Below are 65,797 nucleotides of genomic sequence, written 5' to 3'. Positions count from 1 at the left end.
TATTTATAAGTGCATCAGCCATGAGGAGGAACCAGAGGCACACACTGCAGAGGGTTGGCAGGGCCAGGCAGCGACCCTCTTTAAAAGGTGCGGGGCGATAGCCAACAATGCTGTACAGAAGCAATGTGACATCTAATCCTGTGCCACCTCCGTCAGGAGCTGCAAACGTGGGCATAGCAATGGGGAATCCATGTGTCACACAGTATTCATTCTGTCAAGGTGTCGCATAGCTCAATCCACACTGCAAGGGGAAAGCCATCAGCGCTCTGCCCTCTACCCAAGTCAGTCTGTGTCTTTGTGCCAGACAGGTCAAACACCGCGATGGGAACTAAGTTTGCACCAACAGCATAGGGGGGTCCTAGGAAGCCCAAGACATGAACAAAAAATTGATCTGAGCGGCCAAACATGGCAGACTTGCACCGCGCCCACGACATAGGCCTCGGCCCACAGCTTCAGCAATCCTAGGCAGGAACCGGACTTTCACTGCACCAAGGACATAGGCCTCTGCACAAACCCTCAGCAATCGCGGGCCTACAGCGGACTCCTATGCTAGCGTAGCTGTGCACGTCTCATTAGCGCTGTATTGCTCCTCTAGTTTGTCCCAATGCAGTGCCCCGGATAGTAGAGCTAACGTCAGATTAAATACAGGTGGGCTTCGGCCCACACTGCATGCCCCAGTAAGACCGGGGTTTTTTATAAATAGTCACAGGCAGGTACAACTCCGCAATGGGAATTCCGTGTGCACCCACAGCATGGGTGGCTCCCTGGAACCCACCAGCGGTACATAAATATATCCCATTGCAGTGCCCATCACAGCTGAGGTAACGTCAGATTTAATGCAGGTGGGCTTCGGCCCACACTGCATGCCCCAGTCAGACTGGGGTTCTTTATAAGTAGACACATGCAGTTACAACTCCGTGTGGACCGACAGCATGGGTGGGTCCCAGGAAGCCACCGGCGGTACATAAATAAATCCCATTGCATTGCGCAGCACAGCTGAGGTAACGTCAGATTAAATGCAGGTGGGCTTCGGCCCACACTGCATGCCGCAACCTGACCGGGGTTTTTAATACATAGACACAGGCAACTACAAATCCCCTATGTGAAGTCCCTGTGGACCCACAGCATGGGTGGCTCCCTGGAACCCACCGGCGGTACATAAATATATCCCATTGCAGTACCCAGCACAGCTGAGGTAACCTCAGATTTAATGCAGGTGGGCTTCGGCCCACACTGCATGCCCCAGTCAGACTGGGGTTCTTTATAAGTAGACACGGGCAGTTACAACTCTGTGTGGATCGACAGCATGGGTGGGTCCCAGGAAGCCACCGGCGGTACATAAATAAATCCCATTGCATTGCCCAGCACAGCTGAGGTAATGTCAGATTAAATGCAGGTGGGCTTCAGCCCACACTGCATGCCCCAACCAGACTGGGGTCTTTAATACATAGACACAGGCAGGTACAAATCCCCTATGTGAAGTCCCTGTGGACCCACAGCATGGGTGGCTCCCTGGAACCCACCGGCGGTATATAAATATATCCCATTGCAGTGCCCAGCACAGCTGAGGTAACGTCAGATTTAATGCAGGTGGGATTCGGCCCACACTGCATGCCCCAGTCAGACTGGGGTTCTTTATAAGTAGACACATGCAGTTACAACTCCGTGTGAACCGACAGCACGGGTGGGTCCCAGGAAACCACCGGCGGTACATAAATCAATCTAATTGCATTGCCCAGCACAGCTAAGGTAACATCAGATTAAATGCAGGTTGGCTTCGGCCCACACTGCATGCCCCAACCTGACCGGGTTTTTTAATACATAGACACAGGCAGCTACAAATCCCCTATGTGAAGTCCCTGTGGACCCACAGCATGGGTGGCTCCCTGGAACCCACCGGCGGTACATAAATATATCCCATTGCCGTGCCCAGCACAGCTGAGGTAACGTCAGATTTAATGCAGGTGGGCTTCGGCCCACTCTGCATGCCCCAGTCAGACTGGGGTTCTTTATAAGTAGACACATGCAGTTACAACTCCGTGTGGACCGACAGCATGGGTGGGTCCCAGGAAGCCACCGGCGGTACATAAATATATCCCATTGCAGTGCCCTGGACAGCAGAGCTAACGTCAGATTAAATGCAGGTGGGCTTCGGCCAAGAATGTTTTCATAGTTGGAGGAGGAGGACGGGAAAGTTTTTGAGGCAGTACGTGTCCTGTCCCCGTGTCCGTGGTTATATGCACCTTCCCAGTGACCGCGTCGCTGAAAAGTTGTCGCGCCTGTGGAACCTAGTAGCGTGGCCTCGCCACCATCATGTCTTTGGGAAGCCTCCGTTTCCACTACCCTGTAACATTGCAGTAGCAGCAGTATAGGCACAGCCGCGAATTAGTAACATTTCAGCGGTAATAGTATGCACAAACCCCAGTAACATTTCAGTAGTATCAGTATAGATAGACCCCAGTAACAGTAACGTAGAAGCAGTATGGGCAAAGCAGCAGATTCACATTTCCCTGGCAGCAGTGTAGGGAGAGCATAGTATTGGTAAGATTTCAGTAGTAGGAGTATAGTCAGGCCCCAGCAACAGTGACGTAGAAGCAGTATGGGCCAAGCAGCAGATTCACATTTCCCTGGCAGCAGTGTAGGGAGAGCATAGTATTGGTAAGATTTCAGTAGTAGGAGTATAGTCAGGCCCCAGCAACAGTAACATAGAAGCAGTATGGACAAAGCAGCAGGTTCACATTTCCCTGGCAGCAGTGTAGGGAGAGCATAGTATTGGTAAGATTTCAGTAGTATCAGTATAGACAGGCCCCAGCAACAGCAACGTAGAAGCAGTAGAGACAAAGCAGCAGATTCACATTTCCCTGGCAGCAGTGTAGGGAGAGCGTAGTATTGGTACGATTTCAGTAGTAGAAGTATAGACAGGCGCAAGCAACAGCAACGTAGAAGCAGTAGAGACAAAGCAGCAGATTCACATTTCCCTGGCAGCAGTGTAGGGAGAGCGTAGTATTGGAACGATTTCAGTAGTAGGAGTATAGACAGGCCCCAGCAACAGCAACGTAGAAGCAGTAGAGACAAAGCAGCAGATTCACATTTCCCTGGCAGCAGTGTAGGGAGAGCGTAGTATTGGAACGATTTCAGTAGTAGGAGTATAGACAGGCCCCAGCAACAGCAACGTAGAAGCAGTAGAGACAAAGCAGCAGATTCACATTTCCCTGGCAGCAGTGTAGGGAGAGCATAGTATTGGTAAGATTTCAGTAGTAGGAGTATAGTCAGGCCCCAGCAACAGCAACGTAGAAGCAGTAGAGACAAAGCAGCAGATTCACATTTCCCTGGCAGCAGTGTAGGGAGAGCGTAGTATTGGTAAGATTTCAGTAGTAGGAGTATAGACAGGTCCCAGCAACAGTAACATAGAAGCAGTATGGGCAAAGCCCACTATTAGTTACATTTCTGTTATAGCAGTATAGACCTGCCCCAGTAACATTTCCGTTGAAGCATTATGGGCAGAGCCCAGTATTGGAAAATTACAGTAGTAACAGTATACACCAACCAAGGTAACATTTCAGGAGCAGAAGTATCGGCAGACCGAAGTAACATTTCTGTTGCTGAAGTATAGTCAGACCCTTGTAGCATTACTGTGGCAGAAGTATAGGTAGGCAGAACAGAGTTACATTTCTGTAGCAAATGTGTAGGCCAACCCCAGACACAGTGGTGTACCATGAGTGCAGGTGAAGCCCATAAAAATTACTTGGATTACATTGTAGGCGAGGACCCAAAAAATTGTTGTACCGACAGTACAAATGTACCCCAGAAAAATTGCCCATGCCCAACACAGAGGGCAGGTGAAACCCATTAATCGCTTAGCGTACTGTGGCTTAATTTTTAACTAGGCCTGGAGGCAGCCCAGTCTGAAAAAGCAATTGGCTCAGGTGGAAGTTTCAATGCTTTAATGAGAATTGAAACAGATAAATATTATTTAGAAAAGTTATATGAGCCTTTTGGCCCACAGAAAAATTGCCCATTCGCGGTGATTACGAGAGGTTTCAGGAGGAGGAGCCGGAGGAGGAGGACGAATACCATACACAGATTGACAAAGTTCTTTAGGTAGTGCTGCTGTCCGCTGGTGGAGAAGAGAAGTCTGGGGAAATCCAGGCTTTGTTCATCTTTATGAGTGTAAGCCTGTCGGCGCTGTCAGTTGACAGGCGGGTACGCTTGTCCGTGATGATTCCCCCAGCTGCACTAAAAACCCTCTCTGACAAGACGCTAGCCGCAGGGCACGCCAACACCTCCAGGGCATACAGCGCGAGTTCGGGCCACGTGTCCAGCTTTGACACCCAGTAGTTGTACGGAGCAGAGGCGTCACGGAGGACGGTGGTACGATCAGCTGCGTACTCCCTCACCATCTTCTTACAGTGCTCCCTTTGACTCAGCCTGGACTGGGGAGGTGTGAGACAGTCTTGCCGGCGGAGCCATAAAGCTGCAAAGGCCTTGGAGAGTGTTCCCCTGCCTGCGCTGAACATGCTGCCTGATCTCCGCGCCTCCCCTTCTACGTAGCCCTCGGAACTGCGCCTTCAGCCACTAGCACTGTCAGATGGGAAGTTTACCATCAATTTGTCCACTAGGGCCCTGTGGTATTGCATCACTCTCAAACCCCTTTCCTCTTCGGGAATGAGAGTGGAAAGGTTCTCCTTATACTGTGGGTCAAGCAGTGTGTACACCCAGTAATCCGTAGTGGCCAAAATGCGTCTAACACGAGGGTCACGAGAAAGACATGCTAACGTAAAGTCAGCCATCTGTGCCAGAGTACCTGTACGCAACATATGGCTGTCCTCACTAGGACGATCACTTTGAGTATCGTCCTCCTCCTCCTCATCCTCCTCAGGCCATACACGCTGAATGGATGAGAGGCAAGCTGCATGGGCACCCTCTGCAGTGGGCCCAGCTGTCTCTTCCTCCTCAGGCTCCTCCCCCTCCTCCTCCTCCTACTCCACGCGCTGAGATATAGACATGAGGGTGCTCTGACTATCCAGCGACATACTGTCTTCCCCCGCCTCCGTTTCCGCCCGCAAAGCATCAGCCTTTATGCTTTGCAGGGAACTTCTCAAGAGGCATAGCAGGGGAATGGTGACGCTAATGATTGCAGCATCACCGCTCACCATCAGGGTGGACTCCTCAAAGTTTCCAAGGACCTGGCAGATATCTGCCATCCAGGCCTACTCCTCTGTAAAGAATTGAGGAGGCTGACTCCCACTTCGCCGCCCATGTTGGAGTTGGTATTCCACTATTGCTCTACGCTGCTCATACAACCGGGACAACATGTGAAGCGTAGAGTTCCACTGCATGGTACGTCGCAAAGCAGTCGGTGCACTGGCAGATGAAACCGATGTTGCAGGGTGCGCAGGGTGGCAGCGTCCGTGTTGGACTTGCGGAAATGTGCGCTAACCTTGCTGAGGAGGTCTGACAAGTGTGGGTAGCCTTTCAGAAACCACTGAACCACCAAATTAAAGATGTGGGCCAGGCATGGCACGTGCGTGAGGCTGCCGAGCTGCAGAGCCGCCACCAGGTTACGGCCGTTGTCACACACGACCATGCCCGGTTGGAGGCTCAGTGGTGAAAGCCAGTGGTCGGTCTGCTCTGTCAGACCGTGCAACAGCTCGTGGGCCGTGTGCCTCTTCTCTCCTAAGCTGAGTAGCTCCAGCAAGGCCTGCTGACGCTTGCCCACCGCTGTGCTGCCGCGCCGCGCGACACCGACTGCTGCTGACAAGTCTTGATTGCGAGGTAGAGGTTGCGTTGGAGGAGGAGGAAGGTTTAGTGGAGGTGGCATACACCGCCGCAGATACCAGCACCGATCTAAGGCCCGCAATTCTGGGGGTAGGTAGTACATGAGCGGTCCCAGGCTCTGACTCGGTCCCAGCCTCCACTAAATTCACCCAATGTGCCGTCAGGGAGATATAGTGGCCCTGCCCGCCTGTGCTTGTCCACGTGTCCATCGTTAAGTGGACCTTGCCAGTAACCGCGTTGGTGAGGGCGCGTACGATGTTGCGTGAGACGTGGTCGTGCAGGGCTGGGACGGCACACCGTGAAAAATAGTGGCGACTGGGGACAGAGTAGCGCGGGGCTGCTGCCGCCATCATGTTTTTGAATGCCTCAGTCTCCAGCAGCCTGTAGGGGAGCATCTCCAGGCTGATCAATTTGGCTATGTGGACATTTAAAGCTTGAGCATGCGGGTGCGTGGCGGCGCATTTGCGCTTTCGCTCCAACGATTCTCTTAGCGACAGCTGGACGCTGCGTTGAGAGACATTGCTGGATGGGGCCGAGGACAGCGGAGGTGAGGGTGTGGGTCCAGGCCGGGAGACGGTCGTGCCTGTGTCCTGAGAGGGCGGTTGGATCTCAGTGGCAGGTTGGGGCCCAGGGGGAGAGGCAGTGGTGCAAGCTGGAGGCGGTGAATGGCCTTCGTCCCACCTTGTGGGGTGCTTGGCCATCATATGCCTGCGCATGCTGGTGGTGGTGGCTCCCCGGCTGATCTTGGCGCGACAAAGGTTGCACACCACTGTTCGTCGGTCGTCCGGCGTCTCCATGAAAAACTGCCACACCTTAGAGCACCTTGTCCTCTGCACGGTGGCTTGGCGCGAGGGGGTGCTTTGGAAAACAGCTGGTGGATTATTCGCTCGTGTCCTGCCTCTACCCCTGGCCACCCCACTGCCTCTTCCAACCTGTCCTGCGGCTGCAATTGCCTCGCCCTCTGAAGACCTGTCCTCAGTTGGCTTATCACACCAGGTGGGGTTAGTCACCTTATCGTCCAGCGGCTCTTCCTCCGAATCCTCTGTGCGCTCCTCCCTGGACTTACTGCCCTTACTACTACCTCACTGATAGACAACTGTGTCTCATCGTCATCGTCCTCCTCACCCACTGAAAGCTCTTGAGACAGTTGCTGGAAGTCCCCAGCCTCATCCCCCGGATCCCGGGAACTTTCCAAAGGTTGGGCATCGGTCACGACAAACTCCTCAGGTGGGAGAGGAACCATTGCTGCCCAATCTGGGCAGGGGCCCGAGAACAGTTCCTGGGAGTCTGCCTGCTCCTCAGAATGTGTCATTTTCATGGAGTGAGGAGGCTGGGAGGAAGGAGAAGCAGCAGCCAGAGGATTCAGAGTTGCAGCAGTGGACGGCGTAGAAGACTGGGTGGTCGATAGATTGCTGGATGCACTTTCTGCCATCCATGACAGGACCTGCTCACACTGCTTATTTTTTAATAAAGGTCTACGACGTGGACCCGAAAATTTTGATATGAAGCTGAAACTGTCCTCTCTCCTACTTCTGCAGCAGCCGGCTGAGATTCACCTGGACCAGGAACTCGTCCTATGCCCATGCCCTCACTTGGGACTCCGTGTCCTCGACCGCGTCCACGTCCTCTGCCCTTACCCCTCAGCATGCTGGATTAAGAATCGAGCAGAGATAGAGCGGTGTAAAAATGTTTGTGAATTATTGCCGTGCAGTTGGTGGCTGCCAGCAGTAACATAACGCTAAATGAAGCCAGAGATAAATTATAAGGAAGGCTGTATGCAGGCTAGGCTGTGAACTATGCAGTTTGGATGGACGTAAAGTCCTATAGGCCACGCAGGCACCGGCACTGGGTAACCGTTAGCCGTAAAAAGGAAATTTTTTTTAAATTTCCTTATTTCACTCTGCAATGCAGGCTGAGGCTAGGCAGTGTGTATTGCACTTTCAATCTATGGGCGTCGGGTAGACCGTGAACGTCTGAGACAGCACACGTATAACAGAGCGTTGTAGAAAATGGGCGGTTTCTTGGCGTACAGAGGCAGACTGCAGTGACGCTACGCGAAGTGCGGACAGAAAAATATTTCTAAATGAAGGCTGCACGCAGGCTAGGCTGTGCAATGCAGAGGTACTACAACTCCCAGCAACCACGGAGTTCAATGCACACGGTCACAGGTTGCCCTAAGAAGAACCGTTGGGGTACTTGTAGACAGGATTCTACAATACCACTGTCCCTGCCTGACCAATAGTTCCCCTATACTGAAGTACAGACTGCAGACTGAGAACACTACAGCCTGCACGCCCGATATACTTTAAAAAAAAAATTGGTGCAAAAGTGATCACAGCACCCACTACAGGTACTACAACTCCCAGCAACCACGGAGTTCAATGCACACGCTCACAGGTTGCCCTAAGAAGAACCGTTGGGGTACTTGTAGACAGGATTCTACAATACCACTGTCCCTGCCTGACCAATAGTTCCCCTATACTGAAGTACAGACTGCAGCCTGAGAACGCTACAGCCTGCACGCCCGATATACTTAAAAAAAAAAATTGGTGCAAAAGTGATCACAGCACCCACTACAGGTACTACAACTCCCAGCAACCACGGAGTTCAATGCACACGGTCGCAGGTTGCCCTAAGAAGAACCGTTGGGGTACTTGTAGACAGGATTCTACACTACCACTGTCCCTGCCTGACCAATACTGCCCCTATACTGAAGTACAGACTGCAGCCTGAGAACGCTACAGCCTGCACGCCCGATATACATTAAAAAAAAAAATTGTGCAAAACTGCTCACAGCAGCCACAACAGTAATGCACTAGGTGAGCTGTGGCCCTAAGAAGGGCCGTTGTGATTCTTGAAGACGCTAACACTGTCCCTATAGCAGCAGCATCAGCAGCACTGTCCCTCATCTCTCTTAGCGTGTGTCTGTGGCGAGCCGCGGGCGGGGCAGATTTAAATACTCAAGGGTCACTTGATCACGCCAGCCAATCACTGCAGGGGGGTGGGATAGGGCTGGAACATCACAGGAGGAAGTTGTAATGCCTTTCCTGTCTTTCTATTGGCCAGAAAAGGGCGCAAATTTCTCAGGGAAGGAAATGTAATGGAGTCGAGTGCCGCGTGGTGCTCGCCTCGCGTAACGAGCATCTCGAACACCTTAATGCTCGAACGAGCATCAAGCTCGGACGAGTGTGCTCGCTCATCTCTAATGATTATGCTTCTGAGCAGTATTCATGCCCCACATATTAAGTGAGCAATAGTTTAGGGGGCCATTATCAAATGTAGGGAAGGGGATGACAAAGAGAAAGGAAAAAAGGAAGAAAGAGGAGGAAGGAAGAAAGAGGGAAGAAGAAAGAGAATAGAGAAGAAGGAAAAAAGGGGGAAAAAGACAAGAACTAACTAAAGTAAATTACTATACCAGCAAAGCAACTAAACATTGTGTGGCATATACCAAAGACAATAAGGAATACAACCAACTTAGATACTATGCGCACCCTGAGTCTCAGAGTGTGGTTCCCTGAGTGGGACATGGGCTTTCTCTGATGGAATTCTCCCCCCAAACCATGTCCAATATCCAAAAAAGGAAAAAAACACACTATGAAAGGTACAGTATGAACTTGCAGGGTAAAATGTCTCATGAAGCAAGACAAAGCTTTCAAAGGCAGATGAAAACAAAGAATGATTCGCAGGCTGATGGAGGCCTCACCCCCATAGAGCTGTCTGCAGACCGGGTTCTTTCTCGTCCTCTTCTCCGTGGCTCCCTGTAAGGGCATTATAGGGTGTTCCCAGAAGGCATGGGAGGCACAGCTGGCAATGTAGGCTATTAAAAAAAATAAATTGAGATTTATTTCAAGAGTAACTTAACTTTTTTATTTTGAGGGGGTATTTGAGTTGTAATATATTTAATCAGACAATTCTTCTTAGTTTTTTTAAAACTGCTTCTGTACTTCCCTCAATAGAGCATCTGACAGCTACTGCAGATAAGGCAGTTGAGTAGGGAGTATGGGGCTGCAGTCTGTGTTATCAGTTGCTTATCACAATTCAGAGGCAGATTTTGAGAGGCAGTCTGTCACAGGATTATGAAACAGCTGATAAAACAACTTCTCCATAAAGGCTGATTTAGACACAACAAGAATCGCTCAAAATTCACTCATAAGAATCTTGAGCGATTCTCGTTCTGTCCAAATGCACTAACATTGTGCAGTTTTCGTGCACGAGTCGTTGATCGCTGAATTCTAGTTTGCTAGAATTGAGTGATCAGCTGTTATCAGTGAAGCAGGCTGCTATCGGCCGGCTGCACGAATAAGATTCTCTGTGCTGTGTCCTGCTGTGAATTCACAGGGGCATGGGCTGTAAGCGCAGAGAACACTACAGCTGTTTTCTTATGCAAAACAACTGTAGTGTTCGGCGAGAGATAGTGGCGGTGTCCCGCTGCGCCTGCATAGCTGTATAGTAGCTAATTAGCTACTATAAAGTATGCAAAGTGTCTTAAAATCATATATACAACTGAAATCACCCCTCCCCAAAAAGTTTAGCTACTCTTTAAAGTTACATACCACCAAACAGTAACACTCTGAATGTACATGCCTAGGATGGTTGAAAAGTTCCCTTGGTGTTTAACAGCATATTGAGAGCAACTTAAAGGAGCTCCCCAACTGCCTCCCAACACAGACAACCAATAATTTTCAAAAGAAGCATCCCCTGTGCAGAGAAAAACACCCAAAAAATACAACTTAGTTCCACTCTGAGGCACTTATGTCAGTGGTTGGCGCAGTGCCTATCCCATCCCTTTAAACAGCCAATCAGCAGTGGAGCTTTAAGTTCCTATTATGGGTGAATACAGGCTATTTTATAATAATTTTTACCATGCACAGCTTAGTAAAAAAAAGGTTATATATCTTGGAAAACTCCTTTAAACATGAAACAGATTCATACTGAACATTGTCAGTTTTATGGCACAAATGGTGTCAGAAAAATGTCTTACATTGCGCCACATTTATAATATGTTTTTAGATGCTCTTGAACGTTTTTTACAAGTTGTCCAACAAAGGGGTGTGGCTTTGTAAAAAGGGGGCGTGTCATAAATGCAACATTCTGTTCCAAAAATTGTGTCGGTTAAGGTGGTATAAAGTTAGACTAGACATTCTAAAGATACTTCAGATATATCATCCAGCAGAATGACTCTGACAAATCTGGCGCATTTAAAGACTGTCTAGTCTACGTTTGCACTGTCTGACTATTAGGGCTCATGTCCATTAGAAAACTACGATCTGTGGGGATTTCCACAGCGGATGCACTGTGGGTCACCATTAATTTGATGTTTTATTGCTTGCGGGAGATCATAAGCAATGACTTGAATGGAGCTCATCCGCATGTGATAAAATGAAGCATGCTGCATTTTTTTTCCCACGCATAAAATCCACATATCAAATTAAATCACATCCGCGAGTTTCTAAATTCAATTTAATTGACCGTGGATGGCCAATAATTCCCAATGAGCAAATTTGATTGTGGATCTCACCCGCGTAAAAATGCTCAGATTTGCTAATTCTATCTTTCTAGTGGACATGAGGCCTTAGGCCTCATGTACAGGCACCCACAGTGGAATCACGCAGCGGTTTGAACCCGTGCCCGCAGCCATGAGGCCAAAAATGACAGCATACTCACCTGTCCGGACGCTGCGGGTCTCCCCTCCGTTGCGGCCAGATCTTCTTTCTCAGCACGACGGATGTGCTTGGCATGCTGGCAGTGTGCCACGCACACTTTCTTTTTTTTTTAATCTCCTGCTCTCCCACAGATCCGCGGCACAGCACAAACACAGCTGCAGGTGTACCGCGGGTCCTGACGGCTTCCAGTGACTTCAATGGAAGCCGCAGGAGCTGTCCGTGCGGGAGATCCGCAGAAAAAGGGAGCATGCTGTGATTTCTTCCTGCGTGTGCAACCCGCGCGCCGGGTAAAGATCACATACACATGCATTTATTTGCCCTGCGGATGCTAATGCATCCCTATGGGCTCCTGGAGCAGCAGATCTCCCACACGGGAGACATGCGCCGATTTTCTAATTTCAATCCGCACGTTGACATTGGGCCTTAAACAGTATCATTAATCTACCTCTACGTCTTTTATATATGCCAGGCCCTGAGTTCTGATCACTACTATAAACTATGATCTAGAAATACAATTAAAAAACCTCCTCCTCCTTTTTTGTCAAGAAATTAACTATGTGGTTACCAGTTGGACATGGATGTATTTATTAGTCTTTTTCATTACAGAAGGACAACTTGTTCTGGTTGCCCAGGCAAGAAATACTTTCAGTTGTCTGTTTCAGTCCACTGGACCTAGCACTTAGTGGTTTAGTATTCAGTTGCTGGTGTTCCTTCATTTGGTGCTGTTTTTGATGAGGCTGGATGAGCTTGAAACCTGAGAGTGTGTCCTTACCACAATCTGTACCCAACTTTTTATTACATCCTATACTTTTCACTACGCAACTGGTTAAAATTCTGTACTAAAGACTTCCCAGACTTTCCACCAATTCGCTGGTTCACATTAACTACTAGCACATCTGTCAGCTAGCAAACCAGCCTGCATGACTGTGGTTTACTCATTGAGTTGGATATGTGTGGCCTTCAAGGCAATAATCCAACAGGGACCTGGTTGTTGATGCCAGCAAATCAAGGTTCTTCATATTTTCCAGTGGAAATGGAAGCTAAACTCTGGTTGGCTGCTATGGTATCACTTTTTATCTAATTTTAATGTGTGTATCCCAATGTGTCTGATACAGAAGGTAATTAATATGATATTGTGGTTCTGTTAGAAAAGATGCATCACAAGCTTCTCACTGGAGATATCAGAACTAATTTGTCAAAATGTACTGAGGTTGCTTTGTGCTGTATTTGTTATAAGTTTGATATTGGGACCGTATTTATACACTGAACTTGGTTCTGGTGCTGTATTTTTGTTGAAAAAAATAAAGTTAAGGATGAAAGGATGCAGCCAGAACATATCCACCCTTAGGGCTTAAACACATGGGCGTGTTTTTGTCCTGTTATACGGCCGTGATAATCAATGGTTTTGCTTTCACTATCAGGATTCTCGTCCATTAATTGTACGGGCGAGAAAAGATAGGACTAGCCCTATCTTACCCACATGTATTTAATATACATGAGGGAAAGATAGGACTAGCCCTATCTTTCCTACATGTATTTAATATACATGAGGGAAAGATAGGGCAGGACCTATCTTCCCACTATTTTTTTCAAACTCATGCGCTATGGCTCAGACTTTGAACAGCCGGAGGAAAAAAAATCGTCCATACGCAACTACGCTCCGAGCATAATTGCGCATACATCCGTATTTACACAGACAAGTGCAATGAAGGTCTTAGAAAATATGACCTACACTGCACTCTATTTTTCTGCAATTTGTCCGTGATTCACATCACTCTTCATGTATTTTTCACATGTGTGAAATAAATGGCATGTTGTTCCTGTAGTTCAGAAGTGGTGTCGTGTTTCCTTAAGCAGAGCACCCAAAAAGTGTGTGGAGACACCTAGGGGGTGAGTGGGTCAGCGGATGGTGTAGTCTCTCTCCAAGAAGAGCAGCCAGAAGGGGTGTGGGAACACCTAAAAGATGTGTAAGGAGACTTATAAGATGATGCTCCTCTGGGATATCTATGCAAATAAGAAAGATGGAAAAATACCTCTACAGCATCATCTATTGGATGGGCGCATTCCTTCAAATCAAAGTGACTTTATAACAAGTCTTTATCTCCTTGAGACAGTATACCATCCCCTGACCCACTCACCCTCTAGGTGTCTCCATACCTTTTGGGTGTTCTTCTTAAGAAGACACGACACCACTTCTGACCTACATCATAGCCCCTCACGGACTAAGCCAGGAGCCTGCTGCACACTGATGAGGGGCAATCATCCCAAAACAGCTGGTTTTCTATTCCCAATCATTGATAAGACTTGTTATAAAGTCACTTTGATTTGATGGAATGCTGCCATCCAATAGATGGAGCTGTAGAGGTATTTTTCCATCTTTCTTATTTGCATAATGTTCTAGTAGTTGAAATAGCGAAAAACACATTGCAAAACAAATCACGTGGCATGCAACTGCGATTTCATTTTTTTTGCACTCATATTGGAAAAAGTTGGTAATTTTTTAGCAAGAATCGCTCAAAAATAGGATATGCTGCAATTTTTCTATCTTGGACTCTTGGTCCAGGAGAAAAATCGCTCATGTACATAGACCCTTTGAAAATAATGGGTTCTTTTCCTGTCCGCGTTCTGTCCATGTTGCAATTGGATGGAACTCAAGCAGGAAAGTAATTTGTGTACGTACAGCCTTAGGCCGCCTGCAGACGAGCGGGTCGGATCCGGTGGCGAGGATTCCCGCCACGGGACCCGACCCGAGCACCTGCAGGGACGAGCGCGTACTCACCTGCGCCCGGCGGTCCTGGCTCTTTCATGTGCCGGCTGCTGGGCAGCCGGCGCATGCGCAGACCGGAGCCGGCAGTCGGGTGAGTGACATTTCTGTGTGGGGCTCGCAGAGCCCCGCACAGAAATAGGACATGTTGCGGTTTGTTTGTTAACGCAATCCTATGCAGGCTTTGAGTCGCGGGATTTCCACTCGTGTGCAGGCGGCCTTAGAGTGGGCTGCTACTTATGGGCCAATGCTGGGTGCTTGCACCCAGGCTAACATTTGCCAGGCAGCTCCTGACAAGGGATGTGAGCCAAACCAGAATATCCATGTATATACAATTGTTTCAGGGTTATTGCCCCTCATACTGTAAGATATTGCAAGGCCTGTTAAAAGGTTGGATATTGACTCATAGGGGAGGTATTATTCCAAAAGGATTATTCCATCAATCATTTGACATGCCTTGTCCCAGGGAGCATTGTATGGCCTATATAAGATTACCTACACCCTAGTGGTGATTTTTCCTATGGCGCTCTCCACAAGGAGAAACATTATCCCCAAGACCCGTATAGACACGCTGGAAACAAAAACAGTAATAACAAACATTATACCAGGAGGAAATATAGTGTATCTCTCTAGGATCACTTCATAATCAGTAGGGACCTGACTTTCGAAACCCCTCATCAAACTTTTGAATGAAGGGGCTGCAGAGCTAGTTTTTGCCTGGTCACATGATGAACAGGAAACTACAGTATAACACAGCTCCATTCACTTGTTGCACTCCATTGCATAGCACAAGTATATTTCATGATAAATCACTATATACTCTGAACTCCACTGGGTACACCCTGAAAACCAAAAAAAGAGTTCAGCAGGAGAATCTCAAATTTTATTGGATGCTTTTATTAACATGGATATACTTTATATATACAAAATAGTGTCGTCTGAGTCACATGATTAATATAAACTCACAGAATGATGATCCACCATCTACCAACTGGAGCACAATGTTCTAATATACCAAGAGTCAATGGTTTGTTTTCTAACTCCACCCAGTTAAAATAAAGGTACCTCCCTACATTAAGCAACTGTTGCTCAGGTAGTTGCTTAGAAAAGTCATTCAAGCTTATGAACGACAGTCGTTAGTTTGCATCTATACAGAGCAATGATTGTTCATTAGTTGTTTGCTGAGAAATCGTTCATAGAGGGGATCTTCATGCAATTTCGTTCTCAAGTCGTTCAAATACGAACGACTGTAGCTTTATGGTTCAAAAAAATATTATTTTGTTATCATATTATTACCAACGCCATAGTGCACTGGAACAATCATAAACTGTCGTACACACTTTGTAAAAGAATGTTACATTAAACATCGCTATAGGGAAGAGTGACAAGTAGTACCCCAAAAAAATCCAGTCTTATTTTAGTCAATAATGTATAAACAAAGTGTTGCATTAATTTTGAGTCTTGTCTCTCGCCAAGGGGGACAAAGACCAAATAAAGTAAAAGACCTACCAAGCGGTAGGAGGTTATTAGCAAAGAGAAAGAAAAATCTAAGACAAAACCAGAAAAAGCATGAAGATTAGGAAGAGGATAGTTACTCCAAGGGATAATAAGGGAGGGAATGGGGGGGGGGGGGGGGTTACCCAGTGTGAACCTGTCACCGAACCTCAATCTTAAATGATTCTTTGAATCCAAGAACGCTAGCTATGAAGATACAACACCACTTAGAAGCCAGAACTCAGCCTTAGGTGAAGAGTGAAACTGGATCCACGTTGCCCAAATACTGTAGTGCTTAAAGAATTTGTTGTCGTCGCTAGCACATAGCTCGTCCATATATTTAGGATTATCTAACCACATCAACCTCATGGGGGGATGTGGGGGATCTCCACTTTCTGGGGAGAATTTTAAGAGGGAATGCTTTGTCTTGGAAATTAAGCCCGACATCACTGAAAGGAGTGCCACGACTGTAGCTTTAAACCAGATAACATTTGATCAGTCAACGTGTCGGTAGCCGTATTTACACTGAATGACTATTGTTTGAATTTGCTCTCTCAGGCCATTATTTGGCCGATAGTTGTCCCACATAAAGGTAGGGTTCTTTTAGACAAGTCGATTATCATTTGAACGAGCGAGTGACATAACAGGTGGCTCGTTCGCTCTTGTGCAGCCTGTTTAGACAGCAGATACATCGTTAGTTTGCTCAAACGAGAATCGTTCAGTCTTTCACAATCGCTGTATAAGTGAATGAGAGGAACTGAATGATTGCTGTTTAAACCAAACAATAAGCGCATGAGCCAACAATGGTTTTTCTGCCTGCATAAAATGAACGATGAACGAAAAGTGAAAGATTTTTGTTCGTTGTTCAGTTGTTGGCTCTTCTTTCGACTGAATGATTATCGTTCGTATTCGCTCACAATTTTTTGAACGATAATCGTTCCATATAAAAGCACCTATACCTGTAACTTAACACTGATGATACAGTTAAGTAAACAAGTTAACTATCTGTCTCATTTTCTTCAATGTTATCCATATTCATGGTGTCCTCTGTGTACTGACTACTGTTTTCTGTGCTCTTATCTGAATGTGTGTTGGACTCTGTGGAAAGACTAGAGGTTTTAGAATCACTTGAATTACTAGATTCACTGGAACTAGAGTCACTTGAATTACTTGATTCATTTGAACTAGAGTCACTTGAGTTACTAGATTCATTATGATCATGGGATTGACTTGAGTCATCGGAATTCTGTGACTCACTTGAATGCGTAGCTTCACTAAGCCCATTGGTGGTCTCAGAGGCTGGAGTAGGGAAATCACTGCTTTGAACATTTGGCTCAGATGATTCGTGAGAGTCTTTTGCTTCATTTAAAACAACTGGTTTATTAGCCACATCACTGATGGATTCCTCTGATTCAGTATTGTAGCTAGATTCATTTGAACTATTAGGTTCATTTGGATCCACAGGACTGCTAGATTCTGAGGAACCTCGGGGGTTGCTGGACTCACTTGTACTAACGTGATCTGATTCACTAGAGTCAATGGGGTCGCTATTTTCATTCATGGTTTTTGAGGAGAAATCTTCAGTACTTTTGTCTAAGCCTGCAGGCTCATTCAGTTCTTGTGAATTGTCAATCAAGTTTTCTTGTGCGTCCCAATCATAGGAAATATCTGGTGAATAATATGGATCACCGAGAGTATCTTCATCCTCGACACTTCTTTTCTGTAATAGTTTTATGATGCTTCCTTTTTCTATTTTGTGTTTGATCATGTCATTTACTTGTGTTTTTCTTGATGTGTTATAAGCATTGTGGCTTTGAATGACTTTGTTTGGCCTATGTTTCTTTCCATTGTTTTTCTTTTTTGGAACTTTTTGTGTCAGTCGACTAAGATCTCTTCTATGTTGGTACTTTAATATAGAACATCTTGTCTCAATGCTTGAAGTTTGATTTGTAACCCCTGACTCATCTTTCTGTACTTTTATACCAGTGATAGTGTCATTTAATGATGGCTGAATTGTGGAATCCCTTTTCGGAGTTTCTGCACCATGTAGCTGGATTTGTACGTATGCAGTTTTTTCTCCATAATCTCCATTGTTATCGTTAATAAGACCTTCTTTCCATTCTTGAAAGCTTGTAATCTTAAAAATAAATCAGTATATATGGTTATTACTTATCACAAAGGTAGAGTAAAATGTAATACATTATATTGCATTTGTTCATGTATTTTTAATCAAAAATAGTCAGGTTCTTGCAGGAATTTACCTCAGCGTGATAAAAAATCCCAAATAAATGCAATAGGTAAGACATATTAACATAGTATGTTAGGCCAAAAAAAGGCATATGTTCATCCAGTTTAGTCTATTACCTGCCAATGTTCATCCAGAGGAAGGCAAAAAAAACCCCAATGAGGTAGAAGCCAATTTTCCCCATCTAAGGGCTCAGTCGACAGTTGGTTAAAGTGATTGTCTGTTATTAAATTGCACACAAGGAATGTTTGTTTTAGTTAAAATTGTCAATTGTTATTAACTTTAGTCGAATGTGTATGGACACCTTAAGTGTTTATTTAGACGTGGCAGTCATGTTGAGTTTTTTCTGTAATAGTAACAAGAACACAAAACAAAATTGCTGCAAAAAACGCAAGGTGACAGCAATGCGTGAATGAATCCTGAAAGGTCATCTTTTGTTGAACTGAGTCTAAAAGCTTAAAGGGGTTGCGTCATTAAAAAAAAAAACTAAATTAAAGGCTGTCCGTGTGATAAAAAAAAGGCAGCATACTCACCCCCACCCCCACCCCACACCACACCACACCACACCACCCCACACCCCACACACACACACACACACTCCCTACCCCCAGTCGTTCAGAACGTGACCTGACTTCTGGTGGAATTATTTTTCTTTTAATGAAACAACCTCTTTAGGCTTAGTGAAGACTCTGAGTGTAGTATTGTGAGGGTATATGTATATATTGCCATATGTTTTTTATGCTTTTATACCTGTATGCAAGTTCTATTCATAGTTAAAATGAGAAAAACGTATATGTCGCCTTACATCAGATATTCCAAAAGTTTGCAAGGCTGAGAGAGATGTTTCCAGAAATTCAGAGATGATACAGAACCGAACACGAAGGCCGTGTACTTGGCTGTTTTCCCAGAAGCGCCATATCAAGGTAACGACTGTTCAACTACGTATATAACTTTCACTGTCTCAGGCCGGAAATCCGGACTTTACATATATGGTTATGCGGTGAATTTGAGCCAATGAGCCCATCACCCATTCCTAGTGATGAGACCAAAGGGTATAAGATCCCATGTAATCTGTAATAAAGTGCGCAGTCATGTCCCCGTGTGAGGAACTATACCAGACCTCCGTGTGTGGTGTCTCTTCTTTACCGCCGGCAACGGGGCATTGGGGTGGGCCTGATTGGTGCTGTACGCAGAATTTTCCCTGACAGTATGTCACGTGATCAGCTACTTAAAAAGAGGGCGCATAAAGGCGGGATGTCATATGCATTTATGAATGTTCATCAGCAGCCTTAATTAAAAAAACTTAGATACAATTCAGGACAGCGGTAAGTTCTGGGAAGAAAATCACAATATCACAGACCAGAATATATTTATCATATGATTCCGTATTAATTACCTCAAAGTCATAGAAAAGGTATATTCTGGTAACAAACGCTCTTTAATGTAGGAGCTGTACCTAGGCTCAGACCAAATTTGATTTAGTAATAAAAGTGGTAATATTTATTTGTCTGCTATTGATGTTGTCACTTACCGGAGATGCCAGAGTTAAACCAAGGAAATATCCGTAAATGAAAAGGGTTTTCATTTTTGAAACAGGAATCTAAAAAAATATATTTTATATTAATTACATTTTCTAAAAACATGAATAAATAAATGTATAAATAAAATTAATAAAGGAGATTTTTCTATGCTTCTCTTAGAAAACCTCTCTTCTAAATTTCCATCTCTACAGTACTTGAAAAGACCGTACACAAGGGAGGGTGACTTCCTCCTTCATTCTTCAGTCTTTGCTGGACCCCTGTACAGTGTGCCCGCTAGCTGTCTGCACAATGGGAGCTGACTTTAAATCCATTAATATAGTTCACATTGACTTCAATGAGAACTATATAAGTCCATATGCATTGAATTTCCTCTAATGGCAACAGTAGATAAACAGAATTTTATAATTTAAAGAGTACCCCTCGATAGGCCATAAGTAGCTAATCGATGAGGGTCCAACGCTCGAGACCCTTGTCTATCAGCTGACCTCTCACACTTCCTGCTTCTCTTATGGTTAAGACAGAAAGTAATGTCCTGGCCATGAGAGAAGCAGGAAGTGTAAGTGAAGCATGGTGCTCTGATTGATTTCAATGAGTGAAGCCAGCGCTTCCACTTTCTACCATGACCACTGATAACGACAACCGGACAATCAGCTGATGGGCGGGATTCCTGAGCGGCAACAGGGGTTCAAAAAGCCCAGAATACTCCTTTAATTTTACAGTTGTGTAAAGTAGAAAGGGGAATTTGGAGCAAGCTCTGACCCTACAATGATGTTTTATGACCCTTAAATCTAAATTGTGGACCTATTCAAAGAATTAAAACAAAATGACAATGACAAAGTGTGAATAACCACTTTACCACCCAAAAACACCAAGAATGGACTCTTTAATCCATTTACTGCTCAAGACTACTAAAAATCACCAATCACACTTTGCTGGTTCTTTCAGATATGGGGTACTGAGCTGGCACTTTTCACATGGGGCATTTTGCTGTCAGTTTTGATTATGGGGAAAACTTTTTTGGCTATAATGGTACTATTGATTATGGCACTCTGATGTCTTCTCCTTGACTAAATTGTCTGCATGCCCTTGGATCCTAAAGTATCATACCAAAGCCTCTATTTATTTATGAATCAGAGATGATTCTGATAGTTACACAACCGGCATACAACATCAAAGATCTGGTCAAAGTGTACATAGTAAGGTTGAACTTTTGTCACTTTAAGAACGAGTAGAGAGAAGTCTGTAATTACTGGAACGTTTCTTGGACATACACAACAACAACTATGTGTGTGGTACTGTTAAGACTATAGGGCAGTGCCACCAATTACATGACCACTTGGCACAATCTTAAAACCATTGAAATATAGGTTATACAATCCTAATATATCAAAACTTCTTAGATCAGGAAAGCTGACAACTAAAATTCTACATCTCCGCAATTGTTCAAAGGGTAGCATGTAAATATTAAAATGGAACTCAGAACTGAATGGTTGAAAGTTATTGGCTGTTTATCATACATGGGTGAGGGAACGTGAACTATGTGCCTCAAATGTAAGAATAGTTGGCCAACAATAAGATGGTTGTCCGCTCTAAGTTCTGGTAAGAGCTTATATAACAATGTTTGGAATCTGAAAGTAAAGGTATAGGTAGGTAAACTTTAAGGTACCATGTATGTTCATCGGTTCCCAAAAATAGAGATATTGTCAAGACTACAGTACTGCACCACTATAAATAGATGAAAATGTACCAGATTACCTGGTAAAAATGTACTGTATCGCTGGGCACACAAACAAGAAACACTTCATCCTTCATTGATGAACACTACATTTTTGGAAAGCTACATCATGGGAACTATATCATGTCATGGAGACATGGCAGCTAAATCTATGGGAACTGGAGGCTGCCAATGGATACCAGAGATGGTTGGCCACTGAGAAACAAGACAAAAGGCACACTTTTCTTTCTGTGCCTCTTAAAAAGGTTGTAAAATTCAGAATGCCTCCCAAAATGTTCTATAATGATTCATGTCATCCATATTATTTAATGTTTTATAAAGTGTTTTAGAATTATTTATGTTATCCATGTTATTTTATTTATCAAAAAATGTATAACTATTTTCTAAAAAGCTGAACTCTGTGTTGAGATTTTAAGTCCTGGTCCCTTTTAGGGCACAGGGTTTGTTCTGGTTATTGCCCGGCTCATATAAGCAACTTAGGAATTTATTTCCTATCCTGGGTCTGGTATTAAGTATATGGAACAGATTTGCATACAGCTAGGATTGTTCTCCTCTCCGGGTCTACTTATGCCCTAATGGGCAATCCCCATTATGAGGTAACTGTTGTGGGCCTCTATTTCCTTTCTCTTCCTAATGATGTGATGACTGGAGAGGACCTGAAGCTTTTGCCGGCTATTCTTTGACAAGCTGAAGTTCAGAAGGGATTTTGGTTTAAAGGGGTTGTCTCGCGGCAAGCATCAAAATTTTACATTACCCCATTCCCCCTGTCACCCCCCTGGCATAAAATAGCAAATTAAAGCGGTTTTTAAACCGCTTGCTACTCACCGATCCGACGAAATAAGGACTTTTAAAAATCTTCTCCCAAAGATGGCCGCCGGTCCTTTCCCAGGGATGCACTGCGGTTTTCTCCCATGGTGCACCGCGGGTCTTCTCCCATGGTGCACCATGGGCTCTGTGCGTTCCATTGCCGATTCCAGCCTCCTGATTGGCTGGAATCGGCACACGTGATGGGGCGGAGCTACGATGACGACGCGGTGACGCTTCTAGTCTTTCCTTGTGCAAATGAGAATAGGGCTGATCCATCTACAGTGTGACAAGCCTTCAGATATTTGTAGACTGCTATTAAGTCTCCTCTCAGCCTTCTTTTTTGCTAGCTAAACATTCCCAGATCCTTTAATCGTTCTTCATAGGACATGATTTGCAGACCGCTTACCATCTTGGTAACTCTTCTCTGAACTTGCTCTACTTTGTCTATGTCTTTTTTAAAGTGGGGTGCCCAGAACTGGACACAGTATTCAAGATGAGGTCTGACTAAGGAAGAGTAGAGGGGGATAATGACCTCACATGATCTAGACTCAATGCTTCTCTTAATACATCCCAGAATTGTGTGGGCCTTTTTGGCTGCTGCATCACATTGTTGACTCATGTTCAGTCTATGATCTATTAGTATACCCAAATCTTTTTTACATGTGCTGCTGCTTAGCCCAATTCCTCCCATTCTGTATGTGTTTTTTTCATTTTTCTTGCCCAGATGTAGGACCTTGCATTTCTCCTTGTTAAATAACATTCTGTTAGTCGCTGCCCACTTTGCAAGCTTTTCTAGATCTTTTTGAATATTCTCTCTCTCTTCCCTAGTGTTAACTATCCCTCCTAGCTTTGTGTCATCAGCAAATTTGATCAGTTTCCCATCAATTCCCTTCTCCAGATCATTTAGAAAAAAAATGGAAACCCTTCATATTGGGAACAACTTTGTTTGTCTATTGAGGCCCTGATACACAAAATCTCTCTGGTCTACAATATGTTGCCGGTTGGAGTGGCAGAGGCCCCAGGGTGTTAGTTCATACGGACATGGGAGAAAGAACTGGGGAGGACCTTTCAGGGAGGTTTGTGGATAAAGTTCTTTCTTCTAACTCATGATATATCTGTCTCCTGCAAATGACAGGAACTCAATTACAAGCTCCTCTGCTAAAGGAGTATTACATAGACTTTTTTGTCTTTTGAGGCAAGACAAGATCTTGCCTCAAAAGACGGACAAATACTAGAGATGCTAGTCAGCTCCTGTTCAGAGGTGCAGAGCTTCCACCAGAAACTCTGTAATGCCACTCCTCTGATAACGAATCCTGGCTTTCCTCCTGACATAGCTACCCGCTTCCTCCATCTGTACTGCGACCTGAGACTTTCTGATAATGACTCCTGGCTATCCTGACTACTCCCTAGTGACTGGCATAGCTACTACACCCGCAGCTCCTATCCAGCACTGGAAGACGCTACAGCATTATGTTTTTCTCTAGTATCGATAACCCCTGTTAGCCTTGTTATCTATGTTTGCAGGTTAAATTTTGAAAAGGCCTATTCCATTTCTGTATTTTAGCAACTGAACAACTTGTACATAAATTGGGAAAATTGCAGTCTCGTCCTTACTGGCGGACGTGGGTGGAGACCTTAATTTCTCTGATACACTTGGAGGAAATATCAACCTTTGAAAATAATACATATCATGGATTTTACTCCACCTAGGCCCCACTGGTTCACTTTCAGTCATTGACGTTGTTTGATGCCTGGGTTGCCTTGTGACCCCTAGCGTACCTATAGCCCAGCTCTTAGGGGCCCATTTACATGGGATGAGTGACGGGCAAATGCTGGATCTCTCAGAACACGACCAGCAGGGACGCCTCCATTCACCGTAAGCAGGAGTGTGGGGTTTTGAACAACTACTAATGATAATTGTCCTCTGTGAAAAGGCTTTTACCCTAGGATCAATCTAAAGAGCTAGGATCACAAGACTTTTTCTCCTCCTTCCTTTCCCCTCCCCTTTCTTTTTTTTCTCTTTTCAAGGTTTGGCTTTTCTTAGCATTTCACAGTTAAATTGAAGTAGAGTCAGTTTTACTAGCTCTATTTTCTGTGATAGATGGTCTCATGTTCATGTAAAATCTTCCTTTTCAAGATAGGCATACTTATGACTTTATACGTATTTCGATTCTCTAGTAAAAAAATTTGAACCATAAAAAGACAGCTCTACGAGGCAAATCTTTGCAATGAATATCATCCTGAATTATAAGTAGACAATGTATCTCTAGAGAGGAAAGTGGTGCAAGCTTATCTTGAATATACAGTCTTCAAAAAGCAAAGCTGTTACATTACTATGTAAGATATAATCTGCTGCTTCTCCAATTCCCCTCCAACTGCCGCTGGCATCCTGCCTGGCACGCACATATAGCAGTTGGCACTGTGTTCAGCTAATCAGTAAGATTTTACCCTACTTGTCTCTCATCCACCTCTGTAACCGGATTCATCTCACTAGGACCTGCAGGTTCTTTCCTCCTCTCGCAGCTTTTCTAGTTAATTGATTTAAGGACAGACTAGATAGACTGAAGCAGTCAGTCTTCTATGTTTCAATCTCCTAATTACATTACACCACATACCACTTTCTGGAAGGTTTATAGACTTGGTTTGCATCTATTAACAAGGAAGCTTTCTTGTTTCATGATAGCCTCTCTATGATAGGGAGGCTCTCCATCCTTTCGCAACCCAAGAGGCTGCTCAGGGGCTGGAAGGCACTATGCTCTATGCTCTCCCTACCAACCTGCAACGTCTGTTCCTGACTCATGTTGGCGCCACAGCATATACACTAAAACTACTTCCTGCCACGCAGCTCTATATATATGGTCTCCAGTATGGCAGCAGATAATATGGGAGGCATACACAAGATAACACAGGCAGCATATAACATGAATATTGCATATAGCATCAGTGGTGCAAATGGTGGAATAAATGTAGTACGGCACAATAAACAGTGCAATATACAAAAAAGCACAAACAAAAGGACAAATGAATTTTCACAATTCTCAGCAACACAAACTTAAATATATTTGCCCCAAGGACACCCAACAAAATACTGTGTATCTTGTTTTAGCTTTTCTCTGCAACCATGTAAGTCACTCATGCAGTTATTTTCACAGGATTTCAGGGCAGCTCTTGTCTTTGTGAATATTCTAGAATATTGTGTATTCTGCTATAACACCATTGTGATACATGTGTGTGTGACAATAAGTCATTGTTACTGTAGGACTCAGAAACACATTTGACTCGGGAGTCCCATACAACATTAATCATTTAGAGACTTTTTAAAATGTTCGTGAAAAGACTACACCAGCATTTCTCAACCAGGGTTATTGAGCAACAAAATGCCTGGCATCAGTACTTTGTGTACTTTTTTTCTGATTAATTTTGGGGTCTGATTCAGGGGTCTAGTCTACATTTCACCTCAGAATCTGTTCTGAGGTCTGATTTAGAGGTCCAATCAGGTATTGGACTTTGGTGTCAGGGTCTGATTTTTGTGATCTGATCTGGGGTTTGATTTAGGGATTTGATTTAGGGGTCAGAAGTCTGATCTGGGATCTGATTGATTTAGGGTTCTGAGGTCTGAGTTTAAGGTGTTTTCCACTGAAATACTATTGATGACCTATCATCAGGATAGGTCATCAATTGTTGATCGGCTGGGGTGCGTCGCTCGGGACACCGATTGATCAGCTGTGTGGGCGCATGCTGTCAGCACCGCAATAACACAGAGGTCGGAGTGGAAGCCTCCACGACTGACTCCTGTGTATTTTGGTCATAATCTATCATTTTAAAAAAATCCTAAAATCCTGCATTTTTGCACTGACCACAAAGCCTATTAACAAACTGATACTTCCTGTTCTGTAGAGAAAGCTTTGCTGCAGTCATCTCACTAACATCACAGGCATGATTACACTAAGAGGTAACACCTATATGTAGATAACGCAGGATCCATCATTCACAATAGATATAAGATGTAACTATCTACTCTCCCTCCCTGCAATATGGCCTCTTCACAGGTCACAGAGCATGCCTAGAACAGTCTCCCATACAAGTCAATGGGTTAGCTAATGTCCATTGTGAGAATGGCCCGTGAAGCTGCTGTAAAGTATATCTCTAAATGCCGTTAAATGTAGCTCAAGCAAGATGGACGCCCCAATAGTCATGTATGATTAGAAAATAAAAAAAATTTACAATTAGAAAATAAAAACAGATTCGAAAATGTTTATCTTTCTGGTTTTAATTAATAAAACAAAAACTATTTTGGTAATATAAGTTTTGTCTCTGATCTGAGGTCTAAACTAATTTAGGGGTCTTTGCTAGGGTCTGATTAATTTCGAGGTCTTGAGTTGGAATTAATTGTAGGGTCTGACATTTGGGGTTTGAATTAATGTAGCAGTTTGAGGCCAGAGTTACAAATAAGAACACTTTTATGGTTCAGTGATTTCTAAGCACTTGCTTATTTCTTATTTTAGCCGTTTTGTCCTTTTTAAGAACATTTATTGGTAGAGCTTTCCTGAGATAGGAATTCTTTTCCAGGCGCTCCCCAATAATAAAATGGTTAGGAAACCCTGGGCAAACACTGCCACAACCTTCACCAAACTGCTCCTAAAACTAGATAGATACTTTCTAAACCCAACTCTGTTGATTAAAAAGTCAAAATATTGCATATTAAAGCTATATTCCAGCATAAAAAATACATTCTAAGCATACCTGATAATCCACTGCTACATGCAGCACTTCTTCTGCTCACAGTGCTGGATATACACAGGTTCATTGCAGGTAAGAGTGCAAATTTAAACTCTGTGTAATCATTCAATCAACCAATCCAACAGGGTTGTTGTAATCATTGTTATAATCTAGTTAGAACACCACATTGTACATACTAATCAGTCCAATTGTTTGCTTCCTGGCATGCTATTACTCACTCGGCTACTTTCCAAAGAACTCTGGAGCTTAATTATGCTTTTTGGCATATTCATCAAATCAAACGCTCAGTCACCCTGGTCTTCTAGAAAGAACAGTCCAGAAAACGCACCAGTAGGTTTTCAAAGTTATCAAACCTTCCTGTACAAACTCAGTGTAAAAGAGAATTGGGCAACTTGCCTTTATATGTATAGTTGCTGAAATATAATTTAGATCATTTAACAATGTAAAACCAGTTATACTATAAGCAATTAAAGGGATTGTCTCATTACAACAATATAAGAAAAAGCTTCTTTACAGTTAAAGTAGTCAAACTATGGCATGCAAGAGGTAGTAATTGTAGATATCATGTCACTTTTAAAAAGGGCTAGATTCTTATCTAATAACAAATGGCATTGAGGGTTATAATCAATCCAGCAATTAATGATCTATATGATCGAAAAAGATAGAAATTAACAGACCGGTGCATTTTTCCACCTAGAAATGTAGCATGATACACCTCTAGTGCACACAATGTTCATTTGTAAGAGAACAACCATGCTAGCATAGAGTGCCATGACGGGCATGTTAAAAAATAACACATCTGTATATAACTATGTAACTAGCAAGCCCTATTAGTGCATATGAATATCATTGGGAGGGGATCCTGCAAGCAGTGGCTATCACTCTATTGGACCCAGCCTGTCAAAGTATTACATAGTTGTATAAGATGTACATTTTCGTTATGGGAGGGAAGGAGTTCCTACAAATTGCTGTACATGTACGGTACAACATATAGATGACATGGGTTCAGGAGGTGAGTCTGTGCCAACCACAGTGGGAGCAGGCTGTAGCTGTCAGTTGTGGTCCCGCTGCAACAGCAGGGATCAGGGAGAACACCGATCCCCACCGTTAACCCCTTACATGTCACGATCAATGTTGATCGTAGCATGTACAAAGTTAACAGAGGAAGGGAACTCCCTCTGTAAGGTTATTGGCCCACATTAATCTAATTAAGGAGGGCCAATGCCTTGCCATGGCAGCAGAACACTAGTCCATGGCCTCCAGGTATGCCATGGCTTTTGTTGTGAATGAATAGAGATAATACACTGCAGTACAGAATTACTGCTGTGTATTATCTGAACGACCATAAAATTGCAGGTTCAAGTCCCCTGCAGGGACATAGAAATTGTAAAAAAAACTCACCTAAAAAAAATTAAAAAGCCTTTTTGTACACTTTCCCTTTTTTGTTTAAAAAAAAAAAACAAAAAAAAAACGCATTTGAAATTGCTGCATCTGTAGCTTCCTGTTAATTAAATTGAATACACTTTTTATCCCACAGGGCAAAGGCTATTTTAAAAAAAGGAGCCCAAAGTCTTTTTTTTTTATTTTGCTTCCCAAAAAAAAGCGCAATAAAAGTGATCAAAAAGGTCATGTGTACCCCAAAATAATATTAATGACAACTATAGCGCATTACACAAAAAAACAAGCCCTTAGACAGCTCTGTCCATCGAAACATAAAAAAGTTATGAGACTGAGGCCTTATCCACACGATCGTATATCGGCAACGTTTTCACAGCTGGCTGATATACACGACCATTTGAGGCATTGGTTTCCAATGCATTTGATCACATGGGCGAATTTACGGTGCGGAAAAACCTCACACCATAAAAAATAGAACATACGTGACCGAAATGCGTACCGGCCATTATACAGTGGGTAATAAGATAGTTCTGGTTCTATCTTTTGACCAATATATGCTGGCGGGTCCCATGGACTTCGGTGGAAGCTGGAAAAAAATAGAGATGGGGAGACAGTTTTGCAGTGTCCAACGCTGCGAAAAGGTTACAGGTGCCTCTATTTAGGCTTTTGAAGTCATACCAAGGATTTATGCCAAGCGAGGGTTTTACAGGGTGCAACATATTTTTTCGCTGAAAACATCGCACCCGGTCATGTGAATGGACGAGAAAATGCTAATTAAGCTCGGGACTTGATTGCGAAATATCGTCCATTCATGCAAATTTAGGGCGCGGACGTGCGAACGTAAAAACGCATACGCTTGTGTAGAAAAACCTAAAAAAAATATACCATGTTAAGCATACCGACCCACAGAACAAAATGATTGTCATTTGTACTGCATAGTGAAAGCTTAAACGGAAAAAGAAACAATGGCAGAATTGATGAGTTCTTTCACCCTGTCTTCCCCCCCTAAAAAAGAATAATAAAATGTTGATGGAAAAATAAAGTAATGGCTTTTGAAAAGTGGCCATGGAAATACCAAAAAATCATGGCATCCTTAAGTACTAAACTAGGCCATTCAGAGCCAACAGCAAAAAATAATGGACAAAATAACACACCATGCAACATTTTTTGTCCAGGAAAATGCCAGAGGGCAAGTCGGAGGCCTGACTGACCCCATTATAGTCAATGGGGACCTCTTAGTGCTATTTGCATCCAGCACTCTGTGATCTGCGTTCATGACAAAACCGAAATACAGAATTATGATCGTTAGTGTAAACCCAGCTTTAGAGCTCATTCAGATGGCCATATATTTGAGTTGGTTGATGTCCATGTATTCCTATGAAGCTAGTTAGATGGCCAGTTTTTTACATGGACTAATGGTCTGTCTAAAATTAAAATTGGCATGATTTGTTGTCTACTTTCACAGATGAGAATAGGACTTGCAGGGTCCATGGGGATTGGACAGCACACAGACGGGTGTTCATGTGTTGGCTGTCGCTAGTTGCATCTGAGCTTCTCAGACGCAACATGGCTGTGGCTGTATATCTGGCCTTACTGGATAATAATTTTAGAATGGATGACTTATGGTAGTCTTGGAAATTGTATGTAATGCTAAATTATTAGAATATCGCAATAAAAGGGGAAGTATTTTTATTTTAAGGGATTTTTTCAAATTGCATAAAACTTATCCATAGATGTTAATGCCATGATTAAAGTCAGCAGCTACTTATAATGTTTTCATTCACGCTTAAAGGTGTCGGTTTTGCATTTTTTTCCCAGAAAAATTCTATATATTCCTGATTTTTTCACCTAAGGAAATTTAGAATGTTAGTGATGCACATTTATACTAATCATATAGACTAAAGGAATTATCCACGTTCTAGAGGTATACCTACCACAAAGGCAGACTGTACAACAGCTGTAGGCCAAGCCAGTGTTGGGAAGGACTAGCTGAGCTATTGCTCTTCATCAAAGGGTCTTCATCTCTCTTAAAGTGGTCAGGCAGCTGAACAGCAGTTATAGGTTGAGTCCACGGGCTCCGGTATGCCCACGCTCCTGGAACCTCTTCAGCATTGGGCACCACCCCACTGGGTATTGAGAGGATCTTATGCCAGGACATAGTACACAGCATGCACATAATATCTTGACGATCAACTATGTCAGGTTGAAGAGGAGCTGGGAAGGTAAGTATTTGTAGTGGAAAGTGAACAGCTACAAACAGATGTCACAAATGGATTTATTAATGTATTCTGTCTGAGACTGTGTCTTCCATGGTCTCCAGCACAATTAAACACTGCATATTGCCTTTGTAAAACTGGTTTATGACCACTATATGATTGCCCTACGGCAGTATTAGTGGTTGTATTGGTCTTTTTATAGTGGTAGCATACACATGTCCCTGAGTGAAAGAACAAGCAGATGCCTGTCTATGACTGTGTGATTAGATGTTAATGTATTCCACTTTTATTTATGTGCTTTTGATAATGGTGAGGATTAGAGATGAGCGAACACCAAAATGTTCGGGTGTTCGTTATTCGGAACGAACTTCCCGCGATGTTCGAGGGTTCGTTTCGAACAACGAACCCCATTGAAGTCAATGGGCGACCAGAGCATTTTTGTATTTCGCCGATGCTCGCTAAGGTTTTCATGTGTGAAAATCTGGGCAATTCAAGAAAGTGATGGGAATGACACAGAAACGGATAGGGCAGGCAAGGGGCTACATGTTGGGCTGCATCTCAAGTTCACAGGTCCCACTATTAAGCCACAATACCGGCAAGAGTGGGCCCCCCCCCCCCTCCCAACAACTTTTACTTCTGAAAAGCTCTCATTAGCATGGCATACCTTTGCTAAGCACCACACTAGCTACAACAAAGCACAATCACTGCCTGGATGACACTCCGCTGCCACTTCTCCTGGGTTACATGCTGACCAACCGCCCCCCCTCCCCCCCACAGCGCACACCAAAGTGTCCCTGCGCAGCCTTCAGCTGCCCTCATGCCACGCCACACTCATGTCTATTTAGAAGTGCGTCTGCCATGAGGAGGAACCGCAGGCACACACTGCAGAGGGTTGGCATGGCTAGGCAGCGGCCCTCTTTAAAAGGGGCGGGGCGATAGCCCACAATGCTGTACAGAAGCAATGAGAAATAGAATCCTGTGCCACCGTCATCAGGAGCTGCACACGTAGGCATAGCAATGGGGAACCTATGGGCCACACACTATTCATTCTGTCAAGGTGTCTGCATGCCCCAGTTAGACCGGGCTTTTTAATTCATAGACACAGGCAGGTACAACTCCCTATTGTGAAGTCCCTGTCGACCCACAGCATGGGTGGGTGCCAGGAAGCCACCGGCGGTACATAGAAATATCCCATTGCATTGCCCAACACAGCTGAGGTAGTAATGTCGTGCGTAATACAGGTGGGCTTCGGCCCACACTGCATGCCCCAGTCTGACCGGGGTTCTTTACAAGTGGACACATGTAGGTTACACTCCGTGTGCACCTACAGCATGGGTGGCTCCCTGGAACCCACCGGCGGTACATAAAAATATCCCATTGCATTGCCCAACACAGCTGAGGCAGTAATGTCGTGCTTAATGCAGGTGGGCTTCGGCCCACACTGCATGCCCCAGTCAGACTGGGGTTCTTTACAAGTGGACACATGTAGGTTAAACTCCCTGTGGACCCACTGCCTGGGTGGGTGCCAGGAAGCCACCGGCGGTACATAGAAATATCCCATTGCATTGCCCAACACAGCTGAGGTAGTAATGTCGTGCGTAATACAGGTGGGCTTCGGCCCACACTGCATGCCCCAGTCAGACTGGGGTTCTTTAGAAGTGTACAGATGTATTAAAAACTCCGTGTGCACCTACAGCATGGGTGGCTCCCTGGAACCCACCGGCGGTACATAAAAATATCCCATTGCATTGCCCAACACAGCTGAGGTAGTAATGTCGTGCGTAATACAGGTGGGCTTCGGCCCACACTGCATGCCCCAGTCTGACCGGGGTTCTTTACAAGTGGACACATGTAGATTACACTCCGTGTGCACCTACAGCATGGGTGGCTCCCTGGAACCCACTGGCGGTACATAAAAATATCCCATTGCATTGCCCAACACAGCTGAGGTAGTAATGTCGTGCTTAATGCAGGTGGGCTTCGGCCCACACTGCATGCCCCAGTCAGACTGGGGTTCTTTAGAAGTGGACACATGTAGGTTAAACTCCCTGTGGACCCACTGCCTGGGTGGGTGCCAGGAAGCCACCGGCGGTACATAGAAATATCCCATTGCATTGCCCAACACAGCTGAGGTAGTAATGTCGTGCGTAATACAGGTGGGCTTCGGCCCACACTGCATGCCCCAGTCAGACTGGGGTTCTTTAGAAGTGTACAGATGTATTAAAAACTCCGTGTGCACCTACAGCATGGGTGGCTCCCTGGAACCCACCGGCGGTACATAAAAATATCCCATTGCATTGCCCAACACAGCTGAGGTAACGTCAGCTGTAATGCAGGTGGGCTAAAAATTAATTTGATTACACTGTAGGCGAGGGCCCACAAAAATTGCTGTATCAACAGTACTAATGTACATCCCAAAAATTGGCCATGGCCAGCCAAGAGGGCAGGTGAAACCCATTAATCGCTTTGGTTAATGTGGCTTAAGTGGTAACTAGGCCTGGAGGCAGCCCAGTGTAACGAAAAATTGGTTCAAGTTAAAGTTCCAACGCTTTTAAGCGCATTGAAACTTATAAAAATTGTTCAGAAAAATTATTTGAGTGAGCCTTGTGGCCCTAAGAAAAATTGCCCGTTCAGCGTGATTACGTGAGGTTTCAGGAGGAGGAGCAGGAGGAGGAGGAGGAGGAGGAATATTAGACACAGATTGATGAAGCAGAAATGTCCCCGTTTTGGATGGTGAGAGAGAACGTAGCTTCCATCCGCGGGTGCAGCCTACGTATTGCTTACGTATCGCTGCTGTCCGCTGGTGGAGAACAGAAGTCTGGGGAAATCCAGCCTTTGTTCATCTTGATGAGTGTTAGCCTGTCGGCACTGTCGGTTGACAAGCGGCTACGCTTATCTGTGATGATTCCCCCAGCCGCACTAAACACCCTCTCCGACAAGACGCTAGCCGCAGGACAAGCAAGCACCTCCAGGGCATACAGCGCTAGTTCAGGCCACGTGTTCAGCTTCGACACCCAGTAGTTGTAGGGGGCAGAGGCGTCACCAAGGATGGTCGTGCGATCCGCTACGTACTCCCTCACCATCCTTTTACAGTGCTCCCGCCGACTCAGCCGTGACTGGGGAGCGGTGACACAGTCTTGGTGGGGAGCCATAAAGCTGGCCAGGCCCTTAAAGACTGTTGCACTGCCTGGGATGTACATGCTGCTCGATCTACGCACATCCCCTGCTACCTTGCCCTCGGTACTGCGCCTTCTGCCACTAGCGCTGTCGGCTGGGAATTTTACCATCAGCTTGTCCGCAAGGGTCCTGTGGTATAGCAACACTCTCGAACCCCTTTCCTCTTCGGGAATCAGAGTGGGCAGGTTCTCCTTATACCGTGGATCGAGCAGTGTGTACACCCAGTAATCCGTCGTGGCCAGAATGCCACGTGCAACGTGCAACGCGAGGGTCACGAGAAAGGCATCCTAACATGAAGTCAGCCATGTGTGCCAGGGTACCTGTACGCAACACATGGCTGTCTTCACTAGGAAGATCACTTTCAGGATCCTCCTCCTCCTCCTCCTCCTCCTCAGGCCATACACGCTGAAAGGATGACAGGCAATCAGCCGGTGTACCGTCAGCAGCGGCCCAAGCTGTCTCTTCCCCCTCCTCCTCATCCTCCTCATGCTCCTCCTCCTCCTCCTGTACGCGCTGAGAAATAGACAGGAGGGTGCCCTGACTATCCAGCGGCATACTGTCTTCCCCCGCCCCCGTTTTCGAGCGCAAAGCAGCTGCCTTTATGGTTTGCAGGGAATTTCTCAAGATGCATAGCAGAGGAATGGTGACGCTAATGATTGTAGCATCGCCGCTCACCACCTGGGTAGACTCCTCAAAATTACCAAGGACATGGCAGATGTCTGCCAACCAGGCCCACTCTTCTGAAAGGAATTGAGGAGGCTGACTCCCACTGCGCCGCCCATGTTGGAGTTGGTATTCGACTATAGCTCTACGTTGTTCATAGAGCCTGGCCAACATGTGGAGCGTAGAGTTCCACTGTGTGGGCACGTCGCACAGCAGTCGGTGCACTGGCAGCTTAAAGTGATGTTGCAGGGTGGCAGCGTCCGTGTGGGACTTGCGAAAATGTGCGCAGAGCCGGCGCGCCTTTACGAGCAGGTCTGACAAGCGTGGGTAGCTTTTCAGAAAGCGCTGAACCACCAAATTAAAGACGTGGCCAGGCATGGCACGTGCGTGAGGCTGCCGAGCTGCAGAGCCGCCACCAGGTTACGGCCGTTGTCACACACGACCATGCCCGGTTGGAGGCTCAGCGGCGCAAGCCAGCGGTCGGTCTGCTGTGTCAGACTCTGCAGCAGTTCGTGGGCCGTGTGCCTCTTATCGCCTAAGCTGAGTAGTTTCAGCACGGCCTGCTGACGCTTGCCCACCGCTGTGCTGCCACACCGCGCGACACCGACTGCTGGCGACATGCTGCTGCTAACACATCTTGATTGCGAGACAGAGGAGGAGGAGGAGGAGGAGGAGGGTGCTTTAGTGGAGGAAGCATACACCTCCGCAGATACCACCACCGAGCTGGGGCCCGCAATTCTGGGGGTGGGTAGGACATGAGCGGTCCCAGGCTCTGACTCTGTCCCAGCCTCCACTAAATTCACCCAATGTGCCGTCAGGGAGATGTAGTGGCCCTGCCCGCCTGTGCTTGTCCACGTGTCCGTAGTTAAGTGGACCGTGGCAGTAACCGCGTTGGTGAGGGCGCGTACAATGTTGCGGGAGACGTGGTCGTGCAGGGCTGGGACGGCACATCGGGAAAAGTAGTGGCGACTGGGAACTGAGTAGCGTGGGGCCGCCGCCTCCATGATACTTTTGAAGGACTCCGTTTCCACAACCCTATACGGCAGCATCTCAAGGCTGATGAATTTTGCTATGCGGACGGTTAACGTTTGAGCGTGCGGGTGCGTGGCGGCCTACTTGCGCTTGCGCTCCAACAGTTGCGCAAGCGACGGCTGGACGGTGCGCTGAACTACACTGCTGGATGGGGCCGAGGACAGCGGAGGTGAGGGTGTGGGTGCAGGCCAGGAGACGGTAGTGCCTGTGTCCTGAGAGGGGGGTTGCATCTCAGTGGCAGGTTGGGGCACAGGGGGAGAGGCAGGGGTGCAAACCGGAGGCGCTGAACGGCCTTCGTCCCACCTTGCGGGGTGCTTGGCCATCATATGTCTGCGCATGGTGGTGGTGGTGAGGCTGTTGGTGTTGGCTCCCCGGCTGAGCTTTGCGCGACAAAGGTTGCACACCACTGTTCGTCGGTCGTCAGGCGTCTCTGTGAAAAACTGTCAGACCTTAGAGCACCTCGGCCTCTGCAGGGTGGCATGGCGCGAGGGGGCGCTTTGGGAAACACTTGGTGGATTATTCGGTCTGGCCCTGCCTCTACCCCTGGCCACCGCACTGCCTCTTGCAACCTGCCCTGCTGATGCCCTTGACTCCCCCTCTGAAGACCTGTCCTCCTGAGTAAGCGTTGCACACCAGGTGGGGTCAGTCACCTCATCGTCCTGCTGCTCTTCCTCCGAATCCTCTGTGCGCTGCTCCCTTGGACTTACTGCCCTTACTACTACCTCACTGCAAGACAACTGTGTCTGATCGTCATCGTCCTCCTCACCCACAGAAAGTTGTTGAGACAGTTGGCGGAAGTCCCCAGCCTCTTCCCCCGGACCCCGGGAACTTTCGAATGGTTGGGCATCAGTGACGATAAACTCCTCTGGTGGGAGAGGAACCGCTGCTGCCCAATCTAAGCAGGGGCCCGAGAACAGTTCCTGGGAGTGTTCCCGCTCCTGAGCAGGTGTCATTGTAGTGGAGTGAGGAGGCTGGGAGGAAGGAGGAGCAGCAGTCAGAGGATTCGGATTTGCAGCAGTGGACGGCGCAGAACTGCGGGTAGACGATAGGTTGCTCGAAGCACTTTCTGCCATCCAGGACAGGACCTGCTCACACTGCTCATTTTCTAATAACCGTCTCCCGCGTGGACCCATTAATTGGGCGATGAATGTGGGGACACCAGAAACGTGCCTCTCTCCTAATCGCGCAGCAGTCGGCTGCGACACACCTGGATCAGGAGCTCGGCCTGTGCCCACACCCTGACTTGGCCCTCCGCGTCCTCGGCCGCGTCCACGTCCTCTAGGCCTACCCCTACCCCTCAGCATGCTGTATTACCAGTGATTTGATTTCACAGGCAGCTAATAAATTGGCGCAAGACTGCAGGCCAAATATAATTTTTTCCCTTTTTTGAAAACGAAAGGCCCCACTGCCTCTAGTGAATGTATAATCTAAGTTTAATAACTGTGCTGTTTTCCTGCTAATGTGTCACAGAACATGAGGGTAGCAGAGTTATTAACTGTGGCAGAGCAGGTATTTTTTTTCCCAATTAAGGAAAGCAAATGGCGAAGCCAGGAGTAAAACGTAGCTTAGTGCGTCTGATTTTTACAGGTTGCACACGCAGCCGACACGTGTCCACCGCCCTTAGGACGGACAGAGGCAGGACAAATAGAATTATTTTCCGTTTTTTTGCACCAAAAGGCAGCACTGCGTATATTCTATGAACATGAGAAGTTTAATAACTGTGCTGTTTTCCTGCTAATGTGTCACAGAACGTGAGGGTAGCAGAGTTATTAACTGTGGCAGAGCAGGTATTTTTTTTCCCAATTAAGGAAAGCAAATGGCGAAGCCAGGAGTAAAACGTAGCTGGGTGCGTCTGATTTTTACAGGTTGCACACGCAGCCGACACGTGTCCACCGCCCTTAGGACGGACAGAGGCAGGACAAATAGAGTTATTTTCCGTTTTTTTGCACCAAAAGGCAGCACTGCGTATATTTTATGAACATGAGAAGTTTAATAACTGTGCTGTTTTCCTGCTAATGTGTCACAGAACGTGAGGGTAGCAGAGTTATTAACTGTGGCAGAGCAGGTATTTTTTTTCCCAATTAAGGAAAGCAAATGGCGAAGCCATGAGAAAAACGTAGCTGGGTGCGTCTGATTTTTACAGGTTGCACACGCAGCCGACACGTGTCCACCGCCCTTAGGACGGACAGAGGCAGGACAAATAGAATTATTTTCCGTTTTTTTGCACCAAAAGGCAGCACTGCGTATATTCTATGAACATGAGAAGTTTAATAACTGTGCTGTTTTCCTGCTAATCTGTCACAGAACGTGAGGGTAGCAGAGTTATTAACTGTGGCAGAGCAGGTATTTTTTTTCCCAATTAAGGAAAGCAAATGGCGAAGCCAGGAGTAACACGTAGCTGGGTGCGTCTGATTTTTACAGGTTGCACACGCAGCCGACACGTGTCCACCGCCCTTAGGACGGACAGAGGCAGGACAAATAGAATTATTTTCCGTTTTTTTGCACCAAAAGGCAGCACTGCGTATATTTTATGAACATGAGAAGTTTAATAACTGTGCTGTTTTCCTGCTAATGTGTCACAGAACGTGAGGGTAGCAGAGTTATTAACTGTGGCAGAGCAGGTATTTTTTTTCCCAATTAAGGAAAGCAAATGGCGAAGCCAGGAGTAAAACGTAGCTGGGTGCGTCTGATTTTTACAGGTTGCACACGCAGCCGACACGTGTCCACCGCCCTTAGGACGGACAGAGGCAGGACAAATAGAATTATTTTCCGTTTTTTTGCACCAAAAGGCAGCACTGCGTATATTCTATGAACATGAGAAGTTTAATAACTGTGCTGTTTTCCTGCTAATGTGTCACAGAACGTGAGGGTAGCAGAGTTATTAACTGTGGCAGAGCAGGTATTTTTTTTCCCAATTAAGGAAAGCAAATGGCGAAGCCAGGAGTAAAACGTAGCTGGGTGCGTCTGATTTTTACAGGTTGCACACGCAGCCGACACGTGTCCACCGCCCTTAGGACGGACAGAGGCAGGACAAATAGAATTATTTTCACTTGTTTTACAAGCAAAAGGCAGCACTGCGTATATTCAATGAATAATAACTGTGTTGTGGCCCTGCCTATACAATTCTTTCCCTGCAGTATCAATGGAGGGTGCAATGCTCTGCAGAGGCGATTTTGAGACGCAAAAAAAAAATGCAGCACAGCTAACAGCAGCCTGGACAGTACTGCACACGGTTAAATATGGCCCTAGAAAGGACCGTTGAGGTTCTTGAAGGCTACACTCACTCCTAACACTCTCCCTGCCTATGCAGCACTTCTGTCCCTAATGCCAGGTGCAACGCTCTGCAGAGCCGATTTTGAGAAAAAAAAAAATTGCCACTGCTAACAGCAGCCAACACACAGCTATCAGTGGCCCTAATAAGGACCTTTGGGGGGTCTTGAAGCCTACACTAACTACCAATTCTTTCCCTACAGCAGCTCCGGTACAAACAGCACTGTCCCTCATCTAACTCACACGGCATCTGAGGCGAACCGCGGGAGGGGCCGACTTTTATGTTCGGGTGACACCTGATCTTCCCAGCCACTCACAGCAGGGGGGTGGTATAGGGCTTGAATGTCACAGGGGGAAGTTGTAATGCCTTCCCTGTCTTTCAATTGGCCAGAAAAGCGCGCTAACGTCTCAGGGAAGGAAGTGAAAGTAACCAGAACACCGCATGGTGTTCGTTACGAATAACGAACATCCCGAACACCCTAATATTCGCACGAATATCAAGCTCGGAAGAACACGTTCGCTCATCTCTAGTGAGGATTACATACTTAAGGAAGTGACAAGGAGTGGGACTGAAACATTAACAAAACCCTGTGCCTTAGTGCTCATACACATTTAATATCTGAATAAAACTGCACAGCTGTTGTTTATACTATCCGCATAAAAATACGAGGTTCTTACCAATAGTCACTGTCAGAGCTGTTCTGGACTCTGCTAAGACCCTGCAGCAATGACATACCAAGAGTCTCCTGCAATCACATGATCATCAGGTCACATGCAGGAAATGGCAGTGCCACTTCCTGCATTCTGTACATAGCACTTATTGAGCGCTATGTAGCTTGTAAAAGAGAAGGTTAAAACCACTTCTGTCTTCTCCTTTGGGTCCTTGGCTACATAGCAGGAAAAGGACCATTAATCCCGTGCTGTATTTTTACTATGGCGCAGGATTAAATTCCATCACTAAATCACTAAACGCCATATATTTATGGCACTTGGTCTTTATTGGGTTAAAGCTAGGAACCCATTCAATAAGGTTCGCCAGGCTGTGACTACAGAAAAATATGGTTTGATGCTTGTTATGTGCAAAGACCTTTATATGTATTGATTTAGTTGATGGCTGGTTGTGTATGGTCACCCTGTCATTGAAATTCCCTACTTTTCCTTTTGCCCAGGTCCATCCTTTGTCTAAAATTGGCCCCGACGCTAGGTCTGGTAAGAGGAGGTCCAACACAGAATAAGTCCTGATCACACGGCCATATCATTTAACAGCAACCACCACTAGGGAGAGCTAACTGTACAAAGATTTGGACATCTTTCTTTTATCCTATGGATCTCTTCACACCGTGATGCTAGTGCTGTCATGTTTGCATTTGTTTCGGTTTCTATGCTACAGTCACTGCATGAAACTGAAACTGCACCCCCACATGGTGCCAATGGGCAAAAGATTTTACTCATAAGAGAGCAGGATTTCAAGCTGAATCCCATTGGCATTGGCCACCGTGGGAAGATGGGCTTTCGGCTGTATGTAGGTATCGCAGTGTGGTGACCAAGCCTTATACAACACATACATACTGTATAAGCCAGTGCTTCTCAACTCCAGTCCTCAGGGACCGCCAACAGGTCATGTTTTCTGTATGTCCTCAGTATTGCACAGCTGATGTAATTATTGTCAATGCCTCAGACATTGCCACAGGTGTTCTTACTAGAGGATATCCTAAAAACATGACCTGTTGGGGTGCCTTGAAGTTGGGAAAAACTGGTACAAGCAGTAATTTCCCAACACAGTAGTTTGGCATGCTAGCTGGACAGAAGAACAGACAGCAGTCCTACACCAGTCAGTTGTAAATATTAGAGCAATAAACCTGTTTTCACATCTGCAGTGGGGGTTCTGTTTTCCTACTCCCTTTGGGGGGCAGGAAAGGGAATCCCCTGGTTGAATAGCCGTCTTATGATGGAACCGAACAGCACCAAATGGACCTCATTGAGTATAATAGGGTCAGTTTGGTTTCTGCTCAGCTGCCCGGCATTTTACCGGAAGAAAGAGTGCTGCATGCAACACTATTTCTTCCAGTATTTTGTACCAGATCTGTAAATCTGAATCTGGCCTAACAGTGGTCATAAAAGAACAGACAGAATATTCTTTGTATAATTTTATTTTAGTATGCAATACAACAAAATATTCATTACTCCTACAGTATCAATTAATAAATACTGTACATTAGAAAACAATTATAACATATACAGCAGTGTTAATGTCTGGTATCAAAGGTACAATTCTATTATTCGGTCATATTCTTGTTTGTTAATACAAACATGTTTTAGCTACAATTGAAATAGGAAATGAAAAGAGCAACAATTAGTGCACCCTAAATATATGGCTTGTATGGACAGGAATAAAAGCCTCACTGCTACGTTATAATGCTTTATATCACAAAGGAAATCTGGCGTAAAATCCGTTCGCATTAGTGTTATTAACCTTGTGTCAGGGATTTCCGGTATTTTTGCTGATAAAGATAGTGTAATCAATTGTACTTTTTTACAATCAAAATTACCGCAACCTCAAAAGAAACCTGAAGGATCCTATTATTACTGAGATTCAGCCAAAATTCTATGTGAAAAAAGTCTCAAACCACCAATAGATCAAACAGTACATAACAATATAATAAAATCCTGTCAAATTGCCAGACAGTATTGAAATATTCCTAAATTACAGATATATAATCATCTGAAAAAGTAGAAATAAATAAGTAAGAGATTTCCAATGCGTCTACAGATTGTACTGTAAAATACCAAATCTGTTCACCTGAAATTAAAGTGCAGAACATGTATAGTAATAAAAGAGGTTTCCATAATTACCACATGTGGGCTCCTGAAATATGGAATCAGTGATCTATGATCAAGTATTATGCATGGATGAAGGCCACCAATCAAAGGGAACCTGTCAGCAGGTATGAGCAGCATAAACTTAAGGCCCATTTACACGCAAAGATAAATGTTCAAAAGATAGGGAGATTGACAGTTTTAGCGATCATTTTGCATAAGCTGCTAATGGACACTAATGCCCATTAGCAGCTTATTACCTTCAGTTAAATGTAAATGAGCTTCCGTGTGCTGTATGCAGAGAACGGCTGGTGGTCTGTTCTCTGCATTCAGCTGCATTGTTCTGCCACGGGGCTTTCAGCTAAATACAATGTAATCAGCTGCTCCCGTGGAGAGTCACAAAGTGCAATCCTTGTTATCTACTCTCCAGCTAAACGATGGTTTTTATGCTCACCAAAAAATCATTGTTTGAGCGAATTTTGAGCGATAATCAATGCGTGTAAATGGGCGTTAAGTTATGATTCTCATACAGCAGGTTTCCTAGATTCCAGGCAGGTATTTCTTATGCTTTCGCAGCTTCCCGATCCAGTGGTCTCCCCCAAAAGTAAGCGTAGACCGTGCTCCCACTGTGCTGTATTTTGATGTGACATTTCTGCACCAGAAATCTGATTCAGATCTAAATGAGGCCTTTCTTGTTTGACATTTCCCATCACAAATTCAAAGACAATGGGGGAATTTATTAACACTGCCGTTTCATCGGCTGGTCTTAATATTATTTCCACTGACGCAGGATGCACCTACTAAATGAAACTCCATTATTGTGGAGTAAAATGAACAAAACAGGGGCAAATACCTTGATGAACGTGGGCCATTTTCTTTCTTTTGGCGTATAGAGATCCTAGATATAAATATTTTAGGGGCCATGACATTTATTGTATATAGGCTAAATGAAGTACTGTGAAAACTGTCATATTTTATCCTGAACAAAACAGTTTTGATGGATTTTTGAACAAAATGAACATTGGTATGAATGTATTATTAATATTGCTATTATGTGAGTTTAGTAAAGGGGACTACTTTTTTCCTCCAGTGCAACTTTTGTCTATGGGCTGAGCTGCAATACCAAACACAGTCTATGTAAAGAATATATATATATATTTTTTTTATTCAGTTCATTTCATCTATTCACATACAACTCATTTAACGGATAAATATTCAAAAGTGTTTTACAGAATAATAAAAAATTCCTTCTGCTTCAAATATATATATATATAATATTATATAAAGGTTTTCGTCTGGTGTGGAAAAAATGCTGCAAAGTAAGAATTTTTTTTCAAAATAGAAGGCGCCTGACTCAGTAGGATAATGATCCTAAACATAAAGCTAATCGTCTTCAGTACAAAGAAGAACAGAGAGTCCAAGAAGTGATGATATGGCCCAACAGGGCTCTGAGCTCAACATCATCCAGTCTGTCTGGGATTACATGAAGAGACAGAAGGATTTGAGTGAGCCGACATCCACCTAAGATCTGTTTAGTTCTCCAAGATGTTTGGAACAACCTCCCTGTTGAGTTTCTTCAAAGACTCTGTGCAAAGGTTGGCCACACCAATTTATATTTCTCTTTTGTTCACTTTGCATTTTGATAATTGACCAAAAAAGTATTAACACTTCTATCTTTAAAAGCATTCTAACTTTTCAGCACTTTTTTCACACCTACCTAAAACTTTTGCACAGTACTTTATATGCTTGCTCAGGACCCCCTCATGGCGCAAAGTGTTAAGGCAACAGAAATGCAGTCCTAAGCTCTCACTTATGACCAGAAGGTTTGAGGGTTCTATCCCCATGTGGTTTATGTAGCTGGCTCAAGGTTGACTCAGCCTTCCATCCTTCCGAGGTTAGAAAAATGAGTACCCATCTTATTGAGGGGTAAAAAGATGACTGGGGAAGGCAATGGCAAACCACCCCGCAAAAACAGTCTGCTAAGAAAACATCACAATATTACATCACCCTAGGAGTCAGTTGTGACTCAGTGATTGCATGAGGGAACTTTACCTTTATCAGGCATCACAGCAAGGCAACAACTTTTAGACTTCTACTTGTGCACCTCCTATAGATACTCCCCTGGATACCAGAATTACAGTCAGCAGATAAACTGTGTAAGTCTGTCTACTATGATGGTAGGCTTGGAGGCATCGGAGCAGTTCATATTTGCAACATATATGACCTTGTTAATGCATTTATCACAACAAAAATTGTTTAAATAGAAAAGGCACAATAAAGATACGGTATTTGGCTATACATGATAAGAAAGCTCATCCAGTGCTTTGTGGGTTCTTTCCAATAGTAACAAGACTGTTTTGAGGTATCATTTTGGATACACCAATGCATATGGTCTCTAGCTTATATTTCTTCCATTGTCTTCTGCAAGAAAAGATTTATAAATTTAATTAAACATTATTATACTCTACAATACTTTGATGTTATGTCCAGAAATTGAAGACATCTAATACATTCGTGTCAGTGGTAGCATGTTGTGTTCCAGCTTCAGATAAAAAACACATCCATCATTAGCAGATACTGGTTATATACTATATAAGCTAGTTCGAATTGGTATAGTCCCTGTGTCTAATACCCATCTTGGCAGTCATTATCATTTCCAATGGCTTTACGTTGATAAGCACCAAACATTATCCTTCGTTTATCATATTCAGAACTTAGAGATTCTCTACTGATATCTTCAGACTCACTGGACTTACTGTTCTGCCTCACCTCAATTGATTCACTACTCTCTTTAGATTGGCTTTCATTGTCTTCTGCTGAAACAGTGTCTTTTTTGTCATTGTCTGATGAGTCACGATCCTCTTCAGTGTTCTCTTTGGAAACTGTATTGACCTCTGCTGACTTACTGGAAGATTTGCTATCATCCAAAGTACTATTTCCTAACACAATGGACATCAATTTGAAAGAATTACTAGCTTCTGTTGATTCACTACTTCTGTCCTGCTCTATTTTGGCAGCAGAATCATGTACTGTCCTGTCATTTTCTGCTGAGTCTGTGTCTTGAGAATCTTCTTTAGAGATCTGCTTACTATGAACATCTTCCACGGATTCACTTTTTTCTTGTGTAGACTTGGACCCATGCTCATCTTCTACAGATGCACTTTTACTTGTTTTTTCCATTGGTTTTTCATTTTGTTTTAACTGAAGTATTTCTTTGGACTTACTATGACTGAGATTTTCTCTTGACTTATTTTCATCTTCTTCTGATTGACTAGTATCTTCTTGTGATTGAGTTACATCTTCAATTGACTCCGTAGACTTAGCAATGTTCTCATTTAGTGTGCTGTAATGTTTATTGCTGGTTAACTGGGTATCTTCATGTGAATGGCTATCTTCCCTTGAGGGTATTTCTTTTGAAGGAGATCCTTCTGTTGAAGGAGTGTCTTCTATTGAGTCTTCCTCTGAAGGAACTTCTTCCTGTGAATGGGTTTCTTCTGATGATTGAATGTCTTCTGGAGATTGAACATCCTCTTTTGAGTGAGTGTCTTCCTTTGAATGACTATTTTCTTTTGAGTCAGGTTTTTCTTTTGAATTAATATCTTCATCTGAATGACTATCAGATATGTTTGATTCATCTTGTTTACTATGCAACACATTTTCAACACTATCCGGTACTTCAGTATTGTGGTCTTCTGGGCTTTTATAGGCATTTAACATTTGGGTTTGCTCTTCAGGTTTCTTGTTGTACCTATCATCGTCAAGCTTACTCTTTCTCGTAGCTTGGCCTTTGCCTTTGTTGGTAGCAATCTGCTTGTTTTTCTTTTTCATTACCTTTTTGCTACTTTCAGATGACGTACTTATGGTAACATCCCTGTTTATATTGGAGTCACTGTTATGATTTAATGATACATTTGAATCATCATTTTGCATTTCTTCACCATCTGTTTCAAAGCTGTTCTCCTGACTTTTCTTAATTTTGCTGTTGATATCATTATTTTCTTTACTCTCATTTCTGCAGTCCTGATTATCCTCCTTACTATTTCCAGCTTTGATAGTTACATTGTCTTCATAGTCACCATCTTCTTTTTCATTGGAGTCTGCATCCTCATCATTATCACTGACATTATCATCTTCATGAGAGAAATTCTCTTGAATATTTTCATCTTGGGTACTTACAGCATCTTCTTTGCTTTTCTTCATTGCCTCATTTGAGTGTTTCCATTGTCCACCTTTAAGTTCTTCAGTGGTACTGTCTGAGTGATCCTCACTTTTTGGAGCTTCCTGCATGATATGACAGAATAAGGTCATCTAAAGTCATACACAGAAAAAACACTTATTTGCTTTAAAATAGTTTTAATACTATTTCTCACCATTTCTTACCCAAGTATTCCTTATTTAAAGGGCTTATCCCACCAAATCACTTATCACCTGTCCACAGGATAGGCGATAAATTGATCGCTAGGATTCCAACCTCCAGAGATCATGAGAATGGTGCATCCAAAGTTCCCCTTAGTGAATGCAGTAGTGGTGCACATGCCTGACCACCAATCCATTCACTTCTGTGGGGCTGACTTTGATAGCCTTTGGTGGACAGTCATTTGGCCAACAGCTATTTTTACATACTTCACCATAAACATGCATAAACTCTCTAAAAGTGGGTGATCTCCCATAGAAACAAAAGATCAGGTATGTTGAAATTTAACATGCCCAATCTCTCTGTCCTTCCACATGTACCATTGGCAACAGTCAGCATTCTCCTATACACCAATAATCGCCAAATGATCCCATCAATATCAGCAATTCTTGTCTCATGTGTATGGCCAGCTTCAGTCATGAATTTAACCCCTTAACAAAATACAGTTATGTCATTTGTGTTCAGGGTTTGTATGGAGGAGGATCAGGAGCCAATCTTGCTCCATAGAATGTGTGTGCTGCATGTTTCTCACAAATACCTGCTGGAAACAGCCACGATCAGCATGAATAGGATTAACCTCCTTCATACAATGTTTCCCATACAAATCTTATCAATGGATACACCTGACTGTGTCACCTATGTATATCCAGTAGTACATTGCAGGTGGTCTAAATCTCACAAATAATGGTACCATTATATTTACCTAATGCATTCCAGTTTACGCATCCACTGTAATTATAAGCCTTTTGTCAGGCCTCTGGTCATGGCAACCCATTGGCACCCTGGAATTGCATCATGATGGATGACGGAGGAAGTTTTTCCCCCATAAACCACTTACTTCCCATGGCTGTTATTGACCCCAATATCTAAAGTATTAAACAACCAGGATCGGACTCTTACTTGTAGGTGAGTTCTATGCTGGCCTTAGACTAGACCAACCCTAGCCTAAGTCTCCTTAGTGATCATAAAAATATGTATGGCTGGTCATGAAGCGGATGAAAGCTGTATACAAGTCAGTACCTATAGTTGATGATTACCTTCAGTGCTTGCTGCTTTTTAACTCGGCTCCATTAGGACAGAGCTGTGATCTGCAACTACAATTTATTTACATGGCGTCTGAGGTAGTCTGAGACACACCCTCTGTCTCACCACGGGTTCAAGCTGCTGCTTTCCCTCCACAGGCAGCTCTGCCTCCTCTAACTTGCTGCTGTGTATAAGCCCAAATCTATCACAGTCTCATCAAAAGTCAGTTCACGAAGAGCTGATTTTTATTTGTAGCAGAGGCAGATTGATCATAAACTACAAACTACCAAGCCAAACGTGAGAAAAAGCTTAAAATGTATCTTATTCTATACAAGTCTTAATGAGTGGGGTTTCTAAAGATTGACTTAATGTTTACTTACAGCATTGTCAAACTTGTTCTCATGACTTCCAGATTCATTGTCATCATCCTCATCATCACTACCATTTGGATGTTCAGTGCTTTCTTTTTGTGCATCTTCCACATTTTCCTCTTCTAGGCCAGTGGGCAGAGCACTATGATCTTCATGCTTATCTCCATCATCCACACTTGTGAGTTGCTCCTCAATGTCTATGCTATCAATAGCAGCTGAGATGTGATCTTGATCATCATTGTCTGCATGTTGTTCTCCACTAACCTCCTCATTATGAGGGTGAGCAGCTTCCTCACTTGAATCATACTGAGAAATGCATTACAATACATTAGAAATACAAAAATAATAGTTCTGCACAACTAAAAGGGTGTTCTAAATGGGAGTTACAGAACAGACTGCCACTTTGCTACATGCCTCCTCTGATGATACACATTGGAATAAAAGCTTAAAAAGAGGCAGTGTAGGGTGTCCTAGTTTAGAAACAAGCTCTGGGGATCTTGAGTTGTAGACCCCCGCTGACCAACTATTGATGACCTATCCTGAAAATAGGTCATCAAAAGTAAAATTCCCAATGAACCCCTTTAACTCTGCATGAGGGCATTCATCTATGTGTGGCAGAATCATAGATGCCATTTTTATTAAAAGTCATGCTGTAAATATGTTCACCACTAGAGATGAGCGAACGTACTCGTTTCGAGTACTTACGCACCCGAGTACTGCCATTTTCGAGTACTTCAGTACTCGGGTGAAAAGATTCGGGGGGCGCCGGGGGGCGGGGAGAGGCGTGGTGGTGCGGGGGGTAGCAGCGGGGAACAGGGGGGAGCCCTCTCTCTCCCTCTCCCCCCCACTCCCCACTGCTACCCCCCGTGCCGCCACGGCGCCCCCCGAATTTTTTCGCCCGAGTACGGAAGTACTCGGAAATCGCGGTATTCGGGCGAAAAAGGGGCGTGGCCGAGCACGTTCGCTCATCTCTATTCACCACCATTCTGCTGAGCTTAGTTGGACTTGTGGTGTAACATTCAGTACCACATCACTATTAGGCCTCGGTCAGACGGGCGTTTTTCGCGCGATTTGTGCATGCGCATGCGATCTGCGCATAAATAGAACCATTGCTTCACAATGGCATCGGACACATGGCCGCTTTTTATGCGGATGTCCGATAAATTATAGGACACGAGGAATCGCAGATCGTGCCTATCTGCGATCTGCGATTCCTTGTGTTCTATTATATGCGCTCATTGAGAACATATACTACAGGAATCATTCTCCTCTGCCACAGCTGTAACAGCTGTGGCAGAGAAGAATGATGTTCGCCCATTTAATTCAATGGAGCCGGCAATACAGCCGGCTCCATTGAAAGCAATGGGCTGCGGGCGAGTGCGGGATGAATTTTCGGGAAGGGCTTAAAAATATAACCCCTTCCCTGAAAATCATCCAAAAATGTGTAAAAAAAAAATAAAAATATATACTCACCTCGTCCGTGCAGCCGGCGTTCAGCCGCAGCCGGCCGGCAGTTCTCCTGAACTGCTCTGGGTAGTATTCAGCAGCCGGGGATTTAAAATCCCCGCCTGCTGAATGGGCTGCCTCTGATTGGTCACAGCCCTCACCAATCAGAGGCTGTCATTCAATAGCTGAGAGCTGCCCCTGATTGGCCCTTGCGCTGAGCCAATCAGAGGCAGCACTCACTCACCCATTCATGAATGGGTGAGTGAGAGCTGCCTCTGATTGGTGAGGGCTGTGACCAATCAGAGGCAGCCCATGCAGCAGGCGGGGATTTTAAATCCCCGGCTGCTGAATACTACCCAGAGCAGTTCAGGAGAACTGCCGGCTGGCCGCGGCTGAACTCCGGCTGCACGGACAAGGTGAGTATATATATATATATTTTTCTTTTTTTTACACATTTTTGGATGATTTTCAGGGAAGGGCTTATATTTTTAAGCCCTTTCCGAATATTCATCCTGCGCTCACTGCCAGCCCATTGCTTTCAATGGAGCTGTCTGTATTGCCGGCTCCATTGAATGGCAATGGGTTGGACAGCGCTCCTGTGATCGGGGCCTTTTCCCCGAAAACGCTGCTAGCTGCAAATTTTTCGGGCGATTTTTCGGCCCCGGTCACGTGATTTGCGGATGCGCTTCCGACATGCGATCTGCAAATCGCGGCAAAAAACCGGTCGTCTGACCGAGGCCTACATGTTTGCTTAGTCGTTATGCATAATGCTATATTTACTATCTGAACAAAATAACCACCAACCAATGATCGGGGTTTGCACCCAACTAGTCACAGGAATGGCTTTAACATGTTTACTATCTGCCCTGATATATGCAGAAACTCTTCACATTATCTGTCCATATTACAGTGAACATAAATTAGATTGTAAATCCGTAACGCAATTGTTTAGCTGTTTCTGTAACTCCCCATATACTGTAGAAGAAAGCATTGCACGCATGTATGACCAAGTTTCTCCTGTTTCTCCTCCCCTTTGCAGCTAGATAAATGTCTATAAGTGGAACACGCCTTTAAAGCAACCCTCCAAACCTGCAGAAAGGGTGGTTTCACAGCTGCACTGGGGATTCCGCTTTCCTGCTCCATTCGGTGAGCAGAAAAGGGGAATTCCTGTAGCCAAACGGCTCCATCTCTGGATGGAATCAAACAGCGTTGGGCAGACCCTATTGACTACAATTGGGTTTGTCTACTTTCTGCCCAGCTGCCCGGTTTTGTATGGAATAAAAAGCACCACATGCAGCATTTTTTCCTTTCAGTATGTTCAGCTAGATCTGGGACAGAACCTCTGGCAAGGGGAGATTTAGACACAGATATGAAACCGGCCAAACATAGCTACCCCAGCTTCTCTGACTACATTGTGCATTAGAATGTATCATTAGTCTAAGACACTACACCTGTTTTGATTGACCAGTGCTGCCCACATGAGGAATGCTGGCCAGTCAGATGAGCATGTAGTGCCTTAAGCCTCATTTAGATGGGACGATTATAGCTTGAAATTCACTCAAACAATGGCTTTTGAGTGATAATCTTTGTGTGTAAATGCTACCATTGTTTACTTTTCAGCAAACCGATGATTTTTAGGTGAGCATAAAATCCATTGTTCAGCCGGAGAGCTGAGCTGTGTTCTCCATGGGAGCAGCTGATTACATTGTATGCAGCTTGCAGCCCAGCAGAAGAACAAAGCAACTGTATGCAGAGAACAGACCACCGTGTGCTATTATCTGCATACAGGTGCTGGAGGCTCATTTACATGCAAATGAAGGTAATAAGTTTTTAATGGGCATTAGTGCCCATTAGCAGCTAATGCAAAACGATCTCTAAAACTGTCAATCTCCGTATCTTTTGAACGAGTTTTGAGTGATCATCTTTGTGTGTAAATGGACCTTTAGAGTACCGATGCATACTATGTACAGTGTGCAGCAGATAGTCAGAGAAACGGCTTGGCCATCTTTGTATCTCTAGGTCCAGAGGATCTCTTTAAATGTCCTTAATAAATCACAGACCAATTCTAACTGGTAGTAAGAACACTCGAACATATTGTATCCTAATTTTATGTGATATCTTATCTTTAAAATTTGTATATATACCTGTTGTTCCGAACTTTGCAAACTAGATTCTGATGACTTGCTCTTCACCTGTAATAAATGTATAACTATGATAAATTATATCATTACGGGTGAAGTCACACGAACGTATATCGGCTCGGCTCTTACGCCGAGCCGATATACGTTGTCCTCGTGTGCAGAAGGGGGGGGGGGTGGAAGAGCCAGGAGTAGGAACTGAGCTCCCGCCCCCCTCTCTGCCCCTCTGCACTATTTGCAATGGGAAGGGGTGGGGCGGGGCGGGGCTAAGTTCCGGGAATTGGCCCACCCCCGTCCCACCTCTCCCCATTGCAAATAGTGCAAAGGGGCGGAGAGGAGGCAGAGAGGGGGGCGGGAGCTCAGTTCCTGCTCCTGGCTCTTCCATCCTCCCCCCTGCACACGAGGACAACGTATATCGGCTCGGCGTGAAAACCGAGCCGATATACGTTTGTGTAACTTCACCCTAAAGCTGAGAAAGCAGAAAGAGATTAGTATCAGATAGATGGATTGTAGACAGATACCGTATATATAGTAGAAAAAATACAAAATAGGAGGAAAACCATGGAAATAAAACATCAAAATCTGTACAGTATTAGTACAGGGAATTAGTACTGAACTGGCGTTTATTATAATATTGCAAACAATACTGTTCAGAAGTGTAATTTCCCTTTTAGTTGCTAAATAAGAGAATACATTTTATTACAATCAGATCTATATTATATTTCCCCTATCACATCCTGATAGCAGATGATTCCAGCACACAGTGCAATAAGCTTGGTAAAAGAATTCCTTTCCTCATGATCACATAAAAATGTAGCCATAAGGATTACAACTATAAGGACAACTTGCTGTATGACTTGTATATTTTTGGGGCTATATAGTTCTCTCATTTGAGTCATCAATATATACACATACAGTGATAACTCTGAGATTTAAAAGGGATGTCCATCTTTTCACACCAGGCCATTTTTAGGTTCAACATTCTATGCTGATTAATTTTAAAAGACTTATCTGAGAAGGAAAAATGTTTTCAAACAGGCTCAGAGTGGTGGAATAACATAAAAAAGCCATGCTCACTTCACCTGATCCCCTGCTACTCCCATTTCACCATTGCCTGGCTCCCATCTAGTCTTCGCTTTCTGCTGCAGTGAGCCAGTGATGACATCACAGAAGCTAGGGACATGTGACCAATGTGACCGCTGCAGGCAATCATTGGCTCATTGATTAGCTTCTGGACATTATTACTCTGCAACCGAAAGTGAAGGCGAGCTGAGAATGGTCACCAGCAGACTGGTAATAGTAGCAAATCTAGTGAGGTCAGTCTGGCTTCCCTTATGTTATTCCACCACTCTGAGCACATTTGAAAAAAATGTTCCTCTCTGGATAACCCGTTTAAAGTAGATCATGATTTCTGATGCAGAGCTTCAATTCCCTCTGCTCCTCTTCACATAGCTATAAAGTTTTATTAAATCCTGGCTGCATCCATTTGCCTCAATGGGGAGCTGACTGCATATTGTTTTATTGTAGAGGTCAAATAATACATCATACAGTATACAGTATTCTCCTAAGCTCCACATTGGGGTGTCTGCAGGCAATGCTATGTTTATGTAGGGAATTTGGGGCTCTAACCCATATATACATATTTAATAAAATTACTTATAAATACATCATTTTAGGTAAAAATGGTGTTCATCGATAGACATTGACTTCAGGAATTAATGTCTTGCAGACCACGTAATAAAATAAAAATGTAACATACTATTTTGTAACCCACTATTAATAATAACTTACCTCAACATTTTCAGAGGTATTCGAATCGGAATATGAAATCTGTTTGGAAAATTGGTTTTATATAGTCAATAAAAGAATTTCTTTTAAGATTCATGTATTAGTTTATATTTTATTAAGCTATTTCCACATACCGGATAGCCAATGGCCAGACCGATGAGGCAAACACATAAAAGGATATTCTTCATTGATGCTGTATATACCTGTGTAAGCCTACAAAGATGTTACTTACTGTAACAAAAGACAAAGAACAAGACATAGTAAGGTAATTACATAAAGCAGGCGACTTCTGTGATATGATATTAGCAGAATATAATGCAGGATCTAGTTGTCTTGTTTAGTACCTTTGAAAATGTCACATTATATATAATGTTCTTGACATCTAACTTGACTACTAAATACTCTGCAGGATCCGCTGTTAAAGACCAAGGCCTCACGGGCACCCATGGACATTGGGCCTTAGTCCATAAAGGAATATAAGCCGATGAAGACAAAATTCTATTTGCCTGTGTGTTAAACTGGAGGTATACATGGAGTTAAGGTTGGGGTATGTTCACATGGCAGAATCAAGAGGCAAAATCCTTATATGGAATTTCCAATATGATTTTGCATGGACCCGCATGAAGTAGTGACATTTCCCCTACATATTGGTAGCCTAATTTTAAAATGTAATGTTTTACATTTGGTCTTTACCCCGATAGATGCTGTAGATATGAAAACTCCAATTACACAAGTAGTTTACTAACAGAACCTGTCCGTAGGCATAGTGAAATGTTTTATGAGTAGGGATTAGTTCTTCAGGCTTTGAAGCTGAATAATCATATGTATCTTGTGTATGAAAGAGCAGGTCTACGATAGCAAAAGCCAGGCTAACTCAAAGACAAGGGTCCTGTGTGGTGAACCCCTTCTTTATGATGTTCATATGCCTTATGCGAATAAACACCTCCTTTAATATGATGTTACTACGATAAATGATAAATGTAGAGAATGTAAGGATGGACTTGAATCATGAGTTTATGAATTGAACCATGAACAAAATTCTTTAATCCACAACTTCAACATTATTGTAGTGTTTTAACCTACAGTACCTCAATATTTTCTGAAATGAAAATAAAAATGCTATGTGGTCCAACAATTCATTTCAAGAAATCTTTTAAAAACAATCATAACCCACAGTATATTAAACCAATAGCATTAAAGGGGTATTCACATCTCAGGAGTCCTATTTCAATGTGTTTAAAATCATAAAACAACTTATTCATCCATAAGATGTTTATTTCCAAAATGCTCCATTCTCCAGATATTGATTCCTCTGCCCTCTGGTTGATTACTGCTCATTGCCAGAAAAACAGACCATAGTGGTTGGGTTCTCAGAAGTGCATGCGCACTAGCTTTCGACCCAGCCACCAGCCATCGTGGTGCTCTGCTATTTCTTTCCATAGAAGAGGTGGTCTGTTTTCCTGGCAATAAGCAGTAAACAACCAGAGGACAAAGGAATCAATATCTGCAATATCTGGAGAATGGAGCATTTTGGAAATAAACATCTTATGGGTGAGCACATTGTTTTGCAATTTCGAACACATTGAAATAGTATTTACAAGATGAGAATACCCCTTTAACCCCACATATATCATCATGTACAAGAATTTAAATGTAATGGTCATACTGTATAGTATAACCAAAATATCAACTAGACCATATAAACAAGCAAACAATGCAAAAGTGCAAATTGTAGAACAATGACCAGTATTATATTTTGCTTTTGATGTACCATGCTACTCCTCACCTGGATCTACTTGGCCAGAGTCGACCTTGTAGATGCTTATAATGTATGTTCCTATTGCTAATGTACAGTTTTTCTTGGCTTACAAATTATAACTATACGTTGTGAATTAGTTGTGTATGCTTTATGTCAATATATGATCTCTGTGCGTTATTACATTCCAGTTACTCCAATACAATGATGAAAAATCCAATATGAAGAAAGACCAAGAGTCTCAACATAAGGATAGTTATTAAAGAGATAACGCAATAATGTAATGGGGTGCAGTAATTACTTGAACGTTCACTTTCCCTAGCAGTAGTTGCTGATTACCTGGGCTAGGAAAAAGCTTGACCTGTCTTCATTTTCAAAAGGGGTTACCTTCATGAGACAGCCCCTTTAACTACAGACATTTTTCAATCATAGTTTGATTCTTCATTGAAACAATGAATTGTTTGCGATCACTTTAAAATCACTTGTGGAACATTCCTGATTCATCAAGCTAAGTAATTAATGTACACTGTGTTCTTTTTGTTTGTCTCCTATAAAATACAAGTTGTGTTTGAAAGCAGAGAAGATCCCATTTAGCACACCATTTGCCATCTAACATGCATTTAAAGTAAGAACCTGGTTGTTTAAAGAAATTGTCTTTTATCCTCTCTTTGTTGCACCCACCTAATTACTGCGACACTATCATTTGTGGTTTAAGTTGAATTCTTTTTTTAGGACTGTTTATGTGTCTTTATTTATGTGAGACAAAAAGAGGTATAAAAATATATTTTCTTAAAGAATTGTCACAGAAAACTGTAATGCTCTATACAACAGAACAGTACATATATTAGACGTAAACAAACAGTAGAGCCCACCTATAAAGTAACATAGTATGTTAGGCCAAAAAAGGACATATGTTCTTCTAGTTTAACCTATTACCCCCCAATGTTGATCCAGAGAAAGGCATAAAAGCCCGAATGAGGTAGAAGCCAATTTTCCTCATTTTAGGGAAAAAAATTCTCCCTGACTCCAATCTGGCAATCGGAATAATCCCCGGATCACCAACCCTTCTGAAGTCATCAGTGGTTATAACATGTAGTATTGTAACATTCAAGAAAGGTATCCAGGCTCCTCTTAAACTCTTTTAGTGAGTTTGCCATCACCACATCCTCAGGCAGAGAGTTCCACAGTCTCACTGCTCTTACAGTAAAGAACCCCCTTCTTGTTACTGCCACAGTATTGGGTATAAACAGATCATGGGAGAGATCTCTGTATTATCCCCTGATATATTATACATAGTTATTAGGTTGTCCCTCAGCTGTCTTTTTTAACTAAATAATAACCCAATTTTGATAACCTCTCTGGGTATTGTAGTCCGTCAATTCCATTTATTACTTTAGCTGGCAGCCTTTGTACCCGCTCAAGCTCTCATATGTCCTTCTTGAGTACTGGTGCCCAAAACTGTCCACAATATTCCATGTGTGTTCTAAACAGTGACTTGTAAAGAGGAAGAACAATGTTCTTGCCATGTGCCCCTGGACCTCTTTTGATGCACCTCATGATCCTATTTGTCTTGGCAGCAGCTGCCTGACACTGGTTACTCCAGTTAAGCTTACAGTTAACTAAAATCCCCAAGACCTTCTCCATATCAGTGTTCCCCAGTGGTTTCCCATTTAGTGTGTAATGGTGACATGTATTTCCTCTGCCCATGTGCACAACCTTACATTTATCAGTGTTAAACCTAATTTGCCACTTATCTTACCCCAACTTATCCAGTTCCATTTGCAACCATATACTGTCTTCTCTTGTGTTAATTACTTTGCATAAAATTGTAAATGAGCAACTGAAATATTGAATGTCTCAATTGGTCACAAAGTTGTCCAGTTTGGACACTGAATCTTCAAACATCTTATTAGGGAATTCTGAGTTAATAAGGAGAGGGAAGATTTCTGTTTAGGACTAGAGATGAGCAAGTATACTCGCTAAAGGCAATTGCTCGAGCGAGCATTGCCTTTAGCGAGTATCTCCCCTGCTCGAGACTGCAAGTTCGGGTGCCGGCGTGGGGGACCGGTGAGTAGCGGCTGTCAGCAGGAGGGAGCCGGGGGGAGAGAGGGAGAGAGAGATCTCCCCTCCGTTCCGCCCCGCTCTCCCCCGCAGCTCCGTGCCCGCTGCTGGCACCCGAACCTGCAGTCTCGAGCGGGGGAGATACTCGCTAAAGGCAATGCTCGCTCGAGCAATTGCCTTTAGCTAGTATACTCGCTCATCTATATTTAGGACCCTCATCCAGTTCAGAAAGCCCCTACAAAAAGGGTTTCGCAGTGTGGAGCCCTTCTACACTATGCATTGATTTAGGACCATGTAATGCTTAATTTCTCCTCTGGTCACATTTCAGGGGCTCAGGAAACAAACAATAGGGTTCCAACAATGTGACACCTTGCTTATGTACACACATGCACATGAATATGCACATGACAGAGAGGTCTTAGGAAATTGCCAATTTTTATACTTTCATTGTACAGTTCTTTTATAGAACTAATCTTGGTAAAAAGTTATTTTACAAATGCTATATATTGTATAGTATTTCTATTGTCTTTTATAGATCTGAAGCTATTGCCTAGACCTAGACTGTAGCAGATTCAACTGACTTTAGCAGACTCAGATTTCTGATGGTTACCATTGGAATCACTTAACAGTTTACCAATAGACCGCTCTTGAAAAGCTTTGCACTGCATTCTGGGATATACTTTTGTATAGTATAGTGCTGGCAAGACTTTACTAACCAGAATGCAAATCACCAGATTACTATTTTAATAGCCAATGAACCAGCAGGGGATTCTTTAAGACATGCTATAACTCAGTATTAGTTCACCAACTAAACCAATGTATTTGCAAAATTAATAATCTTTTATTATCTATGTGTAAGATGTATTTGTAGAAATTTATGAGTATGTGTTCCAATGTTCTTCGCGAATACTAAGAGTAGGCCTATAGCAACACCAATGGTGAAACCTACACATCAAAGTTATAGGACTGATTGTTTTAATTGTTACAAATATACTCAATAAACTGATGAAAATAATGAATTAATAGCAGAATATTATCTGAAGAACCACTTTAATGATGAAGATTGCCAATTATTAGTTGCATCCAGATCAACATAAAATGGATTGTCCAGGATTAATTTAAAAAAGAGGTTTTGCTACTTTCTAGAAATAGCACCTCTCATGTCTGTGGTCTGGAATTGCAGCTCCTTACCTTTGAAGTGTTTATGGTTAAGCTTCAAAGCCAGCTACAACTCAGATTTAAAGGTTTTTCCAGTGAAATACTATTGATGACCTATCCTCGGGATAGGTCCTCAATAGGATTGGCTGGGGTCCGCTGCTTGGAACCCTGACTGATCAGCTGAGTGGGCACATGTTGTCAGCGCCGCAATAGCACAGAGATTGGAGTGGAAGCCTCCGCGCTGACCTTTGTGTTCTGGCCGGTGCTTGTAACTGCAGGCATGAATCTAATTGATTTCAATGGGAGCCTTGCCTGCAGTTACAAGCGCCGGCCACTATACGGAGGTCGGCGTGGAGGCCTCCCCTCTGGCCTCTGTGTATTTGGAGTTGAAGTCTCCACGCTGACTTGCGCTCAGCTGATCGGTCGGGGTCCCCTTTTAATCCTGGAAATCCCTTTTATGTCACTGATAGGTTATCAATAGTATTTCACTTGAAAACCCCTTTAAATAAAAATCACTGTGATTGCCTATACTTAAAAAGCATGACCAGACTTTTCATTTCTATTAAAACTAGTATATCACTGCATCGTATTTGGATTAAAACATTTTTTAAATTCTGACTTTGCAATAAAGCAGGCTAGCAGAATGTCAGGAATAAATGCCCGGCCCCCTGCAGACAAAAATATATAGTCACAGCCGCAAGAAGTATTATAGATTCACAGAAAACTGTACTGTATTCTTTAATTAAAATTTTTATTAGTAATCAAATTATATAAAAGAACCTGACTGCACCCTCCAATGTTCAAAGCTATAATATCTAGATAAACAAGCGGAGAAACCACCTCAAAAAGGATGACCCCATACTGGAACCTGACCTGCCTCTCCCTGTACTTCCCAATTTTCTATTAGGGAAGTATAGGGAGAAGCAGGTCAAATTCTGTGAATCTTTGCAATAAATCAGTAGCACAACACTACTACAGAAAAAGTTTGATGAAAGTTTTACCTGATCTAGATGTTCCAAGAGCTGTTGAATGCGGCAACTATAACCTGTTGCTGTGATCCCAGTTAATCTTATTTCTTTCTTATTGTGATTTGAAACATTTCTGAGAGATTTAAACTATGTGTGAAAAATTCCTTAGCCAATCATCTGCTAGAAAAATGTGATCTCACACGGTATCTCCAACATTACACCCACACTTCCTCCATTCTAAGAGGTGAATATCCGCTATGAAACTTGTGGTTACAAAATAACTGTTCTGACTTCCTCTTAATTAGATGACCACGACCAGCTCCAGCCTTATTTTGAGCCTCTGTATCCTTTGCCCATATTCACTAGGCAAGGATAAACATTATAACCCCACGCACAAAGTTACTGTGATACAGACCAAGTACATGACACAGCTGGATGTTTGCTACGTAATATATGCTGCGGGTCATGTCAGGATAGCATTTAAATGTCATGGCATATAAAAAATATAGGTCTAGAAAAAGCATCCTTGTTCATTTCCTGCAAACCAGCCCATGCAGTATTCCACACAACTTTGCATTTGTGATGAAAAGAAATAAAATACAAAATACATAAATACAAATGTTATGCAAGTTTAATGATTGATAAGATTAAAGTAAACGTAATGTACATAAGTTTTATCTAAATATTCATAAACAACAAAAATGGAAGAAAATGACAATATAATTATACCCTAGAGTAAATCCAACTTTTATCACCATGTTGTTTTTAGGTCCGAAATTGTTTGCTGATTAATTTTAAAAAAATATACGCAGGATAGTTGATAAGTATCTGCTCAATGGGATCAATGAGAAAGAGGGTCCCAACGGTCCTCATTTATACTACAATCCCATTAATCTCGTACAATTGCAAATTTAGGAATTTGCATTAAAATGTATGACTTTATAAACCCCTCTTTTCCAGTTATCAAAGGTGTTGGGAAAGAGGGGATTGTGGAAAGTGAGTGGGGCTTTGCACCGGGACAGGCCCTCTCGTGGCTTGACTAATGCAAGAAATTGGAGCAAACTATATAAATATTATATGAATCTACGTTACCTCATAGATCTCAATTTCTGACACCATGACATCCAAAAATGTGCCAAATTTATTTAGAGACAGGCAAGTAAAATATATGTATTGAGAGTGTGCAGACAACCTGTCAGGTTTGAAATAGGTATTGCATGGGACTGATGTTGCAGCTGACCCAGAGGAGGCCTGTGAAAAGGGGTTGGAAGTGCCAGAATTCAATGTTGGATGCTCCTACAGTTAGTTTCTTTGGCAGTCACTTTGGTCTTTATGCTGGGTCAATCCAAGATTTCACTATTGAGGTTTCTCTCTGCTGTGTGCCTTGTCTATAGAACCACCTCAGGTCCATATACAGTGTACCAGTAATCTGTGCTGACAGCTCTCACAAATACAGGTACCTCTTGTTCATTAAGAAGATACATCAATCACCTGAGGCTGTGGAAGTGGTGGTGATGTCACATAGACTTCTTGCATAGGTGGGGGTGTTGTCACAGTAATTTGTCGCTGTGGGTTGGGAGGGGGGCTGTGACAGTATTTGTCGCGCTGGAGGGGTGGAGGGGGTCTGTCACAGTAATTTATCCCAGGGTGTAATCCTGCCTGTGCAGGGAGGGGAGGAGGTGAGCTGTGTCTATTGTGGGTGGGAGGGGGGGGCTGTGGTGGGGCATTTTGGGGGGCACTGAGGGGACACTGTGCAAGAGCGCACTGTGGGGGGGGGGACTGGGGGGGCATTGTGGGGGATGACACTGCAGGGGGAACTGTGGTGGGGGCATTTTGGGGGGTGACACTGTGGAGGGTGTGTGGTGGGGGCACTGAGGGGTGTACTGTGGAGGGCACTGTGGGGGGGGGTCATTGTGGAGGGTGCACTGTGGGGCGGCACTGTGGGGAGGTCATTGTGGGGGGGTGCATTGTGTGTGGGCACTGTGGGGGGACACTGTGTGTGGGCACTTTGGGGGTGCATTGTGTGTGGGCACTGTGAAGGGGGAGCTGTGGGGGGGCCTGGGCACTGGAGGGGGACACTGTGGAGGGGGCACTGTGAGGGGGGTGGGCATATGTATGTATGTGTGTGTTTGTAGGGCATGCTTGGTGCTACTTTCACTTTCAATAGCCGACGATTGTCTGCTATTGAAAGTGCTGCTAGAGATCACGATCTGCTCCTACTGCTCTGACAGGTGTAGCAGTAGATTCCTTCATCTCCCTGGCATGTCCCCTCATCACTGGACACTGGGACACTGCTGTCCCAGTGTCCAGTGATGAGGTGACATGCCGGGGAGATAAAGGAAACTCTTGCTACTGCTGTCAGAGCAGTAGGAGCAGATCGCACTGCTTTCCCTGCTCTCTCATTACTTTGAATGGGGCCGGCCGGCTGCTGGCTCCATTCAAAGCAGTGAAGCTTGCATGATGCTGGTCCTCCAGTCATGTGACCGGTGTCATCGGGAGCGCGCACTGAGGAGAGAGAGGCAGCAGTGCATCATGGGAACTACCCAGCGGCGCCATCTTTGAAAAATCCTTCAGGCAAACTTTATAAGGGGAAGAAAAGGAATAAAAAGGTGAGGAAAATATCGTTTTTTATGGTTAAAGCTGTAGTGTGTGATGCTTCACCTCTACAGGGCATTCATTGGGAAAAAAAAAATCAGTTTTGGCGGCGGACAACGCCTTTAATTCCCATATCTGAATAACATACATTGAGGTGATCCTGGGTTTTTAACCAGGTGATTCTACAAGTAGAGATGATTGATCCTATATTTGGACAGTAAAGGACATATACAGTGTCTACACACCCCTGGTAAAATGTCATGTTTTCTCAGGTTAAAAAATCTGACAAAGATGAATCATTTCAGATTTATTTCCACCTTCAATGTGACCCATTATCTGTACAATTTCATTGAAATACAAACTGTTTAATGTTACTTTACGTTCATATAACTTTGCAGCTAACTTTGCAGTTTGCAGAAAACCACACGTAGCTGTGTAAGGCCTGCAAATAATTGGTAGTGGCCAGACTCACGACTTTGAACAACATCTGAGGCCGCTGACACACACTATGTGTATTTTCTGTTTCCCTATTTGGTATTCTTTTTGATTTATATTCATCAACCCCCCCCCCCCCCCAACAACTAAATGGGCTGTAATCCCTGGGCAGCATGATATGTGAGAACAGAAGGACACAAAGTATAGTTTGTATCTTTGTAAACTGTCCCTGTTTTGCATAGCATAATTTTATTCCCCTCACCCCACTGCTAGCTGCGTAAAATAATTTGTAATGGCTGGAGTCAAAACATTGAATGATATCTGACAAAGTGTAGTTTGTCTGTCTTCTTTGCAAAATATCTTTCCCAATGTACAGACTACATTTTGTATAGGCATATAAATGTGATGCAGCTTCTTTCTCTGCTCTCTCCAATACAACCTTGTCTAACTTCTCTGCTGGTTTACAAGCTTTCACAGCAATATATCCACTGCAGAATATCTCTCCCTAAAAACAGACCATGTTTTATATAGGCATATAAATGTGATGCAGCTTCTCTGTCCTGTGTTCATCCGCAAAATAGCTGCTGGTTATAATGTGTCTATGTTATATATAGGTCATGTGATGCAGGTGTCCAATGAAACTGCTGCTTGAATGCAAGATGGAAGATATATTTGGTGACATCATCAAGGCAACCTGCCTGCTGATTGGCTGTACTTTGACCTCTGTAGCATGCACAGGTTGGACTTACCTGATCCAATTTAGTGAAAATAGGATTGATTTTTCTGTCTGGCCAATGTATACGACCACTACTAATAGAGAGCAAAAGGGACACAGAGAAGATTTCATGTTAGTTTTTCAAATAGGATGGCAGCTCCTCAACAAAAGGATGTAAGATGCAATTACAATACATACTAGTATTTATTGTGTGCCGCTTTCTGTCGGGTCACCGGCGGGACAGCTATTTGTCCCGCTTTCACGATGTTTGTCCTGCCTTTGTCCGGCTTTCAGAACATCTGGTCACCATTAAAGTGATTACCAGCCAGGGTGCTGAGGTTTCCCGGCTGGTAATCACTCTGTGTACGGTGCTGCAGTGGATGCACACACTGAATGCAGTGTGTGCATCCCGGATCTTCCTCTCTCCCCTGACCTCTTCTCCTTAGTTCCGCAGGAGAAGAGGAGAAGGTAAGAGGTGCTGCTGCGGGTGCATGCACTTCTGCACACGGCAGCGCTGAGAAGAGGAGAAGCACCGGTGCTCAGAAGACCAGGAGGAGAAGGCAGGTATTGGTTTCAGGGGGCTCTAATACTACTGGGGCAACTGTGGGAGTCACTGTTACTACTGGGTTGATATAGGGGACACTATTAGTAATAGTGTCCCCTATATCAGCCCTAGTAGTATTAGTATTAGGTACTGAGGCCATTGTAGGGGTCACTATTACTACTGACGCTACTGGGGGATCAGCATTACTACTGAGGCCACTGTGGGGGATACTGTTACTACTGGGGTCACTATTTCTACTGGGGCTACTGTGAGGGACATTATTACTACTGGCGCCACTATGGGGGTCACTACTACTATTGATACCATTGTGGGGGACACTATCACTACCGAGGTCACTGTAGGGGACACTATGACTACTGATTGCCACTGTGGGGGTCACGATTACTATTGAGGCAGATTTAGGGGACACTATTACTACTGGGGCCAATATGGGTGTCACCAGGGGTGTAACCATAGGGGATGCAGGTGATGCAGTTGCACCCGGGCCCAGGACACCTATGGGGCCCATAAGGACTATCTTCTCCATATAGTAAGCCTAGTAGTATGAAAAAAGCATTCTAGTTGGGGACCCTGTTACAGATTTTGCATTGGCACCCAGAAGCTTCAAGTTATACCTCTGGGTGTCACTATTACTACTGAGGCCACTCTGCATTTGGCAGCGTACCTCAAGCTGACTTAGGGTATGCTTACATGTGGAGGAAATGCTATGGAATGTCCGCAGTAGAAATTTCCACGGCAAATTCTGTAGCATTTCTGCATCCAAAATAAGTCAAAATCTGTACCATTGGGGTGGATTTTGACTGGAAATCAGCTGCATATCCGCTGGTCCGGTGATGCTGGTCAGGTGAGGCCACTACAGGCTGTTGGAAACTGGAAGCTGGGTCGCTCAGACAGCAGGAAGCTTTCGGAGGAGGTGAGGGGAAGCGCTGTATAGTATGAAATCAGTTGCGGGTTTAATTCTCCTACAGCGGCATAAAAAAAACATTTTTTAAAAAGTGTAAAATAAAAACACTTAAAAAATAATAACAAAAAAAAACTTTTTTGCATACTTTCCAAATTGTATAAAAATATGTTTAAAAAGCCATAAAACACATATTTATTATCATCATATCCGTAAGGACCTGTAAAATAAATTAAGCACACTATTTATCCTGCATTGCAAATACTGTAAAAAAAACTGAGGCAAATGCTTCCCAAAAAATGCAATAAAAGTGATCAAAAAGCCGTATGTACACCAAAATAGTACCAATAAAACAGCTTGTAACAACAAAAAAAAAAGCCTCCAGGAAGGATTGAATGGCTGTGATTGGTTTATCCAGCGCTGGCTCTGATTGGCTGAGCCGCCATGCTCAAGAAACAATTAGAGGCAGCGCTTCCTGGAGGCGGGATTTTTCAAACTCCTGACCAAGAAGCACTGAGGGAAAACTACAAGCAAATCTGCCGGGGACCTGAGGAAATGTGCACCGGAGCTGAACAGCGCCTCTTAGGTGATGTATTTTTTTTTTATGCAGCTGCTAGGGCTTAGTTTAGGGCTTTTACAGTAGGATTTCCTACTGTAAAAGTTGCATTGCACTGCACGAAAACCACGTTTTTGTGCAATGCAACACATAGGAAGGCTTCATAAGGAAACATGGGCTACAAAGCCTCGCAAATCGTGGCAATATTTAGCAACCCATGATTTTTTTCTTGCAATGTAGCAGGCTTCAAAACATTGCTAATATGAAGAAACCCATTGGAAAGTATGGGCTTCACATACATGCGATTTGTAGCACTGTCGAATCACGAGAAAATCACGCGAGTTTGTTGCCCATGTGAAACCAGCCTATGGTGTTAATACCACAGCAATTTTCTGAGTAAAACCCACTTGTGATCTCTTAGCCACTCATCTGACAAACACAACTGTAATGCAATAGGAGCTTTCCAGATATGGTAGAAAAACTCTTGTGGTATCACAGTAGCACATGTAGGGATTGACACTAAGAACTGAGGAGCTTTCTGCAAGAGATGCCAAAACAGCTTTGACCTACTCAGGCAAGGACACCCCAAAGTTTTTGAGGGTATCCTGTGGTATCTGGCATCTAGACATGAGTAGCAGACCTGTTAAACTAGTTGTGGGGCCTCCATAGGTTGGTCTTGTTTTCCAGCACATCCCATAGATGCTAAGGCCACCTGTCCATGGGCGGGATGGAATATCGCTAGCGATATTCCGCCGCAAGGGAGGTGGGGGGGGGGGGGGCGTAGTACAAGGTCTCCGCGATGAGCATATATTAATTATAGGCTCACCGTGGAGAATCACGGCAAATCGCAGCATGTCGCAACTTTTTAATCACGCAAGCGGAAAATCACTATAACTCTCTGCTCGTGGATGTCAGGCTGCGCTTTCCATAGTTCTCCTATGGAAAGAGTGTCATGTGAGCTCCGCATGTGATTTATCTTGCAATGACAACTCACCTGTGGACAGCCAGCCTGAATTGGATTGAGATCTGGCGAAGTCAAGTCAACACCTTGAATGCTTTATCATTCTTGAACATTATTTGCCGTGCAGCTGGGGCATGATCCTACTGAAGTAGGCTACTGCCTTTAGAGAATACCATTGCCATGTACCTTCATGTGGATGTTACTTAGACATTTACCTACCTAATCATTGTTGCAGACTAACATCCACATGAAGGTTCGAACCCAAGTTCTACTAGCAGAACATTGCCCGGAATATCATACTACCGACATGTAACTTGCCTGCTTCCCATAGCGTATTCTGGTACCACCTGCACCAGGTAATCAACACACTCACCTGGTTATCCACATGATAGAAAATGATATGTGATATAGCAGACTAGGCCCCCTACTTTGAGTGCTCCATGGTCCATTTCTGATGATCCCATGCTCATTGTAGGCACTTTGGAAATAGACAGGGGTCAGCATGGATGCTCTGACCAGTCTGCAGCTACACAGGTAAATATACAGGCAACCACAGTTCACTGTGTTCTCCAACACCTTCCTATCATAGCCAGCAGGAACTTTTAC

The 65,797-nt window shown here is 43.9% G+C and overlaps 1 protein-coding gene across 1 annotated transcript; it reads right to left on the bottom strand.

The window, feature by feature from the left end:
- Nucleotides 1-43,965: 43,965 nt before the first annotated feature.
- Nucleotides 43,966-52,708, bottom strand: LOC136573562 (dentin sialophosphoprotein-like). Its single transcript, XM_066574832.1, has 5 exons — nucleotides 52,655-52,708; nucleotides 52,524-52,562; nucleotides 50,739-50,786; nucleotides 47,158-47,454; nucleotides 43,966-45,621 (listed from the first exon to the last, which is right to left on the bottom strand). The coding sequence occupies exons 1-5, from the start codon at nucleotides 52,706-52,708 to the stop codon at nucleotides 43,966-43,968; spliced, it is 2,094 nt and encodes a 697-aa protein (XP_066430929.1).
- Nucleotides 52,709-65,797: the final 13,089 nt, after the last annotated feature.

Source organism: Eleutherodactylus coqui, chromosome 7 (genome assembly GCF_035609145.1).
Source record: "Eleutherodactylus coqui strain aEleCoq1 chromosome 7, aEleCoq1.hap1, whole genome shotgun sequence".
Classification (NCBI taxonomy): Eukaryota; Metazoa; Chordata; class Amphibia; order Anura; family Eleutherodactylidae; genus Eleutherodactylus; species Eleutherodactylus coqui.
The sequence above is the reverse complement of the archived record's forward strand: the minus strand, read 5'-3'. Positions and strand labels throughout refer to the sequence as shown.

Bases quoted from the DNA above. Each gene is read 5' to 3' on its own strand.
- LOC136573562 (XM_066574832.1), bottom strand. From the start codon at position 52,708: ATGAAGAATATCCTTTTATGTGTTTGCCTCATCGGTCTGGCCATTGGC. The intron at 52,563-52,654 runs GTATGTGGAAAT...TTTTCCAAACAG, and splicing joins GTCTGGCCATTGGCTATCCG to ATTTCATATTCCGATTCGAA. The intron at 45,622-47,157 runs GTAAGTAAACAT...CATATCATGCAG, and splicing joins AGAACAAGTTTGACAATGCT to GAAGCTCCAAAAAGTGAGGA.